At 38.7% G+C, this 72089-nt stretch overlaps 1 long non-coding RNA gene across 1 annotated transcript; it reads left to right on the top strand.

The window, feature by feature from the left end:
• The first annotated feature begins 29660 nt into the window (after positions 1-29660).
• On the top strand, positions 29661-68761 carry LOC135252044 (uncharacterized). Its single transcript, XR_010329280.1, has 4 exons — positions 29661-29912; positions 47337-47404; positions 67227-67348; positions 67840-68761. It is a non-coding gene; the product is annotated as an uncharacterized LOC135252044 (long non-coding RNA).
• Positions 68762-72089: the final 3328 nt, after the last annotated feature.

Genomic DNA, 72089 nt, shown 5'->3' with positions numbered 1-72089 from the left:
TCATGATATTTACCTTGTTTTCCATCCATTTTAAATGGTTTTCAGGTGTTTTCAATGGTACCAATGGCTTCAAATTAGAGTTAAGGGCTCAAATTAGGGTTCAGCTAGGGTTAGGGTTAGGAAAACGGTAAGTCTGAGGGTTGAGGCAAGTTTACGGTTGTGTTCAGCAGCTTGAAGAAAGGTTGGGACATGAGTTTAATTGATTTTGAATGAAGCAAAAAAAATGTCTAGTAGCATGTGTACCCATGACCATACAAAATGTCTAATACATGCATGTTTTCTTAGGAGAACATTTTCTTTTTTAAATGACCTCATACATATGATTTGCATTTAAATTATAGTATTCATGATATTTACCTTGTTTTCCATCCATTTTAAATGGGTTTTCAGGTGTTTTCAATGGTACCAATGGCTTCAAATTAGAGTTAAGGGCTCAAATTAGGGTTCAGCTAGGGTTAGGGTTAGGAAAACGGTAAGTCTGAGGGTTGAGGCAAGTTTACGGTTTTGTTCAGCAGCTTGAAGAAAGGTTGGGACATGAGTTTTATTGATTTTGAATGAAGCAAAAAAAATGTCTAGTAGCATGTGTACCCATGACCATACAAAATGTCTAATACATGCATGTTTTTCTTAGGGAGAACATTTTTCTTTTTTAAATGACCTCATACATATGATTTTGCATTTAAATTATAGTATTCATGATATTTACCTTGTTTTCCATCCATTTTAAATGGGTTTTCAGGTGTTTTCAATGGTACCAATGGCTTCAAATTAGAGTTAAGGGCTCAAATTAGGGTTCAGCTAGGGTTAGGAAAACGGTAAGTCTGAGGGTTGAGGCAAGTTTACGGTTGTGTTCAGCAGCTTGAAGAAAGGTTGGGACATGAGTTTTATTGATTTTGAATGAAGCAAAAAAATGTCTAGTAGCATGTGTACCCATGACCATACAAAATGTCTAATACATGCATGTTTTTCTTAGGGAGAACATTTTTCTTTTTTAAATGACCTCATACATATGATTTTGCATTTAAATTATAGTATTCATGATATTTACCTTGTTTTCCATCCATTTTAAATGGGTTTTCAGGTGTTTTCAATGGTACCAATGGCTTCAAATTAGAGTTAAGGGCTCAAATTAGGGTTCAGCTAGGGTTAGGGTTAGGAAAACGGTAAGTCTGAGGGTTGAGGCAAGTTTACGGTTGTGTTCAGCAGCTTGAAGAAAGGTTGGGACATGAGTTTAATTGATTTTGAATGAAGCAAAAAAAATGTCTAGTAGCATGTGTACCCATGACCATACAAATGTCTAATACATGCATGTTTTTCTAGGGAGAACATTTTTCTTTTTAAATGACCTCATACATATGATTTTGCATTTAAATTATAGTATTCATGATATTTACCTTGTTTTCCATCCATTTTAAATGGGTTTTCAGGTGTTTTCAATGGTACCAATGGCTTCAAATTAGAGTTAAGGGCTCAAATTAGGGTTCAGCTAGGGTTAGGGTTAGGAAAACGGTAAGTCTGAGGGTTGAGGCAAGTTTACGGTTGTGTTCAGCAGCTTGAAGAAAGGTTGGGACATGAGTTTTATTGATTTTGAATGAAGCAAAAAAAATGTCTAGTAGCATGTGTACCCATGACCATACAAATGTCTAATACATGCATGTTTTTCTTAGGGAGAACATTTTTTTTTTAAATGACCTCATACATATATGTTTGCATTTAAATTATAGTATTCATGATATTTACCTTGTTTCCATCCATTTTAAATGGGTTTTCAGGTGTTTTCAATGGTACCAATGGCTTCAAATTAGAGTTAAGGGCTCAAATTAGGGTTCAGCTAGGGTTAGGGTTAGGAAACGGTAAGTCTGAGGGTTTGAGGCAAGTTTACGGTTGTGTTCAGCAGCTTGAAGAAAGGTTGGGACATGAGTTTTATTGATTTGAATGAAGCAAAAAAATGTCTAGTAGCATGTGTACCATGACCATACAAAATGTTAATACATGCATGTTTTCTTAGGGAGAACATTTTTCTTTTTAAATGACCTCATACATATGATTTTGCATTTAAATTATAGTATTCATGATATTATACCTTGTTTTCCATCCATTTTAAATGGGTTTTCAGGTGTTTCAATGGTACCAATGGCTTCAAATTAGAGTTAAGGGCTCAAATTAGGGTTCAGCTAGGGTTAGGGTTAGGAAAACGGTAAGTCTGAGGGTTGAGGCAAGTTTACGGTTGTGTTCAGCAGCTTGAAGAAAGGTTGGGACATGAGTTTTATTGATTTTGAATGAAGCAAAAAAAATGTCTAGTAGCATGTGTACCCATGACCATACAAAATGTCTAATACATGCATGTTTTTCTTAGGGGGAACATTTTTCTTTTTTAAATGACCTCATACATATGATTTTGCATTTAAATTATAGTATTCATGATATTTACCTTGTTTTCCATCCATTTTAAATGGGTTTTCAGGTGTTTTCAATGGTACCAATGGCTTCAAATTAGAGTTAAGGGCTCAAATTAGGGTTCAGCTAGGGTTAGGGTTAGGAAAACGGTAAGTCTGAGGGTTGAGGCAAGTTTACGGTTGTGTTCAGCAGCTTGAAGATAGGTTGGGACATGAGTTTTATTGATTTGAATGAAGCAAAAAAAATGTCTAGTAGCATGTGTACCCATGACCATACAAAATGTTAATACATGCATGTTTTTCTTAGGGGAACATTTTTCTTTTTTAAATGACCTCATACATATGATTTTGCATTTAAATTATAGTATTCATGATATTACCTTGTTTTCCATCCATTTAAATGGGTTTTCAGGTGTTTTCAATGGTACAATGGCTTCAAATTAGAGTTAAGGGCTCAAATTAGGGTTCAGCTAGGGTTAGGGTTAGGAAAACGGTAAGTCTGAGGGTTGAGGCAAGTTTACGGTTGTGTTCAGCAGCTTGAAGAAAGGTTGGGACATGAGTTTTATTGATTTGAATGAAGCAAAAAAAATGTCTAGTAGCATGTGTACCCATGACCATACAAAATGTCTAATACATGCATGTTTTCTTAGGGGAACATTTTTCTTTTTTAAATGACCTCATACATATGATTTGCATTTAAATTATAGTATTCATGATATTACCTTTTTTCCATCCATTTTAAATGGGTTTTCAGGTGTTTTCAATGGTACCAATGGCTTCAAATTAGAGTTAAGGGCTCAAATTAGGTTCAGCTAGGGTTAGGGTAGGAAAACGTAAGTCTGAGGTTGAGGCAAGTTTACGGTTGTGTTCAGCAGCTTGAAGAAAGGTTGGGACATGAGTTTATTGATTTTGAATGAAGCAAAAAAAATGTCTAGTAGCATGTGTACCATGACCATACAAAATGTTAATACATGCATGTTTTCTTAGGGAGAACATTTTTTTTTTAAATGACCTCATACATATGATTTTGCATTAAATTATAGTATTCATGATATTTACCTTGTTTTCCATCCATTTAAATGGGTTTTCAGGTGTTTTCAATGGTACCAATGGCTTCAAATTAGAGTTAAGGGCTCAAATTAGGGTTCAGCTAGGGTTAGGGTTAGGAAAACGGTAAGTCTGAGGGTTGAGGCAAGGTTACGGTTGTGTTCAGCAGCTTGAAGAAAGGTTGGGACATGAGTTTATTGATTTTGAATGAACAAAAAAAATGTCTAGTAGCATGTGTACCCATGACCATACAAATGTTAATACATGCATGTTTTTCTTAGGGAGAACATTTTTCTTTTTTAAATGACCTCATACATATGATTTTGCATTTAAATTATAGTATTCATGATATTTACCTTGTTTTCCATCCATTTTAAATGGGTTTTCAGGTGTTTTCAATGGTACCAATGGCTTCAAATTAGAGTTAAGGGCTCAAATTAGGGTTCAGCTAGGGTTAGGGTTAGGAAAACGGTAAGTCTGAGGGTTGAAGCAAGGTTACGGTTGTGTTCAGCAGCTTGAAGAAAGGTTGGGACATGAGTTTTATTGATTTTGAATGAAGCAAAAAAAAATGTCTAGTAGCATGTGTACCCATGACCATACAAAATGTGTAATACATGCATGTTTTTCTTAGGGAGAACATTTTTCTTTTTTAAATGACCTCATACATATGATTTTGCATTTAAATTATAGTATTCATGATATTTACCTTGTTTTCCATCCATTTTAAATGGGTTTTCAGGTGTTTTCAATGGTACCAATGGCTTCAAATTAGAGTTAAGGGCTCAAATTAGGGTTCAGCTAGGGTTAGGGTTAGGAAAACGGTAAGTCTGAGGGTTGAGGCAAGTTTACGGTTGTGTTCAGCAGCTTGAAGAAAGGTTGGGACATGAGTTTTATTGATTTTGAATGAAGCAAAAAAATGTCTAGTAGCATGTGTACCCATGACCATACAATATGTCTAATAAATGCATGTTTTCTTAGGGAGAACATTTTTCTTTTTTAAATGACCTCATACATATGATTTTGCATTTAAATTATAGTATTCATGATATTTACCTTGTTTTCCATCCATTTTAAATGGGTTTTCAGGTGTTTTCAATGGTACCAATGGCTTCAAATTAGAGTTAAGGGCTCAAATTAGGGTTCAGCTAGGGTTAGGGTTAGGAAACGGTAAGTCTGAGGGTTGAGGCAAGTTTACGGTTGTGTTCAGCAGCTTGAAGAAAGGTTGGGACATGAGTTTTATTGACTTTGAATGAAGCAAAAAAAAATGTCTAGTAGCATGCGTACCCATGACCATACGAAATGTCTAATACATGCATGTTTTCTTAGGGAGAACATTTTTCTTTTTTAAATGACCTCATACATATGATTTTGCATTTAAATTATAGTATTCATGATATTTACCTTGTTTTCCATCCATTTTAAATGGGTTTTCAGGTGTTTTCAATGGTACCAATGGCTTCAAATTAGAGTTAAGGGCTCAAATTAGGGTTCAGCTAGGGTTAGGGTTAGGAAAACGGTAAGTCTGAGGGTTGAGGCAAGTTTACGGTTGTGTTCAGCAGCTTGAAGAAAGGTTGGGACATGAGTTTTATTGATTTTGAATGAAGCAAAAAAAATGTCTAGTAGCATGTGTACCTATGACCATACAAAATGTCTAATACATGCATGTTTTCTTAGGGAGAACATTTTTCTTTTTTAAATGACCTCATACATATGATTTTGCATTTAAATTATAGTATTCATGATATTTACCTTGTTTTCCATCCATTTTAAATGGGTTTTCAGGTGTTTTCAATGGTACCAATGGCTTCAAATTAGAGTTAAGGGCTCAAATTAGGGTTCAGCTAGGGTTAGGGTTAGGAAAACGGTAAGTCTGAGGGTTGAGGCAAGTTTACGGTTGTGTTCAGCAGCTTGAAGAAAGGTTGGGACATGAGTTTTATTGATTTTGAATGAAGCAAAAAAAATGTCTAGTAGCATGTGTACCCATGACCATACAAAATGTCTAATACATGCATGTTTTTCTTAGGGAGAACATTTTTCTTTTTTAAATGACCTCATACATATGATTTTGCATTTAAATTATAGTATTCATGATATTTACCTTGTTTTCCATCCATTTTAAATGGGTTTTCAGGTGTTTTCAATGGTACCAATGGCTTCAAATTAGAGTTAAGGGCTCAAATTAGGGTTCAGCTAGGGTTAGGGTTAGGAAAACGGTAAGTCTGAGGGTTGAGGCAAGTTTACGGTTGTGTTCAGCAGCTTGAAGAAAGGTTGGGACATGAGTTTTATTGATTTTGAATGAAGCAAAAAAAAATGTCTAGTAGCATGTGTACCCATGACCATACAAAATGTCTAATACATGCATGTTTTTCTTAGGGAGAACATTTTTCTTTTTTAAATGACCTCATACATATGATTTTGCATTTAAATTATAGTATTCATGATATTTACCTTGTTTTCCATCCATTTTAAATGGGTTTTCAGGTGTTTTCAATGGTACCAATGGCTTCAAATTAGAGTTAAGGGCTCAAATTAGGGTTCAGCTAGGGTTAGGGTTAGGAAAACGGTAAGTCTGAGGGTTGAGGCAAGTTTACGGTTGTGTTCAGCAGCTTGAAGAAAGGTTGGGACATGAGTTTTATTGATTTTGAATGAAGCAAAAAAAAATGTCTAGTAGCATGTGTACCCATGACCATACAAAATGTCTAATACATGCATGTTTTTCTTAGGGAGAACATTTTTCTTTTTTAAATGACCTCATACATATGATTTTGCATTTAAATTATAGTATTCATGATATTTACCTTGTTTTCCATCCATTTTAAATGGGTTTTCAGGGGTTTTCAATGGTACCAATGGCTTCAAATTAGAGTTAAGGGCTCAAATTAGGGTTCAGCTAGGGTTAGGGTTAGGAAAACGGTAAGTCTGAGGGTTGAGGCAAGTTTACGGTTGTGTTCAGCAGCTTGAAGAAAGGTTGGGACATGAGTTTTATTGATTTTGAATGAAGCAAAAAAAATGTCTAGTAGCATGTGTACCCATGACCATACAAATGGCTAATACATGCATGTTTTTCTTAGGGAGAACATTTTTCTTTTTTAAATGACCTCATACATATGATTTTGCATTTAAATTATAGTATTCATGATATTTACCTTGTTTCCATCCATTTTAAATGGGTTTTCAGGTGTTTTCAATGGTACCAATGGCTTCAAATTAGAGTTAAGGGCTCAAATTAGGGTTCAGCTAGGGTTAGGGTTAGGAAAACGGTAAGTCTGAGGGTTGAGGCAAGTTTACGGTTGTGTTCAGCAGCTTGAAGATAGGTTGGGACATGAGTTTTATTGATTTTGAATGAAGCAAAAAAAATGTCTAGTAGCATGTGTACCCATGACCATACAAAATGTCTAATACATGCATGTTTTTCTTAGGGAGAACATTTTTCTTTTTTAAATGGCCTCATACATATGCTTTTGCATTTAAATTATAGTATTCATGATATTTACCTTGTTTTCCATCCATTTTAAATGGGTTTTCAGGTGTTTTCAATGGTACCAATGGCTTCAAATTAGAGTTAAGGGCTCAAATTAGGGTTCAGCTAGGGTTAGGGTTAGGAAAACGGTAAGTCTGAGGGTTGAGGCAAGTTTACGGTTGTGTTCAGCAGCTTGAAGAAAGGTTGGGACATGAGTTTTATTGATTTTGAATGAACCAAAAAAAATGTCTAGTAGCATGTGTACCCATGACCATACAAAATGTCTAATACATGCATGTTTTTCTTAGGGAGAACATTTTTCTTTTATAAATGACCTCATACATATGATTTTGCATTTGTATTATAGAATTCATGATATTTACCTTGTTTTTACCTTGTTGTCCATCAATTTTAAATGGGTAATCTGATGTTTTCAATGGTACCAATGCCTTCATTTAGGATTTAGGGCTCAAACTAGGGTACAGCTAGGGTTATGGTTAGGGTTAGGATTTGGAAAACGGTAAGTCTGAGGGTTGAGGCAAGTTTACGGTTGTGTTTAGCAGCTTGAAGAAAGGTTAAGACATGGGCTTGTTAATGATTTTGAATGAACCAAAAAAATTGTCTGGTAGCATATGTACCTATGACCATACAAAAGGTGTAATAAATGAATGTTTTTTTAGGGAGAACATTTTTGTTTTTTAAATGACCTCATACATATTATATTGCATTTGAATTATAGTATTCATGATATTTACCTTGTTTTCCATTAATTTTAAATGGGTTTTCTGATGTTTTCAATGGTACCAATGGCTTCAATTAGGGTTTAGGGCCCAATCTAGGGTACAGCTAGGGTTAGGGTTAGGAAAATGGTAAGTCTCAGGGATGAGGCAAGTTTACGGTTGAGTTTAGCAGCTTGAAGAATGGTTAGGACATGGGTTTGTTAATAATTTTGAATGAACCAAAAAATTTCTCTCATAGCATGTGTACCTATGACCATACAAAATGTGTAATAAAGCCATGTTTTTTTAGGGAGAACATTGTTGTTCTTTAAATGACCTCATACATATTATTTTGCATTTTCATTATTGAATTAATGATATTTACCTTTATGGGTTCTTGAGGCATATTTGTTTCTCATGAGGAATGACACAAGTACACCTGGTTTCAGGAATTTTCATCAATTAATATTGAGCATTCTATGAATATTTTATGTTCTGACTGAACATAAAATTTTTGGAAATTGCATATTTTATTATTACATGTGGAACATCCATCCATCCATTATCTATACCTGCTTATCCTGGGCAGGGTTGCAGGGGGTGCTGAAGCCTATACCCGTGTGCATTGGGCGAGAGGCAGGAATACATCCTGGACAGGCCACCAATCTATCGCAGGGCACACACTCATACCTATGGGCAGTTTAGAGTCTACAATTAACCTGCCTGCATGTCTTTGGACTGTGGAGTACCCAGAGGAAACCCACACAGACACGGGGAGAACATGCACACAGAAAGACCCAGGCTGGATTCGAGGCAGGAACTTCTTGCTGTGAGGCGACAGTGCTACCCACTGCACCACCCCTATATACTGTATTCTTACAAACCGGCTGAACCGAATATTGTTTTGCCACATATACAATTTCCCTAAAAATGGATTACGCATGAAATATGACAATATGATTCTTTTCATATATAACATTGCTTTTCCACTGACAGACCCAGTGATTCGGAGGCCTCCTTTTGAATGAGACGTGATGGTGGCAGATGTGTTTTAGCTTGATGGAAAACTCCGATAATTTTCTTCAATGATTGTAGATCCTGGAACATGTCACAGACTGAATTGCATGGCATATTACTAAGCATTTTGATTGGGACCCCTAGCTTATACTGTATATTTCTGTATAAGTAACTCTTTGCAATTCGTTTTTTTTTTTCAATGTTTTTTTTTCAATCTTAATCTCAATTATTCTTTATTTTTGCATGTTGTACTTTTAGAAATGCTGAGACATCCATTTGACCAAAGCAAGATTTAGAGCAAGCACATCAGTTTTTTGGCTTGTGTTGAAGCTGTTAAGTGGATATGGTCAAGGTAAGTTGCTTGGTTCAGCATTGGTTAGCAAAATTCTGTTATCATTGAGTACCACTGCGTGAAAGTCAAACTAACAAAAGCTGATGAAAGCTGTATTAGCAATGTTAGCTTATTTAGCCCATGCGTATGGATGTTCATTTTGCTGTATGTTGAAATATATGCATAGCCCAAGGGAAAACATGGGCAACATTAGCTCAGTGGACTGAGGAATTACCATATTCTGCACACTAGCATGAAGCTGAAGATTCAGAAATGTCCCTCAAGGTCTTCTGGTACATTATTAAACAGGTTTATATAGTTTATGTGTATTATACATATACATACATATAGTGAGCTCCATAATCTTTGGTACAAAGACATTCTTTATTGATTTGGCTCTGTACGCCACAATTTTAGGGTATTTTATACATTCTGGTTTCACCATGTAGAAATTACAGCCCTTTTAATACATAGTACCCCCATTTTAGGGCTCCATAATAAACTTTCATTGTAAGTCACTCTGGATAAGAGCATATGATGTAATGTAATCTAGGGGTCTAAAGGGAGGGACACAATGCTGGTAATACATGTAAATCGCAAACACTACTGGCCATATAAGAGACTTTTTCAGGTTCCTGAATATTCTATTCAGTAAATAAATGCAGTCTTCCTGTCACCGTTTCTGTATTTTCTAGAACATGCACACTCACAGCTATTTCTTCTGTCAAACTGATTACCTATGGTTGTTTCCAGCTGCTTCACTGAATTCCAAAATGAAGGGGATTAATTTATCTTCAGCCAATCTCAAGAGGCAAAAGACTGGAAAGGTGGACTGAGCAGCCAACAAGTGAATGTTTCTACAGTTAATCTGGCCATGGTTCAGAGCACTTCTAATGGTCCAGAGATGCCCCAACACAGAATCTCCCAGCTGTCTAATGTTTTTAGACATTGTAACCCTCTACTGTGCTGCGTTGCCATCAGTCAACAGAAGAATAAAAAAACATTTTGCCCCTAACACCTCCCCCTAGTATTTTATTTTATTTTTACACATACTGTAGTAGTGTTTGATGACATGTCTGAAGTCAATCCAATCAGGTGCTGAAGTGGGCCTGATGTAACAATTGGGGGAGGGACTTTCTTTCAGGAAGCAGCATGGGAGGAGCAGATGGTCTGATGAAATGGTGGGTTAAAGTTCAGTATGTAGACAGTTTTGATGAAAATAACTTCACAATAAAAAATGTGTTTTTGTTCTTTAGCTATATATTTGAAAAGGACAGTTTTCTTTTTGTTGCCTTATGGCTACGTTGTGCAGCGAGGGGTAGCTTTCAATACCACGTTCAATTCAGGATATCCAATTTTATGTAAAATGATAGCCTCGGTCACTGTTTTTTCTCAACATATCACCTGGTATTCACAGAAAACAGACACCAAACTTTTCTTTGGAAGAAAGGAGCCCAATAGAGCTGTTAAGAACCATTATCGTCAGATAGAAATGGAGGTGAATTTAAGAGCAGTGGATTGCAGAAACAGGTTTTAGTGATAGTAAAATGAGCAAAGGGTAGAACATGAGTTTGGACAGAAAGTACCTACATACAGCTTGTTTGAAACAGACACACACACACACACACACACACACACTCTGAATGCATTATACTCTGTAGGCTACTATATGAGGTACACCTATCTAGTACCAGTTCGGACCCCTCTGTTCCTCCAGAACAGTTTAAATTCACTGCAGCAAAAATTCAACAAGGTGCTGAAACACCGCATGAAACAGTCCATGCTAAGTCAATGGCCACTCATTCATAATGCAAAACTTCCGTTCCAACTCATTCCAAAGGCACTCTATTAGATTGAGATCTGGGGACTGCACAGGGCAGTTGAATAAACTGAAGTCACTGTCATGTTCATGGAACCAGCTGGAGATGATGCATGCTTTGTCATTTGGCACATTATCCTGCTGGAAGTATCCATTTGGGAAAAAGGGTACACTGTGGCCAGAAAGGGATGCACATGATCAGCAGTAATGCTTACGTATGCTGTGGCATCCAAATGATGCTCAGTTGGTATTAAGGGGCCTAATGTGTGGCAAGAAAATCTTCACACTCAGAACTTAAATAAGCTGTGCTTGTTTTAGCAGCCTTCAACTTTTACCGTTGGGTCTCGTAGGTGGCACTGCACCATAAGTGACAGTGGTAAGAGAGATGAGGTAGGTGCTGCGTGAGACCCGGAAGTGAGTTTTAAAAAAAAGGACTGGAAAATGGGTTATCCCAAGTTTCATTGCCCATTGCGTGTTTCCGGGGTTACAGAATTGGCTTACTGTAACACTCAGGGCAGTGCTGTAAACGTCACTTGCATCTCCTGTGGAATGTATGGTAATGTAGTTGCGTTGTCCGTACAACATTATGCCACCACCACAAGCCTGCACCATTAACACAAGGCAGGATGGATGCATGGATTCATACTGTTCATGCCCAAATCTTGTCATAGAAATAAGAAAAAACCATAGAAGATATTTGTCAGACCAGTTTTATTTTTTATTTAGATGCATTCTCTCTAAAATCACATGCAAGCCCCACATAATATCATTTCATGACTGATATAGCTGTATGACTGCAATTTGTAACCGTTAGACTACTATTAGCCAAAACATAGTGTAGCCAGCTACACAGCCACCTTTTATTTAATTCATACAGCTGACTGGCCACTTAGCTTCACAGCTTCATTAAACCGACTGCATGGCTAGCTAGCTTGCTAACTTCTGCTCGGTTCAGTTAAAATGAAAAATGAAACTAACATTACTGAAATGTAGTTAAATAGCCAGGAGATATAGCATCAATGAAACCATTAATGTCAGCTGGACAGCTAATTAGCTGCCTGCTTAACTAGTAGCTGTATAATTATTCTTCAGTTGTTTCCTTGCAACAGTGCACTAGCTAGCAACCTTCTGTGCTGTTAACCTAAAATTACAACGAAAAATACTGAACAATAGCTAGCTAGCCAGGGACTTTAACTACAATTAAAAGTTATATAGTGATATAATGTGACAAATTTAAGCCTACTCAATTATACTGGCTCAAAATAATTGACAGGCTGTCTTGTAGCCACTGGAAGTGGGTAATAAACACAGATAACAGTGTACGTATATGAATATTTATTATTGCTCAGAAAAATGGTAAATAATCTAGAACTAGATGGCCAGTCCAAAACTGTGGTGCTGAACAGAAAGCTCCTCCAAAACACACACACACACACACACAGACACACACACACACACACACATGCACAAACACACATTCTTAAAACTAGATCTATTTCTATGGAGGTGTGAACTATAACAAAATAGTTTTAAATAAGTTTGGGCTTTTGCCTCTTCCTACAGTTTAAATAAAAAAGAAAGAGTAATCTTATGACAACACAGAACAAATATGAGTCCTCATTATTCTCAGTTATGTTCAGTAAGTCCTGAATATTTCTGTTGAAGAAACAAATTAAATTCTTGGACTGTCAGTGCTATGCTGTGAAAATGCAGAAATGTGGGCCCTATTAAAACATCTTTAATGAATGAGGCTGCAGGTAAACACCTTCTGTGTTTGTTCACAGTAGGAATGGAGTCATTTTAAATGTCTTAAATGATAAACAATGGATGTAATTCATTTTCATTTGAGGTGGAGAAAAAAAGCACCCTCATTATAATAATTAAGGTAATGCTGTGCCTCATTCAAAAAAAAGAGAGCAGTCACCATATACACAATAAAGTGGGGAAAAAACTGCAAAACTGACAAATCACATTAACCCCTTAAGTCGCACTGGCTAGTATTCCGGCTGGAGTGGGTTTATTTGCATTCATTCCGTTTTTAATGATGAAATATTCAATCAGTCTGGTCACACTTTCGGATATCTAGTCTTTAGATTATTATCTGAGAAACAGGCAATATCATATGTGTGACCATACTGTATCTGTTTTCTCTCTGCCCCTCTCCCAGCTCTCTGCTCCACAAACATGAAAGGGAACATCCTTGGGGCAATTAAGCCATGTTTCAGGTCTTATCTATATACATACCAGGGGGTGTCCTGGATAGCTTTCTCTCCTTTGAAAGTTTTATGACTTTATTACCTCCCGGAACAGACACAGTACACCATTTTGGGGCTCAGAGACCCTGCGTGGCTAGATGCTGCACAAATATCCATATTCCTTTCAAGTTCAAATGCAATCTGTGATATTTAATTGAAATCACTCAGTGAAAATCTTAATGTCTAATGTTGAGGCCTGATAGGTGGAATATAGAATTCCAGTTGCATGCAGAAACCAACATTATACGATTTGGTTTTGTTACATGGAAAATATTTTTCCTGAAGGTGGAGATCGCAACTGGTGAGATCAATTTTTTGTCTACAAATCACCGCTTGTCAGAAGCAGTCCATGTTTTTTTTTTATAACTCAGCTGGATTACTTCCTAAAATATTCATGTGTGGTATCTTTATAAAGACAGAAAGACAATTAATCTTTTGATGATAATATCATAATTTATAGCCTTGCTTCCAACAGCACATGGCCAATTTAATACATAAATCTGCTCGTTTTCAGGCAAGACAGTCCCTGTCTGCAACCACACCCCCACACTTCACACCTCGCCACATTAGCGCAGCCATGCTGCCCCCCTCGCTCTTTCTTGTAGAACAACTTAAAAATACAGACTTTTTTCAGGTAGTCAGTCACCAGAGTCTGGATAAAGAAATTAGTTCTTGGGTGCTCAACATCAGACAGTAATATCTGTTGTGGTGGACATTCCGGGGTGGATATCCACTGCTGCCACCTGATGAATCTGAACTTTGCATTTGAGCCTGGTGTTGTGTGTTGTTTGGTGCATGCAGGATCTGGCATTTTTGTCTTACAGCTCACCTGCCATTTTTACATTTTCATCCCTGGGTTTTTGGAATATTCTGTAGAATTATATTGCATCTCTGTTCCTTCACAGGTGGGGATTCTGCAAAATATACTACATAGCCTGTCAGTGTGTTACAGTTACAGGCCATACCAGAATAAAGCGGAGGCCAGAGAGTTACTACTGTTTTTATAACTTTGTTTAATTATTGCCCGATCTAGTCTCTCTATATAGTAGCTCCAATAATAATACATAAAGGGAGGAAATCAGCATTCCTCAGATCCTCCCCTGATCATTAAGTAAGTATGCAAGGGCCAGTAGAAGAGGGGGTGTCCCTCCTCCTCTTTCAATTACATAAAAGGTGGGCCTGTCTTTACTTTGGCAGTTGCCATCTGAGTCAGGACCCACTACACGGGGGTAACCAATCTGAGGCAATACAGTGGTCCATGCTGAAGGACTAGCCCATATAAGACACACTGCAGCATCATCCCTCTGCTCACACTAGAAGAGAGGGAGCCAATGGTCCCCTCCCCCCTGGACTGTGCACCCAAGTTTCAGATCCTGAACATGCAGTCTTTTAGCACAAACTCCACCTCACAGGACAATTGCCTTTAACAGCCATCCAGTACAGCCTGAGCTATAGCTAATGTGGGAACAGGAATGCCTCCCACTTGCCATTTTCTTCATGGTCAAGTGGGAGTGATTGACAGCATTTTCCCGCATTTTCATGTGCTAAGGGCCTCCTTCTCTCCACTGCCAGAGAGGAGCAGCCAGCTGTTTCTCTTGGATGTAAAACAAGCAGCACTTCCACTTGCACTTGTCTGCTGAACAGTACGTTCATTAGGAAGTTGTATGGACCCATGTATTTGTTGTGAGGGTACTATTTGTTTACAAGTAGTACAGTATTAACAATCGAACAAGTGATTATTGGAGTCTCCTCTGGAATATTCCTCTAACGAGAGAGTCCAAATGCCATTTTCGTGAGTAGGGACACTCATAGTGATGGGACATGTACAGTAGCACATCTACCCCTCCTATGTAGCAGATACAGGCTCCATGTAGCAGCTGAAACCCGACACAGGCCAGACGGCGGACAATCCAACAGGGTAACGGAGCTTAAAAAAGGGGAGCAGGAAAGATGCTGCCTTGCAACTACCAGTCACACTGTGCAGTAGCTCCCACAGAGGGAAGTCTAGCTCTAAAGGACTGCCTGTTGAGATAAGAACCGGACACAGCAGGGCTTTAACATCACCCTTAACACAGCACAAATGTCAAGAGAACTTTCTTATGACAGGTAAAAACAGAATAGACACTTCTAGTAAAAATCGGAAATGCAGCGTAAAACAACATTTAGCTCATTTAAAAGATCAAGGTGTAAATTATCATTTATTTCTGTGTGGCTGGCCAAAGCAAGCTCTGTACGGAGATATTGGCAGCTAAAGGTGTAAAATTTGGAAGAGGTGTATGTCATAATGATGTACATCTTTAGCCTTCCTCGTTTTTGAAGAACCACAATGGGTGGGTAATTTCAATTGGGAGATACCTCTGACATTGGCGAACGGGGCATTGACCAAACTCACGTCAAAGATTTTGGGTAGCTCCCATATGTAAACAGTACTTGCTTGTGAGCTAGCTAGCATAGTGGATTTACTTGCTGTCCTGTGGTCTCTGAGGCCCTTTTCGACAAGGATCCACTGTCCTCGAATGAGGTGAGGAACACAGACGGCATCCATGCTATGGATACAGGAGAACATTAGCTGGGTAGACCAGATACCACTGTCAGAAAAATGTCACAAAGATACACAGATAATGTGGATACACAGATAACCCTACACTAGAAACATTGACACTATGTCATTGCTATGTTCCAGCATCATATTAGGCCTACCACAACTATGCCATCCACCATACACAAATTATACATCCACATAGTACTGCCAGTAGTAAACAATATATCAGATAATTTATTGAAATGTATAGATGTGGAGAATCCGTATCAGGTCTCGTATGAGGGAAAGTCAACAAATGTCCATACATTTCCAACTTGTCTAGCTTAATTCCTTCATCTCCCTACCTCATTCTCTCTCACCACTGGTATTCTATAAAAATGCATGTTCTTGTCGAAACCTAATGGCTGTGAACTTAGACATCCATGTCTGACAATAACATTGGCTTAAATTATTTAATCTTTAATCTTTCATTGATTAAAAGGAAATGCTACAATTAATTTACCATAAAAATTAGACTGTTCGCACTTTGATGCAAAAAGCCTGTCTTAACAAAATAAATATAATAAGGCACTCCCTTTTCCAGAAGGAGGACTGAAATTGACACCCCAGTTTGACGATGATGAGTATTTTATCATCCAAATACTGTTCACAACTAGCAAACCAACTGCTAATACTACAGTGATGGTACTAACATCACCAAAAATCCCACTGAGCCGTAAGCAACCACTGAGCCATAAGCAATCAATCCACTTTTTGTACAAAGGCTAGGAAAAGTCAATGCATTATTTCCATTGGGCAGAAAGCACTTTCATGAGCACTAACATATTAATGTACATAAATAGAATGAAAAGCAGGAAAAAATCTCAATTAGACATTCCAGTACCAAGTAAATTACTACTACCCTCTCTATGATCTATCCATCGTGACTTTTGCCCCTGCTTGGAAACCACGAATATGTTACGATAACCTTACAGTCTCATATTCTTCAAGCTCATTTACACAATTTTTGGACAGTTTTTACAGCTTTCTTCTATCTGAAATTGTGGCTTAGCTATTCTGCTACGTACCAAGTTACTTTCACTTTCAGTTCACACATAACGCATGAGTAGCAGCTTAGCATACTCTTTATTGATTGTTTATCAGAGCTTTGTTTGCATAAAGGACACTGAATTAGTAATAAAAGGGCATTGTAAATCCTTTATGATTTGAATTGATATTTTTCTAAATAGTTCAAATTAACCTCTTTGTGGGCTCTCACCCTGTTGTGGGATTTTGATTCTTCATGGCATGCATTGCTACTTCTGAAATGATGTGGCTTAAGAGGGAAAATTATTCCTCTAAACACAAAAAGCACCTAATTAAGAAACATTAACAGCTTGTTAAAATTTTGGTATTGCAATTGTTTTTGGAATGAAAACCAGAATACACAGAAGGTCCCCTGGACTGAGTTTGAATACCTCGGATTTTGGCCTCCTGTTACTCAAATCACAGCCCTGAAGGTCTAAGAACTGCCGGTTTTCCACTCAGCCTTTACCTGGGAGTCAGGTGTGAATACAGTCTGGCCAATCAGTAGCACTAATTGCTCAGTTAATTAGCCAGGGAAAAGAAAACAAGGGTCAGACTTCGATTTTAGGTCCAGATTAGAGTATCCATGATGTAGACCGTTATCAAATGCACAGAAATGTAACCTTAGTCGTGGACAATACAAGTGCTGGTTTTCATTTCAACCTTAAAAACAGCAACCAGTTCTGAACTCAAAATGGCTAACCGCCAATTTTATATAAGAGCCCCTGGCAGGTTATACATCAACCCAAACAATTTTACACAAGAACCTTGGTTGGTTGGTATTTCAGTAGTTCCAAAAACAGTGACACATGAACAGATGTACAGGAATAGCAGAAATACAAATATGGCAGGTGTAAAACACATCCAGCCATATGCACATGAAGAGGACTACAGGGACAACTCTAACCACTCCAGCTCCAGCTCCTGACACTGAGGCACTCTTTTCATCTTTTCCTTTTCTCCTGATAGCCTTGCATGAAAAAGCTTCTTCCTTGTGAGCTACTAAAACAAAGGCTAAATGCCACAGCCAGATATCTTTTGACAAATTCAGTCGTGTGTGGTTTATACAACACATAATTTGTTCTCAATAATAAATGCACATTGTCTTTAAGAGCTTCTTTTTCTGTACACTGTATGCATTTTGCCCCTTCCTGAAATACAGACGAGTCTGTTACTCTTGTCAGCTGAATTGGCAGTGTTGCTTTTACCTAATAATGTGTAAAATAAAACTCAGAACTCAGCTTGAGCCCAGTTGCACTGTCACTGTGCACATTGTGTCTGTGTGCATCCCTGGTTCCGTCCTGCATGAGCTCAACTAACAACATCGGCAGCTATAACTACCAGCTAAAAATACGACAGCACAGGTCTTCTCATTTCCGTGTTTGTGTTTCCCAGTTAGAAAATAAATATAATACAGTTTTTTTTTATTTTTTTTTTAAATGTGCCTCCTCTGATGTTGCAAGGCGGGAGATTTAGAAAATACACAATTTGGAATGCCCAATAATACTGAAATCTCCAATATTGATTTGAGAGAACACAGATAAGCACACTGGGTTCGCTCAGATACTGTATGACAGTAGCCAACCCTGTTCCTGGAGATCTACTGTCCTGTAGGTTTTCAATCCAACCCTAACAAAACACACCTCATTCAACAACTAAAGATTTTCTTGAGCTGCTAATTAGTAGAGTCAGGCATGCAAAATTAGAGTTGAAATGAATACCTACAGGATGGTAGAGCTCCAGGAACAGGGTTGGTAGCCACTGCTGTATGAGGAAGACACTTCATTTGTTTAGCAAGTGGACTTGTGGCAATCTGTTTGACCAGCAGGGGTCACTGATGCTTGAGAAGGTGCTGTCTTGTAAATTGACTGACACCCTCCCTTCCCTGGGGGCGCCAAAGCCACTGTGTCGCTATGTAGGGCTGCCAGCCACAGTTGCCACTGGCACAGTGTTGATTCAACAATAGACCATGTGGCCCATCCAAGCACTAGAACAGTGCCTTAAGAGGATGAGCTGCTCAGCATCCTCTGTTGTTGTTATTATTATTATTATTATTATTATTATTCGTTCCTGAACTTACAATTACAAAGTTTGGAAACACAAGTTCTTGTTTACCTTTCCAGCTAGATGAGTACAGCTGTCAAACATGTAGGCAAATGCAAAATGACCTGAAGAAAAGTGAAAGAATGGAATGGAATATGAAAGAAATTGAATTGTAAAGTTGGCGTCATGGTTAGTTAGGGAATGTAAGCCACAGACCCAGTTCTCTCATTTACCTTTTCTCTCAATGTTTTGCCACAGAAATGCAAATGTATGCTTTGTGAGACAAATGGACATTCTAATTATTTAGCATTTTAGTTTTCACATGCAAGCAGGTGCAGCTTCTGTCCAGTTAGCCTGCCTGCTAGGTATCTACTATTGTCTATGTAGTCAATTCTACCAACTGGTCTATACCAAAATTATGTTGATGTCCGGTTGAGCAGAAACATTAACTTGTTAAAATGTTACAAAAATGCAAATGTGCACACGTGAGCGAAACTAGTCGGTAGATTTTTGTCCATGTTGCTTTTTAAGATTCCTGTGGGATATGCCAGTAAGATACTGAGGCTGTTTAAATATATTTTTTGTCTCTTTCTCCTCTCTCACATAAGAGTGCCTTGGACACTTGGGCTCTATTAAGCTCTATTATTCACACTCACTTTTCAAGATTCTTATCAGTGAGTGTGGAATTTCCTGGGTTTTTTTTTTTCTTCTTTTGCCTTGGTCAGTTTTTACTCTTGGTTCAAAGAGCACCTTTTAACTCTATCTTGTTCTGTCATTTGTTTCATCCGCTGTTTTCTCATCATACCTTTTCCAAAAGGGACTCCGCTAACAGTTCTGTGACTTAGGCTATATCATTAAAGCCATTCAGCAAATTTGTTTGAAAAGAATAAATCCACTCTGAGACATTAGCTTTTTTGTTTGCCTGGCTGACTGTATAAAAAGTGGGTTTAGAGGAACACAAGTTTACTTCCTGATTTGAAATGACGCCCTCCCATGATTTTTTCATCCAAATGCCAGAAATGTTTTTCCCTCAATGAATATATGCAATTCCATCCAGTTTATCTATGGCAGAAAGATTTGTGAAACTCAAAACAGGGACAGAAAATAAGCTAAGCATTTTCAACATCACACACCTGTGAAAAAAACCCACAAACATCAGCATAGTTTGCCATGGCCAGGGATTATGGTGTTAAAATTATCAGTGCTACTGCGAGAAGCCTCTTCTTTCCATCTAAAAATGTAGGCTTGTTGGAGTTTGCTGTCGAATGTATTGGCATTGTGACAAAGCTGTGTTTTTATCTGGCTGTTTGTGAGTCTGTTTGGCTTCTACATTTGCAAAGCAGAATATGAGGCAATGAACCAAATGTCAGCTACCACTATACTGTATGCTTTGGCAATGTTCTGTGGTTGTTTAAATGACGGACACATCACATACTATAAACAAATCAGTCTGGCTGTTGTAGTTTGGTTCATGGTTGGATCATGGTTATGTGAGTTGAGCAGAACTCAGGTGCCTAACATTAATTAAAAGTGCTATACCAAGTATGCAAGTTTGACTTTGTACAAGTTTTTATACTCTATGGACTATGCACCTTAGCTATTGGGCTGGTGTGTGTGCATTCTATAGATGGTAGGTTTGCTGCCAACAGTTTATGAAAATAGCTGTTGCAACATTATCAATAGGTTTTTAAACAAAGATAATTAGTAACTTAATTAGTCCTCAAATAATATATATATTTTTAAAAATTCAATACTATTTTGGTGTGGTCAGGCATGAGTGAAAAGGTTTGTTGCGAGCTAGCTACTTGATTGTTCATATTGCAGCATTGTACCATTAAATATACATTAGCTTATTACTGCTACCATGCTTAAAACTTTCTACCCTACTTTTCACTGCAGTTTGTGTAGTGGTGGGAAAGTCAAAGACAATTACTACTCGCAAAACCAGATTGTCCTATCATCCTAAGTCTTCAGTATATTTCTCCAGGAGGCTGACAGCACAGAGTTTGAAGCCTGCAAGGGAAGCTAATCAAAGTGTAATCAAACCAATACATTAGAGAATTAAAGAAGACAGCACACTGGCCAATTGAGCAAACAAATTAAGAAAAAATTATGAAAAAACTTTACATTCAGTTTACCGGAAAATAAATTTACTTTAAGGCATTTTACATATAACAGACCAATCAGTTATGCTAGTTAATTGAACAGTTAGCGGTTTCAGAACCAATAGCAATATAAGGATTAATCTTAGGAGATCCTATAATTAAGTGAATTGTGCAGGCTATATTGATATACCCTGGTGATTGCATACTCAAATTGCCAAACTTTATGAGTGTGTGTGCGCACATGCATGTGTATTTGCATATCAGTGTATGTACAGTTTTATGCTTGTGTTTGATGCCTTGTTGTGGGGTAAAGAGGTTTATTAGGAGACAGCTGCTGCCTTGTTAGTCTGAGCACATTTTGTCAGCTCTGGACAGATGGGATGTGGATTGACGCCTGGGATAAAAACTCTGGTTCCCTTTCCCTCCCAGTTTTTCAGGAAAAACACTCATACTTCAGAATCCTACTTCTCCAACAAACACAAACCAAAGCCTAGCCTCCAGTGCCCACATTCATACGACAGGGCCCAGAGGCCCCATCAATGACAAAAGAATCCTGCTCCTCCAAAAATCAGTCTTCAGAGCCCAGAGGTCCACCAGTCTGATAAGAACTCATTTGCCTAAGATCACCTCCAAGACAAGTGCCTGAAGTCTCCAGCAAAATCTTACAAACAAAACATCTGAGCCCAGCTCTGTGTAACCAGAATACCACAGTGTGCACACAGAAAATATATATTTTCAGAATATCCAGATGAACGTGTATATGGGAAAACTATTGGGTAATTCCTTTCCTGGTGGATGTAAATGCCATAACAGGAATATCACCATAACCAGAAGGATCAAAAAATTATTTAATGAAAAAATGAAAATCTTTTTTTTTTTTAAACTTGTAAAACTGTTACATTGTCTGAAATTGCTCGGTGTTGCATTCCAAATAGTTGTTGCACTGATCAAAAAGGCTGATTGGCAAAGTTCTGTTAATCTTTGATGCACTATAAAGTCCCCTCTGGTGGAGGCTCTTATCTTCCTAACATTGTCTGAGTTCTTTCGTTGGCGGATGAGCAACATCAAGATAATTTATACACATACATGTACCCTTAATCTCAGCAACCACCAAAGTGCACATAGAAAAAGTCGCACAGTCATTGGTAACATACAAATAAACATCAATAAGGCATAAACTCTTGTTAGCTCACTAATGATAGCTAGTTTGCTTGCTAGTTGGCAGAACTAAAGGGAGTTACTATCGTTGCATCAACTGCCTGGCACTTGGTATGGGCAGCCGGGAACTACTTTCACCTTTTTTTATATTCTTGCATTAAAATTATTGGTAAAAGCTGTTTTCATTGGATCTGATCTATAATATCTATATTATCATATTTGGTAACCGTTCCATAAAAGCACTAACTCACTCCAGGCCATGGTATATTGTGATTATATCACAGCTAAGGGGGCTGCAGCCCTCTAATCACAATATATATGTACCACTGCCTGTTGTGAGTTATTGCTTAAATAATACATGGTCCCTGTATGGTTTTTCTCCACAAGCAATAAACTCCCTGTTTCATATAGGGAACTCCTCCATTTCATCCACCCTAAGCATTCAAAGCTGTCGCCTAAAATTGACTGACATGAACATTTAGATTTTAGAAAAAAGAACACAAGGCACAAAATTTATCAATTTTTCAAGAGAATTCTAGAATAGAACTGAATTAAAGACTAAAGGAGAAGACCGAGCTGCGGGTCAGGACTATATGTCAGGTGAAACTGGGCAGCAGTCGTTCTCAGCGGAGCGTGCAGCCTCCGCTTCCTGCTGAAAACTTGAGGCGTGTGCTTTACAGATGATTTTGATATTTAAAATGATGGGAAGAGGCAGCGTCCCTGAGGAGTGCTCTGCCACTGTGCATTAAGGCTAGAATAAATCATCAGCCACAGATGTATCATCTCCACACTGATCAATCACCCAAGATCAATAATCCTGTCTCAAGCTGTAATATCTGAGGGACAGGATCTGAGAGTCATAACCGTTCCTTAGCATTAAGAAGTGATAGACCACCACACAGTCCAGATAGCACAGCTAGACCGAGGTAAAGGAAGAGGAGACCTATAGTACAAAGACGATGGAGTCCTACAGTACGGAAATCTACACTATGGGGAACAATATCGATAAGGCATTGTACCAAAGTAAGGAGACCTATGGAGAGATTTACGCCAGACCCATGGTAGTAAATATTTGGCTGCATTATATAATGGAATGCTGACAATGGACATATAATAATAATAATAATTTCAAGCAATGAAGACAACTCATGTATCAAACACTGTTGAGTTCATGGCTTCTGACCCATAAATGTTCTTTAACATGAAACCTTTGTCTATTTTTTATCAATGGGAAACGTGACTCGTTTTCATTTAAGGCTTGAGGCTATAGGCTTGATACCATGTAACTGTAGGTTATTTCCAGTTTCACACCAAATCAACTGACCAGTCAGTCCATACTGTATATCTCTGATCACTTTAACCTAACATTAGCCACATAGCCACAGCACTGGAGTAGTTTACTTTAAAATTTCATGGGAACCTGAACGGAATATGCGACCATCACGTCTTTTCTTTTGCTTATACCCTGACAATTCTGTGCACGAACCAAACCTTTTCGTCTTCAGAAACATGAGAAGATAAAATAAACAATAACCTATATAATCTATTACAAGCATAATCCGGCCCTCTTTATAGTGAATGGAGGCTCCTTTACTTTGAGACATGATGCAATAAAACAAAGACATTGAGCTTTTCACTGAAGCCAGCAAAGCTAATACTGTTCAACAGGAGATGATGGCAACCAAAGTAAGTGAAATCCGTTCCCCTAGAAAAAGAGTCACGTCTAACCCACTCACGGACTTGAAAAGCTTAATCTTCTCAATTCTACAGAGTGAATGAGAGGTGAAGCTGTCAGATATTCTGTAAGATATTTAAAAAGTTCTAATATTAATAAAGATGTCAAAGAAACAGATACATATAATTTCAAAACGATTTTATCTCACTAAATAACCTCAAAGAAAATTCTTAGCAATTTGTGGAAAAAGTAATGGCAAAAAAAATAAACATATTAAAGAAAGGAAATTGAACAGAATATGCTCCCCCCATCTGCTAAGGAATAAGAAATCTCCAAAGAAATTTGTAAATATGAATGTATGCAGGGTGGTCTGAGGGAAGGTAACATTAATTAGATTAGCTGAAGGCATTATGGAGTTTGACCTTAACCAGGATCTCTGTCTTCGCCCCCAGATTGGGACATTCAGTCATCGCAGTGGACAATTATCTTTCATGTGCTTCTTGCTGAGCTGGGTAATACTTCATTAAAACAACAGTGTGTGTGTGTATGTGTGTGTGTATGTATTTGGGGCGTGGAGGGGCTCTGCAGGGGAGCCAATCATGGCCAGCCAACTGTCTCCTCTCTCTGACATAGAGGGGCAGCTCCGGCCCGGGGCGTGCTTTACTCAGGGGGGGCTGAGTTTGGATGGTTATCGCATCATGTCCTGAAGTCTCTTAGCTGACTTTGTGGGGAAAATGAGACAAGGCCAACTGAATGAGAACCTATTGCATGGTGTGGCTGCATGGACATACTGCCTGGAGAAGTATAAGGTACTACAGAAGGCAATTGCCTGCTTTTGGGTCTGTCACAGTCTGTGGGAGTATATGAGGTGTGTGTGTGTGTGAGTGTGTGTGTGTGTGTGTATGTGCACGTGCAGGCACAAACATGTGCACAGTGTGTGATATGCATGCGTGTATTTGGTTTGAGAGTCTGTGTGTGTGTGTGCATGTGTGTGAGAGAGAGAAAGAGAGAGTGGGTGTGTTTTGACATGTACATTGCAAGAAGTTACAATCATTTTTTAAATATCTTTTTCCTTTTCGTTCCGTAATACAGCCCCCTTTCAGATATTAGATATTTGGGTCAGTGGCTATTTCTAAGGGACATACAGTATATTCCATAAGCTGTCTATTTCTCCACTCCACATGCAGGGCACAGGTTGGGAAAGCAGAAACTGATGAACACCAATCAATCAAGTCGTACTGACAGGCAGCCATGGCCAGGAATCCGCACAAATGCACGAACACACTAAACAGCTCCAGTCAGTCATCAATTACCCAAAAATTCGAGAGTGCACAAAAGCCCTCTAATTATATTTAATCTTCACTTTAGATGTAAAACAGGAGGTTACCATAACATCACTTAGCCATCTTCACGGTCCAATGGTGCTAAATGACTGGGCTAATGAAAGGCCGCTTGCTTCACTAACACCTTTCCCACACGGTCATTTTTTTGTTCGATGAGGCAGTCTCGGAAATCCAATTTTCTCCCTGCTTGGGTTCTTTTTTTTTATTTCTGCTCACTTGTCATGTCTTATGCCAAGAAGATTATTATTTTTCCCCCCATTTGCTGGCTCACACTAAATCTATCACTTACAGCAGGTACAATGGGGGGGACAGAATAAGTCCCTCACGCTTGGTTTCCCCACTGTGCCCGCTAGCTGAAAGCGAGAGAAACTCCAGCCGAATGAGGAAGTTCTGGAATTTAAATACTGCAAGTATTTTCTGCAGAGTAAAAAGCCATTTTTATGGAGTGGAGTAGAGCTTGGTATTCAAGCTTCTGTGAAAATCCCAAACTGCCCCCAAATCTGAATTTTGAGGCAATAACCAACATAAATGCACCAATGGCAGGCGACACTTAAAGCAGATCAGTTCTCATTGCAGCATAAGGCCTATAACTTATGTCCCCTAACTCTATAGCACCCACTGTTAGACCATAACTCTGGATACTGATCTGGTAAGATAAGAACTGAACAATGCAGTTAATTTGCATATTTTTGATACTATCTAGAAATACATGCCCTAAAATGACCCTTCATTTTATTATCCTTATCTCAGTCATTTTCCATATTGTTTTTTCAGCCGACAATATCTTACAATGACCCCAGTAGCACAGGTCCTTGCACTGCCAACTTGACTTGCTTCTGTTGCCGGACAAATGTATTAGCATCTCTTTCCATTGACTGACATAAATCGGGAATTATTTTCCTTTGTTATATACACTCACCAGCCACTTTATTAGGTACACCTATCTAAGACAGGGTGTGACCCGCTTTTGCTTCCAAAGCAATGGCGATTCAACAAGGTGCTGGAAGCACTCCTTAGGGCTTTTGGTTCATGCCGACTTGATAGTATCACACAGTTCCTGCAGATTTTCCAGGCACACGTTGATGCTGTGAACCTCCCATTCCACCTCATCCCAAAGGTGCCCTACTAGATTCACATCTAGGGACTGTGCAGGCCATTGGAGTAAACTGCAATCATTGTAAGTTTGTGGAACCAGCTTGAGACGATGGGCTCGATTTTCCAGGATTAATGTTGCATGGTGCATGGACGGAGTCAACAGTGCAGCACGTGGGTACCCTGGGCGTGGCTAGTGAATGTTGGTATTTTTGTGACCGGAGGCAAGGAGCATACAGCTGAAAGGGCTGGATTATACTGAATATATATCAGTGGGTGTGGTGCAGCTCATTATTTATTATTAGCCAATCAAATAACCTCTTTTCATTCTCTTTAAAAGCCGTGTACACTGTGCAGGGCGTACAGCCAAATTCCATTGTCTACCACTGCAATGGAAGATGAGGATAAGGATATACGGTACTGAGTTTCTCACAAGATGTTCTTTTTCGGTAAGTGTTGAGATAGGCTGTCACTTTTTTCAAAAGTTGAGTTGAAACGATTCTCATAAATAAGAGAAATTTTTATTTTTATTAGAATTTTAATAAAACATTGCATACATGTTTATGATGGGCCAGTTTTCATGTCCCATTAAACATGTAGCTAAATAGCTTAATTGTGCCGTGCTATTACTAATAATGACAACGGTATCTTGAAGTTTCATTAGACAAAATAAATCCAGGGAAAATAAATAACAATTCCAGTGATCCCGTTCACAGAAGTAAAATGACTTAGGTACAAACTGTTGCTCAAATGAAAGAGAAAATTATAACGCACAATTCCATCATTAATTCACAACAATGGCATGACTTCAGCTAAAATGAACTGAGCAATTTCCTTTAGAAGGGGGAAAAATAGGCAGTTGCCGCTTGCGAGTAACTTTCTACTTGGTTATTATTTTGTCTTCATGGATAGCAAGACCCACATATTTGAACTTTATTTTTAGTCTACCAATATACCCTCCAGACAAAACAATAACATGGCTTGTTGTTTATTGGACTCTTTGATATTGAGCGCTTGCAGCTGATGTCAAATTACCTTGAGAGGAGATAACCAATGCAGTTAATGCATGTAGTTTGCATATACAGCACTGGAACAAATTATGGAAACACTATGCTGTTTAGCTCTCTTAAAACCTTTATCAGTGCCCATTCTTCTGTTGTTGTTTCTCAGACCCATTTTCATCTGTAAAATGCATTCGAAACAGTTATCTTCTTGACCATGCATGGTAATGACATTCTATGTGCATCAGTTCATTTGAAATAGCGTATACAAGGCCAAAAAACAGTTTTCTTTCTTTGCACATATATATATCATTTTATGTACAAAAATACTGGAAAAATAAATACATGTTCAAGCTAATTATTAACAGTAAGATACATTAGACTGCGCAATTATGTTCATATGAACATATAGGAAGGTGTGTGATTATTACCTGTAGGCCTACTTTCTTAACACAAACTATTTCTTGAATTTTGTTTTATGTTAATATTAGATTTATTACGCTAAAAGAGAAATTCTGGAAAATATTATATTAATCAACAAACGCGTCCATAAATGTGTACCAGTACTGTAGCTATCATATTAATTATTTGAAAATATTGCTCAAGTTGCATTTAATGTCATTCAGGAGTAAGAAAATGAATGAAATAGCTACAGCACCCCAGGCACTAAAGTATACAGGAATATACAGGAATGCAAAGTACTATGCATTTTTTCCTGCCTATGGTATTTACATCAAAGTCAAACTGGACAGTATATCATCCACAGAAACCATTGATTGGCTTTTCAATAGGACATGAACATGCACGCATTGCATGGGAAAGCTCTGAAAATAGCAATCCGCCATACGCTGGGCTACAACTTGCGCCGTAGACGTGGTGTGAACAGGCGGGAGGAGAGCACGCAGACTAGGTGGACACCAAAATTGAAATGAGCTGCACCAAAATTGCAGTGCACTGCTCGATCTTGACTGATACATCCCAGCGGCACCACTGCTCCCACTTCGACTCACACCGAGTCACAGAATTACCAAAAGGCTCACTTGCTAAAAATCCATGATGAAAAGACCACAGCACTCGTGTAACAGCTCACAAAATGGCATGTAGAGGACAAAAAATAGAGCCTGATGTGTATAGGTAACTTCTAATTATCCGTTTCACAAAGGGTAGATTGTGGCCATAATGGGGTATGGTCAGCAACAATGCTTATTCTGTTCCATTCAAATGATGTTCAGTTGGGATTAATCGGCCTACTGTGAGTTAAGAAAACATCCCCTACACCATTACATCACCAGCAACAGCCTGCATTAATGACAACATGGCAGAATGGATCCATGGATTCATGCTGTTAATGCCAATTCTGACCCTACCATCTGCATGTTACAGCAGAAATAGTCTGCTGAAATTGTCAGGCCAGGCGACATTATTACAAACTTAAATCATCCAGTTGTGGTGAACACATGCCTAGTGTAGCCTCAACTTGATGTAGTGCAACTTGATGCGGTGTAGCCTTCTTCTGCTTCTAGCCCATCCGCTTCAAGGTTTGCTTGAACATGTTAGCCCAATCTCCTCTGATCTCTCTCATATTTTTTTGTTTATTGCGCCATTCTTTGTAAACTCTAGAGACTGGTCTGCAGCAGTTTCTGAGAACCTGGAACCATCATTTCTGGCACCAACAATCATACCATGGTCAAAATTTCTTTGATCATGCATCTTGCCCATTCTAATGTTTGGTCAATCAAAAAACTGAACCTCTTCACCATGTCTGCATGCTTTATATACTGAGTTGCAGCCACAAGATTTTCTGAGGAGCAGTCTGTTTCCATTAATGAGCAGGTGTACCTAATAAAGTGCCAGGTGAGTGTATATACATTTGGTACCCAAAGTGGGGCTAAACATGTCCTTCCTTCCCTAATTTGGATTGTCCAATTATCTGCAATCGCAGCCACGTTCATGCGCGAACCAGAATTGGGAGAGTGTAGACTTCCAAAGTCCTCCAACAAAACATGTTGCCTGCTGCTTCTTTCCACAGTGCAGATTACAGCCACAAAGTGGAGTCGGAAGGCCTTTCATATGCGCCTTTGACTTGCAGTCCAGCCCAGCGAGAGTCTCTGAAGAGCAAAGAAATGCGGAGCCCTAACCAACTGAACCCTCCCATTCCCTGGGCAATGCAAGCGGAAATTGTGCATCGTCCTATACAGCCCTGGCCCTTACATCTGATTTGATAGACACTGCTTACTTAGAACCAAATTGATACAATTCAGCTGTGAATTATTCATGAAAAATGATGGTAATTTTGAAATAAAAAAATAAAAAAAACATTTCTTTGTGCATTATATAATTTTAGTATTATATTCAGTTGACAATAATTTTAAAATTGTAGAGAGAACAGTTTGGGTGGAGTAAAACTGAAAGATTGAGAGTGTATAAGAGGAATGGAATTAATGAATAGTAGAGTGAGTGAGAGTCACTGAAAATATATTAATTTGGAAAATGAATTTAGGCCCTAAACATAAACATTTAATTGGCGGTAACATTTGTATCAAGACAAAGGCAGGCACACAGTCTGGCAATGTGAAAGGGAATGCATATGGATTCCTTAATCTCTCTCAGGGCAGATCTGCTCTGCAGGTAGTGTGCCCTACAGCTTACAGAGAGAAATACACACCCTGTTTCCTGCCTAAAATCCATTTTATGCTCCTTGACCTCTCAGCAGCATTTGACACAGTTGACCACCACATCCTGTTGCTGTCTTCCCTGACTGCCTTGGTGATCTGCCATACAACTCTCAACTGGTTTGCTTCCTACCTTGGCAGTTGCTCCTTCCTGGGGATGTCACAGTTTCAGGTAGGAGTGGGACTGTATCTGCTTTTTTCTGTTTTTGTTACAAGGCGCAACCATTATACAAAATAAACTGATGTGTTGTTTGTGAATACACAAAATATGAGTGGGAAAATATACATAACCTATGTTGCAACAAACAGACATGTACCACCCCCTTCCCCTTGAAATTTAACAAAGACATCCACATGGGTTAGTTGCAGGTAAGAGTTGGGTTCTTAATAAATGCTACTCAAGCATTCAATGTTATGGTGACAAGCACTGAAATCAACATTATGTTAATTCTGAAATGTCTGAAAATGCATTTTCATATTTTATCAATAGTTTGTTTAGTTAGTGGTAGTGTTTGTCATTGGCATGTTCCCTAATGAGTGTAACTTGTTACAGTTTTAAGCTTTTGTTTTACAATATGCAATTATTTGGAGCCCTAAGTAATATTAGCTTCATAACAGTAGTTATGTACATATGGTTATTGGGCATATGTACATAACATATTTGTATATACAGACAAACAATGCCTTTATATTTTGTCTTGGTTTCGCCTGACTAATTTAAACCTAGTCAACTAGTGACAGGTAATGTCTGTTCACTCAAGCACACATATTAAAATAAAAAAAACAAAGATTTTCATTAAGTAGCCTTGGCTGCTATTTTTTAGGTTAAATAAGCCTTGCATTGACACAGCACTGTCTATTCCTGGCTACTCAAGAGCTAGGTTTAAATAGTCCCCATAGGCACTTTGATGGCACAGTCATGTGACTAATGATGCAATTGAGTTTCTATTTGAGACTTTTAAAAAAATTTTTATTATTAGTTGATCTTATATGGGGTGAGTCAGAGGAAGGAAAGTGAACAAGGATAAATGCTATGAAAAGCATGTCTTTGAGCAAATAAGTGAAGCACAGAAAAAACAATAAACCACCAAAGCGTCAAAACTTTCAATGAAGTTGCAGAGAAACTCACAACATATTCCAACCCAGATCAAAACTGAAAATTAACCACGTTCATATCAACTAGCTCACAACAGTTGTTTAGGCAAGTGTGCAGTCTTCATGTGTCAACCCTCCCACAAGTCAATTCCAGCTCTTGACAAAAACTGTAGATCCGAGCTGGGCAATTACAAATTATTTGCACATGAAAACAGCACTGCAAAGTCACTGGATGAATTCTGACATACAACGAGACTTGGCCTTGGTAAGAAACTCAATCAGTGCAAAAAAGATGTGTGCCTTACTTTCAATTTTAACATCCTAAGAAAACATTAAAAAAACTTTATCCACAACATAAATGTCTCAAATATGGACCTCAATTGCATAGCACTGTTCACTTGAACAGGGAGATGGCTTCTTTTTACTGACAATATGTGTCAAAATAAAAGTAGGCTACTTGTTGGGCCTTACTGAAAGTAGTTGAAACAAGCGTAAAAGAGTCCCTATAACTTGCAGTGCAGCACCATCTACCACTGAAATGTAAAAACCATTGAACATCACCACAGGCACAGGAAACAGGTTAAGTGAGGCTGCCATGGTTGTTCCATTGGTTTCTGAACTCCGTAACTCCCCTTTGGATAAGCTGTATGCAAATGAAATGGAGGCAAAATAAATGAAGCTCTGTAAGTGGAATTCAAATCCCTTGGTCTTCCATTCATGTGAAAAGGCTTGAATGATACCACTCAATTCAACTCAGGCTACAACCTCTCAAATCACTAATGTACACTGCAACCCAATTCTCTTTGGTGCAGCATAAACCATGACACCTCAATGTGGTCCATCTTCTCATTATACCTTGTCCTTGAAGGTACACCTAAATGTTGCACACTCTCTTGAAACCTGAACCAGAGCCAGCACACTACTTTTGGTCAGAAAAAATAGGTACAGAGGATGATGGTCCTACAGTAGCTATCATCCATGGAATACCATTGTGCATGGTATTCCATTTTATTATTATTCGAGTTTCTTATTTCTGTGCCTGATGAGGGAAAGAATTCCATCCATTGGGATTTAGGTGCCCATGTTTGATGCAGTCATCATGTTAGTTAGTTTTATTTTAGGTTGCCTTGTCTACAAAAGGCACTGAGCATACACACTTTGTGAAATAGCTATGCTTTGGTTCATTTATATTATATTAACATTTTCACTTTTTAACTTAATGCAGAAAAGCGTGCTACTCTATGCAAACCTCAGATCATATGTACGCACAGATTGTGGCTGAAAAGCTGTATTGCAAGCTACACACATACATATAATGCTAAATAAATAGATAAGGCATGTGTCCAATCATTATTCAAATAAAATCAGTGCAAAACCCTTTCAATAAGAATCAGGGAAATGACAACATGAGCCTTGATGTTACACAATAATTATATGAGGCTTACAGAAGGAAACACAAATCAACTACCACAGTGAATTGAATACATGTAATGCATTCAACAATATTGTAGATAAACCATGTGATTCGACCTGTGCACGTGCAGCAGGACCACTACGGCGTCTCTGTATATTATGACATGTGGCTTCTGAACGGCCCACCAAATAAGGGTAATTAAGGGCGTTCACTGGGCACGTAACTACAGCTTGTGCACATGTGCATAATTATTGGATGAGTGCACGTTACACATGAAAATATGAATATGTACGGCTTATGCCATGTTCATAAATCAGATTTTTTTTAGTTGTGCATGCATATTTCTAGGAACACGTAATTATTCAGTTGGACATCAATGCAAAGTTCTTTAAAGGAGGGCCCTACACGTAGAGACCTACATATTTGAATGTGGGGTGGGGTGGGGCAGACAGCCTTTTAAAGGTGGCGAGGATGTTCCTTTCAGCACAGTCCCAAAGGAGGAGAGATACGAACTAGAAGATAAGACCCCTTTTCACTCTTTATAATGGTCATGTTTTCAGTTTCTATAACAATGGTTATGAATGTTCCGGCAGTACTTGCACCATTCCCATGGATACGTGGACACTTTACCATTTACATATTTAATACAGTTTTAGATTGTCAGTGGCAATTAAAGCATCTATCCAACTCTGCTTGGAATATGAATACTTGGATCCCACAGAGAGAGCACCACATATGAAATCCCGGGATTGCTGACACCTCCTGATGCACAGGAGGGGGTCAACATTTCTGGAGCGTTTAAAGTGCTTTTTCATATCAATGGTGTTTTCACACTTGGGAAGACCATCAACATAATATCCAAATGGGCGAAACCATATATCAAATGATACCACCTGGTGAAAGAGTTCTTCCTATTTTTTCAGTTTCAGACGCAGATATTATTCATACGAAGCCCCGCTGAGCACCAGCATGGCAAATCACCAAAGACAGGAAAAAATCTGTTTTCATGACGCGTTCATAAATGCCAGGGGATTGATATTTCACATATGCAATTTATGCTGCAGAAAGATATTCATATCCAAATGAAAGAGGGAACAAGATGTCCTTACTCTGGGGTCAATGGGTCCTTTGATTGGCAGCTGGATTATTAGCCTGACATTTCATGAAACTACAAAAATGTTGGCGCTGACATGTAATTACAGTAGGCATACTATCCCATAATGCAACAATGCTGTTAAAGCTCTTGTTTGTTTGCTGATGCGCTCAACAGCTTGGACTGGACTAGATTGGACTGCGACAGTGCTGAGTGAGCCTGGGAGACAGAGGAATGCATAGTAGACTCGGGGAGGGGTTCTGTTTGTAGGGAATTCCCCCACCTCAACAGTAAGTCCAGAGGTTGATTGGGTGCTGGCAATTGTCCAGCCCCAGCTATGCAGTCCTTCAGCACAGTAACTGCAGCAAATCAGATGGTGGAAATAACAATGCCCTGCTTCCCACAGTTCTGAAGATGCACAGGTTAGTGTGCCCTCCTGAATTTACAGAGGATATTGAAGTGATAGAACAGGCCTACAAGTGCAAATGAGAATTGTTAAATCTAGGGTAAAAATAATCAATTCAACTGCTTTAATTTTCTTGGGAGATGCTGAGATTCTGACCTTTAAGAAAATATGACCATATATAATTACATTTTGAAAAATAAATTCACACTGCTTATTTACTTCTGAAATTTTTCTCAAGAAAATTGTAAACAAGAGCTTCACTGCCATGCTTATTTTTAAAGGCTGAAGCTGGTACATCAGCTATTTACAAAGAGGTCAAGACAACTCAGTGTCATTTCTGAGTTGGCCCTGCAGTTCAGTTTTACATCTGAATCAGCATTGTGGTACATTTCAGGATCATGTCTGAATCAGTATTGTCATACAGTACATAGGTATCGTATATGAATAGGCGATGTGGCACAGATCATACATGAATCAGTACTGGGATGCAGGGTGTCATCATATTTAAAGCAGCATTGTGGTGCAGTCTGGAAGAGATGTAGGATGCAAAATGTGTGATTTTACTTCTTGGTCCAAGATAGCTCTTGGTTCAGAGCTAGTTGTCAATTTCCCCAATATATTGTACTTGGATTTAAGTATTTTCCCTGTTTTCTGTTTGCATGAGCTAAAAATCAGAGTTGAGGTTTAATGTTTTTGTTCTTTAAAGTAAAGTAAATTAGCCAGGACCTGTGGCAGCATTATATTAAGCTCTTGCAGAGGTCTCAAAATGTCACATGTGCTCCCTTGCATACTGTAGTACAGAGGCGATTCTTTGTATTGCCCTCCAATAATTAGGGAAAATTACATTCTCGATATTCCTCTGCTTTTTACACCTGGTCACTGGAGAGGTGGGTTCTGTAATTATGCCTCGATTTATGATGTTTCACTTTGAGCTACAGTGCAACACAGCTTTTTGAGGGCCAAGCCTCACGTCTACACAGATACCCCCATATGCTGGTTATATATAGGTGACCAATTACCAAGGGTGTGAAGGACCCCTATTTTTTTTTGCTAGGAGTATTATTCTTGTTTCTTCCAGCTCTAGCTACTGTACATTTTCACACCGTCCCATACAATAACGCATGTAATTTGGCAGGCATGTTCAATATTCATATTATGATATTTGACCACGCCTCCTTTAAATCCAACCTCTATTGAACATTTTGAAACATACTAATTGATGAGGGACCCATTTAGGTCATGTGCATCAAATTTTGGGCCGCTACCACCCTATGTGGCGCTACATAGCCACTTCAAAATAATTATTAGATGTACCCTTACATCCAATACACAAAATTTTGTATGCATAGTAGGCTATTTGGTTTTGGTTAGCAGTCCATGACAAAGTACCTCCCAGTGTGCTACAGCTCACTCTTTGTGCTTGGACCCCAAATTTGTTTTCCTTTATCTTTCCTTCCCACTGTTTAGCAACAGTTAATCTGCAGACCAGTGTGTGTTACGCCAGTGGCAGTTCCATTTAATTTATTTGTACATGCCTGTTAATATTTTGTACAAATATCAAACTGGAGTTCAAGTGTAAGAGCCCTGAAGTAGAGACCGACCAGAGTTTTACTTTGTAAAATGATTTGTAAATCATTCTGCTTCTTTTATCCCCAACCCCCATTGTGTCAGCATTTGCAGAAAGTTTTCTTTTGCATGGCCTCTTATGATACACACAACTGTTCTCGTTTAACTGAACTCATAGTCATTGAAAAAGAACACTGCTGTAATGAGACATTGCACAGATTCTGTGAAAACAAACCTATAAAATAAGCTTTAATTGCGAAATGGCCATATTATTCATAATGCAGTATTGTACATTGACTTTACAGTGTAGAAGTAAGTACATTTTAACAGTTCACTACTTGCGCAGAGGATGGTTATTAGCAAAAAAAAAGGTTGCCAGAACCACATGGCCATCCTTGGGAAAAAATGTTTAAATGCATATAGATGCATTTTAAATGCATTTCCTTTTAATGAAAACTGTTTTTTAATGGAAGCTGAAGGTGAAAGCCCTGCATGTCTGATATGACAGCAAGTCTGAGATTATTGTCTTCACACCAGTTCACACACAGCATATACAGTTTAATGCTGGTCTTTTAGTAGTATAGGGTTAAACTTTGATATATTCGACATATAAATGTCTTTCAAACAGTGACATTGTCTTAATACAAAAAATAAAAAACAGAATTCCAAAGGATGGTCTTGCCTGCTTTTTCACTCTAGGGCAACTTACTAAAACGTATGTGAGTGCACATGATGAAAAAAGTGTCAAAGCTATATCAGCATGCCTGTGAGTGGAGAAATGAGACTTACAACTTCAAATAATAGGATGGGATACTGACACATCAATTCTTCATTCAAAACTCACTACATGACAACAGAGATTGTCGTTCTTCACAACAGTAATGTAATTTATAAATACGAAGATTATAAATAGGAAACAACTGAATTAAGAGAAAATGGTGTTCTGTGTTTTAAAACATTTCATTTTCCTAATTGACTTTAGATACCGTGCATGTCACAGTCTACCTGTGTGTGTGTGTGTGTGTGTGTGCATGAGAGAGTACCCTCCATATAAGATCCATATAAAGCCCTATATATTTGACAGATGGGTAGACAGTGCCCAAAACAAAATAAACACAAGATCTTGTCTTGGAAAATCAATGTTATATTCATAACTGCTGAGATGTTGAGGAAAGAAATAGCAGAGATGGAATAACAGAATGTAAATGAATCTGTGTTGGATATTTTTATGTAGTTCACAGGGAACTTGTTCATGAGATCAAAGCATTCTGACGGAATAAATTTGATCGATTTCGGTTGTAGATCATACTCATCTCACCCTATAGTACAGGGAGTGATCGCAAGAAGTAGTTAGATGTCTGTCAGCAGTAAACTTAATTCCAGTACAAAACTGGCCCCCTTTTCTTAGGAAACAATGAATTTTTTTATTTTTGTTTTCCACTCAATAATGCCAATGTCACTGTGTCACCCTCTTCACCACCTAGGAATTTCAGAGTGGTTGTGGACAACAAACTGTCCCTCTTAGAGAACATCACAGCAGTTTGTCAGCCATGCCTGTTCTTCCTGCTCATCTGCAGAATCTGCCTGTCCTTACCACCTATTCAAACCAGCTCTTAGGCCAGGTGCTGGTCATCTCCCATCTGGGCTATTGCAACTCCCTCCATGCTGGCTTCCCTGCCTACAACACCAGACCTGTGCAGCTCAACCAAAATCCACAAGCACAGCCATGTTGCTCCCCTTCTTATCTCCTTCACCCCTATTGGCTCAAATTAAAAACTGTTGTGCTAGCCTATCAAACAGCTGAAGGAACAGTTCTGCTTATATCTTGAAAAGATCATCAGACCCTACACACCTATCAGACCTCTCTAATCTGTTACACTGGGTGCCTGGCTTGGCCTTCCCCCCCATCCATGCCTGCACTTCCAGGTCACATCTCCCATCTCTTCTGGCCCCTCGGTGGTATAATGAACCTTCTACTACAGTCAGAACCGCAGAAACCCTGTCCACCTTCCCATGCAGACTGAAGACTCACCTCTTCAGTTTTCACCATGACTCCCCTGACTCCCTTTATATATCCTTTCTTTCTCTTTTTGGATTTCCTTTTGGGATGACACTATAGGTAAAGCTGTGTCAAGATAGGATTTCTGTCTTGTGGTTATTTCTTTTGTTACTTTACAAATTGTTGTTTGATTAACATTACAGTTATTGATATGGCTGGGTGTTTGTCACTTGTGGCATGGCTTGACTGCGATTTTTGCCTTTTTTGGCTGTTCTGTGAATTTTCCTGTATTCCTGCAATTTCCACAATTTTCCCTGTTTTTCGTGCTTCCAATGATTTCCTGGCAGTTTTGGATGGTTACTGTCAACTTTAACGGGGCCTACAGTCAGTTGCTGCAAGCAGATGTTTGACGGCCCCAGTTAAGAGCGTTGATTTCGAACACTCCTTCTCCTGTTACAGTAAAGTTGTCAGAGACAACAGTGCTCCATCGAAGATATAAACTCTGCAATATACAATATGTTGTCCCAAAACAAACTTTAAAGAAATAAAAATTGGAACACAGTAATAATGCAGTTCCTTACAATGTTGTTATTTGTCTGCAAAAATTGAACACCCCCCCCCCCCCCCGCATGATCATGAACTTGTTCCTAATAATAATAATAATAATAATAATAATAATAATAAACAAAAATAAGTATTTATCTCTACATTAATGTACACTCCACACAACACACATACACACACACACCTACACACACAAATGTATGTTCCGGCCTCGTCTGTATTGACCTGATTTTTGTTGTGTTCACTGTTGCCTGGTCCCTCTCCGATCCTTTATGGTGCCAAAGTATTGACAGGAAATGAAAGATTCATGTGTTCTCTGGCCTTACCCAGAGCCTAAACCTCACCCATAATTCATTCTCTATTGCTTACAGCCAATTGAGTATGTGGAGAGAATACTAATTATGATTAGAGTCTAGTGGCATTGAAGTGGACTCTTGTCATTGGCTAAAGTATATGGTACTGAGCTCTATTGCCCTACATCCTGCTTCACCATGCTGGGGGCTCCAACATGCCCTGTCTACAAAAAACATTCAGTTACAGTCAAAACAATGGCTTATCGCAGTGTGCTTCTGCTTTAGCGTAACATTAGGTATTTTAGCACTCCCCAGTTCATGTTACAGTGTGCCAGCTCTGTGCCAGCTAATCAGGATGTTTCAGCTGGTTTATTTACTTTTCAGCCATCTCAACACTCTCCAGATTTAATAGCTGCTATTATCTAAAAAAAAAACCAAGATTCAGGACAAAATATTGGTACTCTTTTGTCATTTGATTCTAATTGGCTTTCCTTCCCCCATCATCAAAACAAAACAAAAAAGAAACTCAACCATTCACATCAACAAATTGCAGCAGTACATACTCACAGCAAGCCTTTACCACATTTTATCTTTTGCTGTAGCCAGACAGACACACATTAAAATGGCCATTTCATATTTGACAGGGTCACATGTGCAGTTCCCCCTTATTTCTCTCACATGAAATTAGTTTTGAAACTATCACACATTCCATGCCTTACGTTTTATACACCAGTACAAAACATTCATATTCATTAATGCCCCAGGCACCTGCTTAATTTAGAGGTTGCTTTTTCAAACAAGAAAAAACACAATATGAAAATGAATACATTAGTTCTGATATCGAACTGCTTTGCTTGGTCCTATTACTTTTCAAGAGAAATTGTTATTTTTTTGTATATGTTTCTTGCATGGTAACTGTCTTTCTCTTTTTATTTCCCATTTATTTTACAAGGGAGGTCAAGTGAGAATTCCATTCTCTTTTGTGATCATTGCCTGGGGATCAACATGAGTAGAGAATGCAAGGGATTGCACAGCCAACCATGTGTAGAGGGATGATGGGTGGTCAAAATTATAGACACATGGAAATTTGACCAGGAAACCTACCCTACATCTTTGAGTTCCATGAGCTCTTTAGTTGACATAGTAATTCAGGACCTCGGTGTAGACTTTTACAGCACAGTGCCCTCATCACTGCACAAAGGTAATGGTTTTCTATAAGTCAGAGTGTCCCCGATTTTTCCACCAGTAGCAACTTTATTTCCTGGGAAGTCTCTGATCCAAGGTCCAGGCCTTCATACTGCATTTTATCTCAGACTATCAAGGGCAACTTTCTTAAAATCAGCTTTTCCAGCTACTAAGCATGACAACACGATTTTGGCATTGTGCCCATGACAGTATTTGTGCACATGAACCTCGGGACAACCCAAAGATTTCTCAAAAATTTATATCCATCCTTACAGGTCCTAATTATGCTCTTTTACGATAAACATTTATTACTAAATATCAACATTTTTTTAAATCCCAAAATCCACAAGGTGAGCTGTGTATTTAATGCATTAAGTGGCTAAAGTCCAAGTGCGGTTGGCACAGGACAGACTCAGGCACAGTGAATATAAGAATATATATTATTCACTATAAATACAGGCATCAGGAGTCTGTGAATGAGTCTTGCCTTTTACTCTTCAGACTCAAGCACTCCACATTTTATAAATATTCTCAAATTCAGGTTGAAGCTCTTCCTTCTGTTCTGTGAGTGTCTAACCACTCCTGGGGAAACTGTTTAAGTTCTGCAAACAGTTGCTCTTGGCTCATGTTCATTCCCAGTCTTTTCTTTGCACAGTGATGTCACAAGGGCAGTACGGTTTAAAATACCGGCTCCGTGACAGCGGTTGTGTTCAGGGAACTAAAGCTTTAAATATCTCCCTTTATAAATTGTCCCCAATTTTTACTTTGAGGTAGTTGGAGCTTGGTGACAATTTTTTGTTTGTTTGACACTTTAAATCAAATTCTGCCTGGTTTTAAGTTATGCCTGGATAATTACATACATTCTCATATAAACCAAGTGAAGACTATTCTTGTGGTGTGGAACGTCTGACAGAGAATCCAAGCACACATTCCTCCCTGACTCAGATCTCACCACCAGGTACATATATTTTGGGGAATGATTAGTCAGTGAGCTGGACTGGAGTGCGGTGGGAATTGGTACAATTACAGAGAGTCTGGCATGTGTGCCTAGTCTATTCTGTATCAGTTATGCTCCTCGGAACTCCTTTTTTTTGCTGTATCCTACATAAATTCTGCCTCTCCCCTCTTGTTGCCGCACTATATCTCCTCATCTTCTCTCTACTCTTCACACCTGCTCTCTGCTATTATTCACCCATCTCATTTACTGTATACCTCTCTCATCCATTCCACCTCTCTGCCTCTCACCAATCCTCAACTTGGCTCACCTCCATAATAATCAGTATTGCATTTAAACATTAATTTGCTTTCTCCACATTTTATGACACTCGTTTTTCTTCTGTCAATATTATAAATATTATAAATATAACCACAGTGTTCTGGCATTCTCACATCAAATGTTCAATCAACAACACAAGAATCAGAGATAGACTCACAAAGAAAAAATAGTGTCATTCATGCTGTTTATTGCGCAAGACCTTTGAAAACTACCCACGCCATATTATCGACCAATTCACTCCAGTGATGCTGTTAAGTTAACCACACGACCACCAAAATGGTTAGCAAATCAATCACAGTTACTGATTGTATAAAATCACAAGAGCAAGACGCATGGGAATGAATGAAGGCATTGTAAGGGAGAAAGCGAAATGTCAGGTTTTCTAAGCATGAGCTGACAATCTTGGCGACATGGATCAATGCTAACTTGCCACAGCTAAATAAAATAAAAAAATGTAACGACAATGGAAAGATCTCAGATATGGAACTCAATCACACACGTCAGTGCAGTAGGTGTTGCTCGACACAGAGATAAAATGATATTATAAGGTGGACCAATGGAAAAGGACTTCAACTTAGGCATCAGAAACAGATGGAGTACTCCTCCAATTTAGCTGAGACCTGATGATAATGTAGTGTAAACAATGACCAGGAAGAAACTGTCCGAAGAGGGGAACTGTGGGAGTAGTGGTATTGAGATTGCAAAGACAACATGTTTCAAACATTGTTATTTGGTTTTCTTGTATGAATTTGATGGATATGTTTCATATAGCCTATGCCTACTGACAATTTACCATGGCATGATATAATTTACATGGCATCAATCTGATTCAGCACCTTGGAGAATGCCATTGTCACTGGCTTTCAAGCAACATCTATAGTATGGGAGTTGTCCAGGGAGTGGTTTATATGTGATGATCATACACATTATGCTGGTATGGTGACTACAGCCCACAATTTTAACTGACTCTACAAAAATACTGGTCTTAGAGGAGGAAAGGACATGACAATAGCTTACAAATACAAAAATATTTAATGTTTTTAGTTGCAAAACATGATGTTTTGCCCATCAGATTAGCCTTCATAATTTTTTTTGTGAGGGAGGCATTAGGTTTCATTGATGCTCATCGTTTTTGCCTTAGTGCCTCAATAATTAATTTAATTCTAATGGGCTCAAATTATAATGATTAAAAAAGACACCATTGAGCAACAGATGATATTGAATAAAGAGCAAATAGTGAGTTGTTCCAAGACATGTAGAGGTCTATCTCAATTCATAGAATTAGACCATTTTGAATGAATGATTTTCATTCAAGGGCAAATGGGAGTAGGCTAGGTCAAAAATATTTGTCTTCATACAATGAAATAGTGTACTAAACTGTAATAGAAAACAATTTACCACAGGCAGGTTCAATATCATCTTTGTTGTTGAGCAATTCTTATATAAAATCACTCAGCCTGTAACAACAAATAATTTCAATCTCTGTTACCCCAAAGATAAATAACATAGTCTTGCAGATCCACTCTCTCTTGCACACCCAATATGTAAGAGGTGTCCTACTCTTATAACTATGGCAGCTGACGTGGCCATTGAGAAGTACGTCACAATATTGCCAGGTTTCAGGTCTTTTTAAAATCCTTTTAAAAAGTGGTAATTTGATATCAACTTTGAATAAGGCATGACCTGTATTGAGCTCCATTTGCATAAAAATGATTTACTTCAGTGAGGAAATTTGTGTAGATAACTGAAATATGCATGGCTCAGATGGCACACTGCATTGCTATTTTCCTGACAGCGCAGTTGAATACATTTTTTTGGTACTTGCAACAGTTTAACAGGGGCAAAAGCATTGCAGTCCTTTTATGGATTCCCCCGCAGTAGTCCTAAATGCACAATGCACAGCAACAGTTTTAAAAGGTTCTCGGCCCTAAATGGATACTGGGCAGACAGGGAGGTCTAGTACATCAAAACCTCAATATAATCAATGCCTACACTCACACTATTTTGACCAAGGTCCAGATTCAATCTAGCCACAGTGGCCTTTGTACTCTCTTGATGATGGCAGTCACGTATATTATGTGAAAATTTTACAAAGCATATGGAGCGCTTGAGCTAATTATTCAGTTAAGGACAACGTGCATTGCAGTTGGATTGAATATGAGCCAAATATTAGGGTGGTACTCTTTCGAAATATTTATGCCATCATAGTTTGTAAAGGATCTTCAGTCATTTGAGTCAACATCTGATAAATGGGTGCGGACTAACAGCACAAATAATAGATTCACTGGTTCATGTCAATTAGTAAGATGTATATGGACCATTTTTCAGTATATGACGCATATGGACCAGCCTCTAAAACAAATATGTGGACAAATATTTTGTTTTGGTTTTTAATGAAGGACAATGTTTTGAGAGACAAATAATAATCTTCTACAAGGCCTAGACACTTAACCCTTATGTTGTCTTCATGTTATATATGCCCCCCGGTGTCCACAGGGTCAAAAATGACCCACCCTCACCGGACCCCTGTAATAAAGCCTCTTAGTTGAATTTTAAACCATAAATCACTATGTTTCATGTAGAAACAATCTGTTACTCATCAGTGAAATCAGTGAAGTAGTGTGTTACCCCACTTCACAGTACATAGAGGTTGTTATTTTCTAGTCACAACCAACTTGATTTTCGACTACAAAAGCCAGCATCTTACAATATGAGTTTTTTCACTGTACATTGTGATCGTTGTTAACTTTGATTAATGTCTTTCTGGATTTCAGTCTAACTGGGAGAATCCAACAGTAACATATTCCCTCTAATGCACATAATTGTTTTACAATTCATGAAGAATCTCTTGAAATGTTTGTTTCCATAAATAGATGATGAGTTAAGAATTCATCTTGGGGAATCAGGAACAGGTGGTACCATGTGCCGTGAGTATCGGTTTGAAATAGAGCGGAGGGATCGAAAATGGCACAACGCATTCTCTGGATTTGATTCGCAAGTAGCCATGGCCACCACTGCTGAATAATAGTTCCGATTACCTTCCAAAAACAATTTCAAAAAAAAAAAAAAAAACTCAGAGAGATGGGCAAAAACACTGCTTTCATCGGTCACCTGTTGCTACACTACTCCGCAATTCTACACATTCTGATTGGATACTCAAAGACAGGAAAAATATATTTTACTCATTTGCCAATATGGCTCCTGTCAGCTCTTGCGCGAGCAGCGCAGCCTTAAACCCTCAGAGATCTGGCAATACAGCCCTCTAAACTCTGCGATTCATCAGCTCTCACCAGCACACTCCTGCCATTTCTCCTAACTCCCATCACGCTGGAACAGATGCGGAGAGGGAAAAAATAACCAGATCAGGACTGAGATGCGGCTTTAGAGGACATTTCACACTGAGAACTAAAAGGCAAAAACTCATTTGGTAGGCTGCACCAAGCATTTCAAAATCAGCCTGCTGAGAGCTATTCCCAGCATTTTTTTAAGAAAACCTCTGACTTATATATCGGCTATCTCTGTCAACCCAAAGCAAAAAAATCCTCCAAGAGTCATCGGCCTTGATTGAAAACACTTGTCAATAACATGAAATAGCAACTAAATTTAGAATTTCAGAAGAGACTGTCTGCATGTGAATTAACTTTTAGCACACATCGCTAGTTTACGATGAATATATTCTGCATTGTTTTGGCTTCCTTACAAAGGGACAATTGTAAGGCAGGTTATGATGTATATTCATTTGGAGTTACGCTTGAAGCATATTTTTTTTTTGCATTAGACCACAAACCCCTGAATGCCCTGATGTCTATCATTATAAAGTTGACAGGTCGTCAAACCTCTATATCTAAAATATTAATCACACGCATAAACTGTCTTGGGCCAATCAATAGCACACACTAAAACTCAAATGATATTTTATGAAAATTTCAGAAAGTGAGCTATCCCTTTAATACAGTTGCAAAACCAAGACATTGGTGAATAAGATAATTCAAGTTTAATATTTTAGGAAGATTACGTTTAATTTACGCTTTACTTAATTTGCAAATTTACACTTATTAAAAAAAATAATAATTTGGTCAAGTTTTGAGTGTATTAAGGTCAGTTTTTTTTATTTTTAATTAACTTTCAGAAAGCTAGAAGTAGTTATATGTACATGTATTGTTATAAATACTACATTTATCATGCAAGATAATGAGAATTATATTAATATTCATAATCACAATAATAAGATGAAGCAGAAGAAGACAAATGAAGAATCAGTTATCATTCAAATGGGTGGTTTGTTTGTCTGCTGATTTACAAAACTTTTGGTGATCTCTGAACTCAAAATTACACTCACCAACGTTTTTGCCACTATATGAAAACAAATTAAGGTATCAATGTTGATTGAATCTAGGCTACCATATAGTGTTGCCAGTGCTGTCATATTATCATATTGCATATTGTGTTACTGCAATAATATTTTGTATTAGGCCAGCTTTAAAAAATCATCTTAAAACGTGATGTGAATGGGGAAAGATTTTCACTAAAATGTTATATATTTTTTAAGTGATGTGGATATACAGTAAAATTAATTTTACGTACCATCTCAACTGGATGCTTATACACCAATAACACTGTATTTCCTGAAACATTGTTTACACAAACATAGCCTAATTTGCAATACAAGGACATGCTGCCGAGGTACACACATTATGAGTGTTGAAAAAAAAATACACTCAACTTTTGGCCTCTGCATAATTGCTGAGATTCCGCTTTGGCCCACGAAGCTCATAACTTGGCCATGCATTACATCATTTGCTTACCTTGCTTTGGCAGGGCTTGGGCTACTAGAGTGGATTTCATGATCGTAGCAAACACTGGACACGTTCAGTAAGGTATCTCACTTTTACAGACTAGCTTCAGCCTGGAGAACATTAACACTATCCCGGTCTAACATGCTGCAAAGCCAACTAGGCAGAAGATTAGCTAGAGTCTCTAGTGACAATACATTTCCAAGAAGTGCAGGGATGGGCAACAGAAAAAGCCTAGCCTACAGTACAAGAATACATGATGCTTTTACCTTTGCTTGGGCTTGGGCTTGGACTTGGACTGCGGTGGCAGAATTAGACATAATGAGTCCCGGGTAGAGGCAGAGACACTGGAGCACTGCAGGAAATGAGTATTCCTCACTCTCGCTCTCCACAGCACTCCAGGCTGACGAGGGCCTGTGGTGTCATTAACATCTTCATCAGCCGCAGCTGAATCAAACTGACGCCTCGTTTCTGGATAAGCCTGCAGCTATGGTTTGGAACAGCAGCACTGCTGCTCGCAGGTCACCTTTCTGTCCTCTAGCTGATCTCATTGCCCTGTCAATGCCTTTATGTGGCAAAAGAGGGAGGGACACACCGACCTCCTAAAATCATGGTAAGCAACAGGTGGACATTTTGTGTCCTTACAGGGCTTTTAGCCTGTGTAGACAATGTACTTATCCAACATTCTTCTCCAGAGTGACATGCAGTAGTGGAGAACATCAGTGTGAAAATTTGATATCCCAGAGAAGGCATAGAGGTCCGTTCATAATCAATAAATGTAATGCTAACCCAGCAAACATGAATTTGTATTGTAACAAGCTAAAGTACCATGAGACAGACCTGGAAATACATGCATGCGACAGGGGAGGTGCAAGGTGGCCAGAGATAGCAGAATGGACGGGACTGGTTGGTGTGTAGGGTCTAATGATTTGTTGAAGGGTGAGGGTGGGTGAGGCACCATTACAGTATGTGCTGGGTAGACCTGAGTTAATACTGTAGATATCCAGTTATCTTAATGAATAATATGAACAAAGTACATTGTTTAAACTAAATAGACTTTGATTGTGCCATCTTCAGATATATAGGCCTAGTCATACAATCACATTCGGTTTACTGAATTCATCTGCAGCTTAATGTTAAAATCAGGTCATGCCCTTCCAGACCTGTTTATTCATATGCAGATACTGACCTCCCCGTAATGCCTGCAGTGCTATACTTTATAGGGTACTAAAGTACAAAAGCTCTTCCCCTTGTGTTGGAAAAACACCAAAGGTCCTTGTCACTGCCTCTGTATTTCTTCTCTTTCAATGTACACTGACTTGAACAAAGGGGAAGGGAGTGGAAACCTAAATCCTCCCTCTGTACAGACAGTCTCTGTGCACTCTCATTAGCACACAAAAGAGCACTAATAAAAGGCTGACCTTGGCACTGTGTTTTGAGGGAACCTGTGATTTGAAAGTCAAGGTCTTGTTGGCAGATAAGCAGCCACAGAGTTTAATCCCCTCTCTGCTGAGTGGTGCACGTGGTTAAATAACTGCCTTTTCACCTCTTCTCTTTGTAGTAGGGATTTCCGGAATTTCTCTTACGTTTGTGCTTTTGGCTGCAGGCCCGGAATGCCTCAGATCCACCTATTGTACGGTCACAGTGAACCAGATTTTAAGCCTGGATTCCGTACAAGCATCACATTCCTGCGCACGTCACAAAATAAAACAAATTTACAGAAAAGTCAGTTTAAAAAAAAACAACAAAAAAAAAAAATTGTCAATATGTATTGTTAAGCAAAAGTTTTTCTTTTTGCTAAATTTTGTGCAGATTCTGCTTTTGGCCTGTAACAGGTGAACTTACAATACCGAATAACCATATTGTGTTGGTCTCTTTTGAACATCCATTTTTTGTGTGCTTCAAATCCAAGGTTTCCAAGGCAACCAGCGCTAGGCACAACAGACTTCATGGAGGAATTTTCTGTCTGCACTTCTTAAGGTAGGTTAATTTGAAGATAATGGCACCATACAGTTAAGGTCAAGGCATATCATTAAACAAAATGAATAGATTCCTGTAATTAAGCATATTAATCTTCCCGGTCATATACATGTGTTCCATATTTCAATACTATGCTTTGACTGCCAGAATTTTTAACTCTTTCAAACACTAACACTTTTTAGAATAGGTCTTCAAAAAGGTGTAATGTAAAATCTTTTTTTTTAAATATCAAGAAAATTTCTCTTTGGTCTTCTGCTTGTGTAGTTGATGAACCTTAAATGGCAAATAAATGCAAATATGTCTGAAACATAAACAAGCACGACCACCATATGGTATATATTTAGCGGGAGAATAAGTCTAAGTAAAGTAATAAGTAAATCTGTTACACATTGCTGAATGTCTTAAGACATATGTCCCATATATCTGTGGTTAGCCTTAGGTTATAATTCAGTAAATAGTATGGTCTCATGAAGAGGAAAAAAATGTCTGTCTGTTTGGCCATATAGACAGACAAAAAAAAATCTTGTTCGGTGATACAGAAGTAACAGCGGCTTGACAAGAGACAGACAGGCCATTAATTACGTCTTTATCTGTCTATTTAATTATCGGTTGAGCCTCTTAAAATGGAACGGAACGTTTTTAGAAGCAGCTTTCGCAGGTTAATTTACGTAGACCGTATGTGAACCGCTCGGCTCCCGTTGATGGTTCTCCCATCACCCCCTTCTCACCCCCATTCTCCATCAGGCTTCCAGCTGGACACACGCTCGTCCGCATTAAACATCGGCATTCACGAGCGACAGAGGCCTCTGTTTTAACAGGGCACATCCAAGCACTGAGGAGAAAAAAAAAAGTTAAACACCTTCCTCTCCTCGCTTTGATGCGCCGAGTCTTTAAGATGAAAGGTGCGAGAGGGGTTTCTTTAATTATTTTTTAAGAAAGAAAAAAAAAAAACATCAGATCTCAGATCAGCCGCTGTGCATCTGGGGCATTGTTTAAAAGCGAGGTGTGGGAACGCAGGCTCAGGGCCATTGGCCCTCTGGACCTCTTCTCTGTAATGGTGGAGGTCAGAGAAAGTTTGCCTTCAACAACGCACAACACCGCCATGTTTTCTCCATTTGTAGATTTATCCACTAAATAAAAGAGGAAACTTACATTTTTTCAAAAACTTTTAAATACAAGCAGAGAACTGTACTACAGTTACAAAGGCTTCAAACACTAAGACTAGTTTTTTTTTCTTTTTTTCCCCAATATAATTTTTCTCTTTTTGACATTATTTCTGACATTTCTTTAGGAAAGGTTGCAGTTTTACATAGTGAAATTATGTGTATCACATCCTCTTTAAATGTATTTCAAAATGTATGCGTCAAATGCTTGTGGGAGAGCACAGAGAACAAGGTGCGGTATTGATTTTCTCAGTTGCCTGTTTAAATGACATTACACGTTTACTATTTAACATCCTACACTTACACACTTACATCACTATATTACACACACCCAAGCATCTTAAAAAGCCAGCACTCTAAAAGCTACTGTGAATGTAATACCACTTCTGTAATACATCTGTTCATCAAAAGATTATCAATTATAGCAAAGAATTATAGGATTATAGAAATTATAGAATTATATAAGTATTTCCCATATGGCTTACTGCACTGTGAATATAAATCACGGATTTTACCTTTAGCTTGAAGCTACTTTTCCTATGAAGTTAGATGAATACTTTTCTTGGCCATTTTTCCCCCAGACTGATGAGACTTTTGAAAAAATTGAAATGGCAGGAAAAAGTGAGCAGGCATACCTGTCATTTTTAGAGACAACATTGAATGCCAGCGAAATGAAAAACACAGTATCATCTTTTCATTTTAGTCGTGTCATCCAGCCCAGTATTACACTGTTCCGCCTGTCCTTCGTTTCCTAGGCATCATTTAAAATGCACAAAACACTTATTCCCTAAAACATATTGCCTATAAAATTGAATTCGTCCTCATTTTAATACGTCATTTAGGAAATGCTGACCTTTAATGATTTGGCCCCATACATCACGCAGTCCAGGAGCAGGACAGAGCCGTTAGGTAGGCAGCAAGCATCCTGGAGGCAGACTAATGAGATTATACATTCTATTATGCATGAGGTCATTCAGGACACGGAAGGAATCCTTTCATTTTGTGGAAATGAAAATAATGGCTCTTCCAACAGACAACATTGATAACTCTCAATGCAAACGGGTCTGTCTACCCGGTGAGCACGCGCGCAATCATTTTGGGGGGCAATCTTCTTTCTTTAACGCCAAAGAACATGGTGGAGATGTAATAGAATGCAGGTCTTTAATGCCAGCTCTGGAATAAATGGGGAGTCTCTGAATGTGCTTAGGGAGCATCAGTTAGGATTGACGTAATGAGATGGCACCGGGGAAGGCAATTAACATTTAAAAGGAGGGACCAGCTCATTTGTTATGGGGATGATGCCGTAGCCCCTGTGTGCTAGGGAGCTTGGCAAATATTTAAAAAGTCCCTGGCTAAAATTGATAAGTGGGAATAAAGAGGCTAACACCACATCCCTACTAACAGGGAAGGATCCACATCATACAAACTCTTAGGCTGTCACGTGTTTGCACAGAGAGATATTTTGAAAGGCACTGAAATATGACTTGCATCCCTCCGTTTCTTGATCCTCGACACAAATGGAGATCATGTCTTAATTTTGTTAAACTACTAAAGGCCCTTCATTTGGCCCGCTCGTGAAATTTCTTCTGTCTTGAGTGAGACAGAGAAAACAAACGGCCATCCTGTATCGCCAGACTGTCTGTCTGAAGCCACGGTGACACTAAATAAAAAAAGCTGATAGAAATACCAAGAAAGCTGAAAAATGAGAGGAGAGAGAGAGAGAACACTGGCCGAAATATACAGCAGCCCGCCACACATCATTCCTCAGAGAAAATGGCCTTTTAATGGCTGCAAAGTGTAACTGGGGCCAAAAATGGCTGTCTGCACTATGAGAGGAAAGGGCTGGTGAAGTGAAGAGCTGGAAAAACACGACAAAAACAGGAACCCAAAAGTGCGCCGGGCAGGTAAGCCAAGGAATTTTTGTCCTTCGAGCACCTTATGTGAAGAAATGTTTTTTTTAAATTGAATGGGGCATGTTATATTACCGCCACTTCAGTCTCTGAAAATGATGACTGTTAAACTGACGGGTTTAGATATAAATAGACATTTAAATAGTATTGAAAGCTGCAATGTGAAATAGTCTTTTATCAATGACATAAAATGTAATATTTTCATTTAATTTGCTTTGAGAAAGTCATGAACAGCACCTAAAGCATGTTGTCAGACAAATCAGTAGCAGATTTATGAAGGTTTGCTTCATCCAATCAATTTCCCAGTGCTCATTTCTCAGTTTTAGGCATCTTTTTAAAAAAAGCCATTACATGACCGAATTCTCAATGCCGTTCAGGAAGAGGAAGAGCTAGCACCGAATGCATAAGCTCCACGTGCGCACAGTGTGCTGTATCGCTCCTCACATGTTGAATGTCACATTCCCCTCACAGGGCAGCACGGTGGTGAAGTGGGTAGCACTGTCGACTCACAGCAGGAAGGCTGTGGGTTTTAATCTCAGTTTTGGGCCTTTCTGTGTGGAGTTTGCATATTCTCCCCATGTCCGCATGGGTTTCCTCCGGGTTCACCAGTTTCCTCCCACAGTCCAAAGACATGCAGGTAGGCCAACTGGAGTCTCTAAATTGCCCATAGGTATGAGTGTGTGAGTGAACGGTGTATGTGCACTGCAATAGATTGGCAGCCAGTCCAGGGTGTGTTCCTGCCTCTCGCCCAATGCATGCTGGGATAGGCTCCAGCACTCCCTGCAACCCTGCTCAGAATAAGCGGGTATAGATAATGGATGGATGGAAAATGCCTCCATTCATATTCAAGATGAATTAGCTTGCTAGGTTAGATGCCATTTTCAACTTAATCCAACAAGTGTCCACTTAGGACATGGCCGGCATATCTGACTACCAATGCTCTTTTTATGTACAGGAGTCTTTGGGTCATCGGACATTTGATTATCTGAACAGAGATAGATTTGCTTTTCATTGGTGTCTCTGGGTCCAGCCATTTGCGGGTAACCAAAGTATGTACTGCTTCCCCCTCCCTGTGAATAATTTAGATTGTGCTGACAAGCAGAGAGTGTACACAAACTGAAGTGAGCTAGTTCACAAAACAACATAGCATTGTGATATGAAATACATTTATAATTTTGGTGGATTGGAGAATTGGATTATTGAGGAACTTGAAAAAGCATATGTGACTTAGAGGCTTGATTTTCTTGGAAAAGACTTGGAAAGTGGAGACTCGCTTAAAGATGATGCTCCAGACAGAAGGATAGGCACACTGGTTAGCTCATTGAAAAAGCACTTAAGTGTACTCCTTATTATTTCTTCTTATTCCACATTAATATTCAGTATGTAACTCCTCCTACAGCTTTTCAGCAAGACCTACTCCACAAAGTTTGGCTAGTAGCTTCACCTAGCTGCTTGTGCATTTTGTATCAATAGCTCAAATATTTTTGATATATTTACATCTTATATTGAAAAATTAGGATTGATAAACATTGACGGAACTTTCAGAATCTGAACAACACACTTGCAGCTGACATCATATTTCAACATTCAAAATGTTAATGCTCACAAGGCATTGACACTCAAGAACAGGATTTCCCGCTGTTATTTGTTCATAATATAACAGTTTTAGTGATGAAAACTTGATTTATGGTGCAGATAACTTGTTCAAAACATTATCCAAAATGTGAAATTTGGAGAGGTTGGGGGATGTCTAGGAAAGAATTTCACTACTTTTAGTTATTTGCACAATTGTTTTCCAAAATAAATGCATTAAGACGATTTATGGGTGCAAGGTCATTTGCTATTTTAACATCATAGGCGCTGGACAGGAAAATGACAACTGCATCTGTCTGAAACTAGCAAAGACACTAGCATTTGGGTTACCGCTGTGTTGCGATGAGTCCAAGATAGAGCCATTAGTCTTGATGGTACACTTGTGCCCTTCAAACAATGCCATAATCCATGTCTCTGCTGTGTGTTACCACACATTGATAAGGCTTTATTTTAGATTAGTGAAAACCAGGTGGAAATAGCTTTTTTAAGTGCTTGGAGTTATGGGGTTAATATGCTTTGACTGCCAAACATTTTTGAATTGATCATTTTTTAAATGTAAAATTTTCATAATTCAGCCACTATCCAGGAGAAATGCAAAATCAACAACATCTGGATTGTTAAATCATTAGTTGCAAAGAAAAACTTGACCATAAAAAAGCACACTGTCTGTATTGTAAACAGAGTTTTTTCGTGTAAGGGTAGTATGAATAGCTTACATTATTGCCTGCAATCAAAACATCCTTCACAGCCACCATTTGTAATGAGCTAACTGAAAATTGTTATGGGCAAACTTCCAACGACCCATCTGACTCATATAGTTCGGGGGTACCTAACATTAAGCAAATCACTCTTGGATTCAAGTCAACAGCGCTGAGCATATTAAAAAGAAAAGCACTTACTAACTCAACAGTGGTCTGGATTGCATAAAATGGGCAGCCAATTAACATGGTCAAAGACAGGGAGGTAGGAGTCCTACAAATAGCACTGGATATTATATAAATATGAATATTTCATGAATGGATTTAAAATTTCCAGATGAATCTATAAATTAATTCAACAAATGGAAAAAAATAACCAATTAACTATTTTGAAATGAATTGACAGCCCTTAACTAAAAGCCAAGCACTCCTCTCTCTGTACCCACTAAAGGACACATTTCTCTCCCAATAGGAATTAAAGAACAGTATCTTTAGAGTAAGCGCTGAAAGGAGCTGAATACTACCCACATTGACACACTTCTTTCTCCCTGTACACACTGAAGGACATGATCTTTAGATCAGATACACCCCAGTCCCAAATTTAAGGTGGTGGCTAATCCTTTAAATATTATGATATCCTAAAAATTATTTAAAATGATGATATATTACACTGAGTGTGGTAGAGAAGGTTTGAATCTTAAGCAATCTGCCCAGTGGTGAGTACATGTTGTTTGAAGTACAGTAGACACGTATAGGGCTGCAGCAGCTGTCAAAGATCAGTGCTGATACACCATGATGGACAGCAGGCCGATGTTAGCATTAGGGCTGATCAATTTAATTTCCTGTCTTTTGAGGCTTTTGACAAATGCAAACATTTCGATCAGAAAATACAAATTAATGTCTACATTAATAGAATGTAAACTGGCCTTATATGCACATTTGCAGGCTCACTGCATTGATGCAATCGGTTTCTCTGTTAGTTTGAGAGAGCACAGACTACTGCACATGTTCTCCAGTTCGGGTATCCAGCCATCACTGTTCTTCACTGTACAGTCCACCACCTAGGCACCGGAGAAGCTACCGTATGTGCACCTGGCATAGGCAGAGTACAGGTGCCTGACTGACCAAAGCAGTAAATCTTCAACTGTAAAGTAGGAGGTACCCAGCTGAATGAATCCTGTGATGGCACAGCCAACTAAGGCCACAGTCAGCACTCCCAAGCACAGGATCTGAATCAGGACAATGGAGCATGTCAATTCACCAGGAAATATGCTTTGCCTACCACACAAGGGGTTTCAAAATCTACTAACACTTCTGTGCCATATTTGACTAAATGCTAAATATGGCACACATTCTGAGACAAAGCACTGCTGCCACTGAATGGCAGAAGAGTAGGATCACTTCACTGCCAGTTACTGAAGTGACTTCATGTAGCCTCCATGCACTGCAGCAACTATGCTGATTTTGCATTGGGTCATTAAGCACACTTAAATTCAGTACCACATCATGCTGATATTGTGTAGGCCTACATGTGTAAAAGCATACTGGCCACCCTGAACATGGCATGCAAAGGTAAAACATCAGCATGTATAGTATATACTATGACAGTGCACTAAATTCCAGCATCATAATGACAAGCTGTCAGGATTTCCATATGCCAGAACAACATTAAAAAAACTTCCAATAAGCTGATAGGTATTGTGAGGCATGCCCTCCAAACGAAATGACACAGCAACTATTTTTTGTATATGGGAAACACAATTTATGAATACGTTTTTTATGCAAAATTTTGACAAAGAGTATGATTTCTTATTTCTTATACCTTACGGCCTGGAGGAGAGAGCTTGTGAGAAATGAGGGTTTGGCAAGGGGAAAGAATAATGGAAGAAAGAAAGAAAGTGTCTGTGTTTCTATTTGTATCCCAGCTGAACTCATTGGGGCTTGTCTGCCCTGTAGATCTGCCTGTGGATCACAGAAAATAGTTTCCTTTAAAATTAGGAGAGAGATTGGGAAATGTCTCAGAGCAGATTTGAAGTAATCAAGGGGAAAATAAGTAAGTATTCCATTTATATTTCAGCTGGCTACTCGTAGTGCCCCATCTCGAACAACTGTGGGCAGCTTACAAGGACCAGGGCAAGCAACAGGAAGGCCGACCTGCACAGGTGACTTTCTCAAAATATTACTGGTAAAAATGGGTGGAGCAACCATGTGCCATCATTCTCATTGACTAATTACGAACCAATAAAAATGCATAGATTGCCTCAGCAAAAGATTCCTCATATACTGGCTAATGAGGGCTCACTCTTTCGGCTCTAACAAAAACACGCAACTAGAAACATCATAATAATAATAATAATAATAATAATAATAATAATTCAACAACATTACTCCAGTAATACCTTCATCTTACCACCTTTTGTACATTTGATTCATCACAAAGTCACAGAAAATAGCAGTAAAACAAAGGAACCAGTCTAACAGTGCAATAAAAGTCAGGGAATGATAAAAGAAGGTAAGATATATGGAACATAAAATGTGAGAGAAAGAATATGGAATAAAAAATTAATAAAATAAAAACACTGATAAGACAATAAAATATAATTTATAGTAGTACTACACAATTATAATACATACAAAGTAGCTAGGTAAAAGGTTTTAAGATGCCATTTAAAACCACTCAAGGATCGACAGTCTACTGTGATTTCTATAATTTTGGTGCATAAAAGCAAAGCAGCCTTGTGATTAGGTTTAACAGCCAGAATATCTAACAGGGATAGTGCTGGCAAAGCAGACAGCTCTCCTCCCTGAGAGGGATACATAAGCAAACCGTCATAAATGTATTCAGGTGCTAAACCATTAAGTGCTTTACATACCAATAAAATAACCTTAAAATCAGTTCTAAAAGGTAGCCAATACAGACAAGGGGTGATGTGGGTGCGTTTCTCAGTACCCTTTAATCAGCAAGCGGTTCTAAATAACCTGAAGCCATTCAATTGATTGTTTGGAGAGGCCAATGAAGAACGCATTACAGCAGTCTAGTCCACTTGTGATAAATGCACATCCTAGCTTCTCTGCGTTGAGATCAGACCATACAGTCGTCTCACATTCGCCGGGTGTCTCGGATGGAGAAAAGCACACAAAGGGACAAGAAGTTGAAATCCGAGTCAAAAATCATCCCAAAACATGAGCATTGAGATATGCCTTGCCGATCAAACAAGGTTATCTTGTACTCCTAGCTTTGGAGCCAATAATAAGGATCTCAGACTGATCCACTGTTAATCATAATAAGTTGTTTGACCTCCGTTGTGTTTATTAGACAGCAATAAACACGGAATGATAATAAAAATACCAGCATAATGTCCCTGGGTCAACATTATTTTTCATTTATTGATAACTTAATTGTTTTTGTGTGCAATTAGGCCAAATGTCTAATAGATATATTTGACACATCTATTTCAAGCATCTCAAAACAAAGCTAGCGCTGCATTATTCTAATGTTCATCATTCAGTTTTCCGCCTGGAAAGACAAAACTCCTTGAAGTGCTGGGTAACCACCGTCTGAAAGCACTCTGAAAGCACTCTGAAAAGCAACCCGCAATTAACCAGCACACGGGCAGATTCATTTGCCGGTGCTAAAAAAAGCAGAGAATAATAGTCTTATCAATACAGCGTGTTCCTATTTGTACACCTGCCATGGAAAAAGATTTACTCGCGAATTTCGTTTCAGGCAGGAGTGCTTCCTTGCCATGGACGGCTTCGCGTGTCATATGAGAAGTATTGTTCAGATCGCGATAACCTCTATTGTATATCAGGCGGGAAATCCTCCTTTATCATGGGGCCAGAGGGTGGTGGTGTTCGCCGCGGCCGTCCCCAGATCCCACTCAGGATGGGCGGAACAAAAGATCAGAGATAAAAGCCGAGACTGCCAGAGAAGTAATATTTCCTCTGACACCCCTAATATAATGGCTCGGATCCTGGCGGTGATAGATTTCACTTTGACGGTGCGGGGAGGAAATTTCCACACTATCAGAATTCCATCTGTAAGTATAAACAGCGGCGGGTTGGGTCGGCACCTAGTTTATTTGTTTCGCGTTTGTTCTCCATCCCCGGTGGGTAATGGTTTGCTGAGAAGTGTCATTGACTAAAACAGACAAACATTTAAGCAGAGAGGTGCTCTGACTGTAAAACAGTCTCTGAGCCCGCGCTATCGATTTCTTGTCGCGGGTACACAAACAGAGAAGCAGGGTAGAGTACCATCTTTATCTCTCCTTCCCATCGCCATCCTGACCGATAAGGCGGCGGCGGTGCGGCTCTCTCTCTCTCCGTCCGCGGGCAGCCGCTAAACCCGCGGCGGTCGTCTCCTGCGGGCCCAGCCTCTCTGAGGGCTCTGCATGCCCTGCGCTTAACACACTCCCCGATCGTATCTCGTCTCGGCTAACGGCGACTCCAACAAAACCCAATTCAGAAGGACATTCGGTATTTGAAAATGTCAACTTTAGTATTAAAAAAAAAGAAAAATTTTAAGTAAGGTTCCGGGGTCTTGGAAGTTTTCTAATTAAAGGTCAACCGCTGTGGTAAAGCTGCTTTATCCAGAGCCATCGCAAAAAAAGGGCAAAAACTCCAAATGAAACAAAAGAAATAGGATGAGGGTGAAATAAAAAGCTTTTCATATTGGAACAAGTAAAAGGAGGAATGGAGTTTTAATGACAGGTCTTAGCTGTGCTGTGTACATAAAGCTGTGGGGCATGACAGCTTCGCTCTCATCACCAGGATCTGACAGATAATCTAGGGGAACTGTCCCTGCACACAAAAATGGACACTTTCAATTCAGGTCAAATGAAATGAATCTGTGGTTCAGAGATGCTTTTGCGAAATAAATGCTGCAACTGTCACATAGCTAGTGATTTTCTTCCTGTGTAATCTTTTTTATATACAAGAAACACAAAAGCAATGACATGCTTTATATGAACAGATTCATTGCATTTTCCCCCAAACCTGGGTGTGGAAAAATATGAGCTTTATGCATGTGACTAACAATGATGTTCTCCACTTCTATAAGTCAGCCAGAGTGGCTACTAAGTGATTGTAATCTAATGTGTTACTGATGTAGTAAACTGTGTAAAAAAATAAATTACTCTTCCTGTGACATAATATACATTACTTATACTGATGATCACAAAAAGACTATCATCTATGAAAATAAAAGCGTTGTTAACCAAATTTGAGTTTTCGACCAGTACAATTTCAAGGGGCACAAATTCTGATTTTTCTATCGCTATTGAAAGTAAATACACATCAACAGCATTAAACATTTACAACAGTAATATAATACATTTGCTTTTAAAACCATCAGTAATTATAATTATAATTATCAAGTCTGATTTGAAATTAAATGTTCCCTGTGCTGAAATATGTAGAATGCTGTGCTGAATTGCCTTTAATCCAACAGCAAATAACAAAGAAATACTGACATTGATAACAAATCAGGGAATTTAGTTTTGACCTCATTACAATTTCCGCAGCGGAAAACCTTTCGGAAAGGATGAGAAAATACGAGTGACATTGATTGACACCCATCAAGGAAATCTCCTCGGAGCTTCGGTCCTGTCAGGAGGCTCAGGAAAACTGGCCCTGGGGAAGGACAACTCAATTTGGAAAACGGGGGCCGGCAGGAATTTGAATAAATGAATCACTCGCAAAATAAACAGTGTGAACAGACGTGTCCACTAATAACGGTGAGGGGAAACAGAGGGCTGGCCTCACTCAGAATAAAAAGGCAATTCAATTAGATGCGCCTTCACGGTCCAAGCAGTGATCTACCGTGATTCGCTGAGTTTTTTGTAGTGCATGCGCTCATGAAAAAGCATCGATTTTTCTCTAGTTTGTGTTCTAGCCTTTATCGTGCATCGTGCTTAAAGCTGGTGTTATATATCATTAATAGAGAAATGTACTTCTTTAAGTGTGTTCTTTAAATTTCCAAATAGAACTCTTATCATTTACATTCTCTAATGTGACAAGACAACAAAGAATACTGCTGTTTTAGTCACCATTAAAGCGAAAGCTCTAACCATGCCGGTTAATCACGGAAAGTAGATGGAAATTAGTTCACACCAATGAACAGTATAATATAAAGTAAGGTCACAGTATATGGTGAGAGTTTCCCCTTACTCCTGCTCCTTTGTAGTTTACCAGCTACCACTGCACTTATAAAAGATATCATTAAACCTGACTGCACATCTTGTTGGAGCTGAAAGCTTTTGCTGAATCTAAAGAGATTTTTTTTAGGTCATTAATTAACTGAAACAAACTCTCGGGACAGTGTTTACTTAATGTTATTACACCACGCTCATACCAACTCAGTAGCCCTTTAGGAGGCATTCATATATGCTTTGTCAATAATAATGTGTCCAATCACTTTCACAAGGTTGTATATTGCCATGGAAGTATCGAAGACACATTTTTAAGTATGCAGAACATAGAGAAACTAAAGCTGGAGGTTATATTCGAGCCAAAACCCCAAACAGGGCAATCCGACACAGTTTTACAGCTCATAAAATGTACATTAACATGACAATGCAGACACATACTAATGCCTGAATAAATAACAAATCACTTTGGTGTAGTTTTGTATTGCAGCCCGGTAGGTGATTTCATTCTCCAGAGAAAAAGTGAATTACCCAGTAAAAAATAACTCATTAAAATACAGCAGCAAGCAGCAGTTTCCGGGGTCAAAGCAATATCCATGCCCTAAGCCTATTACAAGCACGCCCACAGCTACCAAAACTTCGTTGGCTCTACATTCAGCCATATTTTCGCATCTACTCTCTGTATAATACGTCTGTGGAGCTTGGTCTAAAGATGTCAGCCAAATTATGCGCAAATCAGTAAAAGTTTGTAGGAAGAGAAACTGTGCATTGGATTTTCTGCCAATTCAAAATGGTGGAAAATCCAGTATTGTTGACCTGATGTGTCCTTTAAACTTAAAGGCCACATCAGGTCTGTATATTTATGGTTATCTCCAGTCCACTGGCCCTGAGGCCACTGTGAAGAGGTGTTCTGCTGACATTCTCTAGGGCAAATGGGGTAGGAGTATTGATTGTTTAAATGTTGCACATTCAGTATACAGGAATAGAGCCAGCATGTGGCCAATTCTCACCAAATTGAGTAAAGTTGTAACTAAACATACAATACATCAATGCGGAAAATTACATGTTAAACTAGGGCGGTAAGCCAGACCGGAGAAAGGAGGAAGACGAGTTTATCAAAATTAGGGTCAATTCAAGATGAAAGCACCTAACAGTTGACTTACTGTACCTTTGTTCAATATGAGGAGATATGTCACTGTAGCAAGATTTAAATCTCTGCAGAGAGATTTCCTGTGAATATTTGAAAAAAAAATATATATATATATATATATATATTTGAAGCATTGTGTCTTCAACCATGTGTCTTTATTGGGCTGATGCTCTATAGCCCGAGTCTATATATAGATGTGCATATAAATGCACTACATTTATATAAAATTGTTTAGGATATACATTTTGCGAACGCTATGCCCACTGAAATTTCACTGGCTTTTCTGTACAACTGTTTTGTGGAATTTAGTCTATAGATGGCATACCAAATGTCATGTGAATTAATCGGTTTTCAGGATGAGGAGCTTTCAAGTTTTTTTCAGAAAATTCAAAAAGGTGGAAAATCTAATGCTGCAGAAGTTACGGATCCTTGAGGCAAATGTGTTCCTCATGAGAGAGAAACCAACAATATGTCCCAAATTAAGTAACTCTTGGCCAAGTGTGGTATTGGGGCCAGGGCTCGTAAATATAAAAAATGTGCCATGTGCATTATAGCACCAACAGATTAAGATTAAGATTCCAACCTGTGCTACATTTAAACTGAGGCAAGATGTTATTCAAACAAGCCTACCAAATTTGGTAAGCTTCTGGTCTGCAAGCTAGAAGGTATTAGCAGCCAATGATTTAAAAAAAATCCTACATGAAACAACAGGTTTCCAGCAGATTCACTGCTTGGACCCCAAATAAAAAGGAGGACAAATTATAAAATCACATTTATGCACTTGTAAAGAGATGTGGTTTATATGAATCAAATTTGACAAAAGTCAAAGAACACCATTATTAATGTACTGCCAATAATTATGAATCTCAAAACGAAGATTTGCTTTTAAAACTGATATAAACATATTTATAAAACGGGTAGATCAAATCAAGCAATCTGATTGGTTCATAGCCGTGGTATATTAACCATATACCACGGCTATGACGCCTAATTCCTTTGCAAAATTCAGTATCACTCCGCGTCTGAGAAAAAAAAAAACGTTTAATTTGAATTGGAGTGTGTCTATTACTTTCATATTGCCATACTTGGCGACCGTTTTATAAAAGCAATAGCTCATTTCAGGCTAAGGGGCTGTCGGCCCTCCGCATTGCGTTGGGCCGAACAACACCCCTTAGCTGTGATATAATTGGGATGGCAGGTATGCCATCCCGCCAAGTTACGCCTTGGCGGGGGCATGCCCCCATACCTATACAGCACCGAGAGTTTGGCACTTTTCAGGGTTCCCCACAGAAATAACCACAACAGCCACAGACACTCAGCCCTTAAAAACATTAAATTCTGTACATTCTGACCCCATTTCAACAAACAGAACTCATAAACAACTTCACATGTCCACACAATAAAGCCCCAAACTAAGGGGATTTTGCGTTTTCTCCTTCTTCTTCTCTTTCTTCTTCTCATTCTTATTTTTCCTGCCGCCTTTCCCACTAACAACATGTCTCCCCATTGGACATTTCACTGACACCAGCCAAATCTTCACCTACACGACCCAATCAAAAACGCGCATACACACGCAAAATACCGATACCTTTCTACTCTGAAACATTTGTGGGTTAAATAGCTAGTCCGCCTGTGGCCTAGTGGGCAAGGTTACAGTCTTGAGAACACGGGCTCATAGGTTCAAGCCCAGCTTGGAACACGTTTCTTTAACCTGCTTCAACCCTCACTAATAATTGTCTACTACTTATCAATTATTGCTTTTGCACCATATCTACCTGCCGTTCACCGTTCAGTTATTAACCAGCTACAATATTGCTAAGCCATATGGATTCAACGGGAGCTAATCTGTGTTTACTGGCCTGTGATCTTTAAAACCACCGGCAGGTTTGCTAATGATATTTCACGCATTGCATAGCTATGGCATGGTGCTGCACTAACGAAGTCACAGACTGGTAAACCTCCGGTTTAAGGCTTGAATCACGACTCGCCCTCAGGCAGACCATTTCCTCTTTTATACAAACGTTTTCTTACGGTTATATTTCCTTTACCAAAACTCACTCACGGCCACCCATATGCATTTCATGACGGCAAATGTATTCCTTTTATTAAAAAGTTACACCAGTTCACCGCTGTGCCATTTCTACGAACTATATTTCTTCACTTGGCTACCGTACAAAACCTTCTTATCAGCAAACGCCACGTTTGTACATTCATGTTACCTCGCCCTGTTCTCTATCTAGCCACATAGGCTACAAACAACTACGTATGTATGTTCTGCAACTCCGCAGTCTAAACAGCTAGTCTGCCCGTGGCCTAGTGGGCAAGGTTACAGTCTTGGGAACATGGGGTCTTAGGTTCAAACCCAGCTAGGAACACGTTTCCTTAACCTGCTTCGACCCTCACTAATTATTGTCTACTACTTATCAATTATTGCTTTTGCACCATATCTACCCGCCGTTCACCGTTCAGTTATTAACCGGCTACAATATTGCTAAGCCATATGCATTATGACTTACCGTCTGTACGTTCAGTTATTAACCGGCTACAATATTGCTAAGCCATATGGATTCAACGGGAGCTCTTCTGTGCTTACTGGCCTGTGTTCTTTTTTAAAACCACCGGCAGGTTTGCTAATGATATTTCACTCACTGCATAGCTACGGCATGGTGCTGCACTAACGAAGTCACGGGCTGGTAAACCTCCGGTTGAAAGCTTGAATCCCGACTCGCCCTCAGGCAGATCATTTCCTCTTTTACACTAACATTTTCTTACGCTTACATTTGCTTTACCAAAACTCACTCACGGCCACCCATATGCATTTCATGACGCAAATGTATTCCTTTTATTAAAAGTTACACCAGTTCACCACTGTGCCATTTCCACTAACTATATTTCTTCACTTGGCTACCGTACAAAACCTTCATATCAGCAAACGCCACGTTTCTACATTCATGTTACCTCGCCCTGTTCTCTATCTAGCCACATAGGCTACAAACAATTACTACGTCTGTACGTTCTGCAACTCCGCATTAAAACATTACATTTAAAATCATGATTCACTCATAAGTATAACTACTAGCACTGAACATGAGAAAAACACATTTGTGCGATAGATTGCACACGTTATTTAACCCTCCACTTCAACAACGAACATTAAATACAGACTGTTATATGTACCGTTTGATAAGGAAACTAAGCTCGCTCATGGTCACTTCATTTACTTCGCACTATAGTCTGTGATCATGTCAACCTTCACCTACATGCCCATTCTGCTAAAAAAAACCATGTTGTTTCAACTACGCAATTTCATCATTTCGCCTAATTTATCTCACACTTGTTATTTTCTCATATGCAAAGCCTGCTGGGACATATGCGTCTGCTCCTATTCTCCACTATCAACTTTTCCGGTTCTAGCTTAACAAAACAGCAAAGAGGATTCCTACCTGCAGATAAGCCTATCAAAATGCCTTATAAACCTTACAAACACTAAAAGTGCATCTTCACGAAATAACAGACAACGGAGCAGGACAGAAGGGTACACAAGTTGCGACCTAGGCAGCTCTAATTCTACGGGCTTGCTGATTCTTTTGTCAATCAAGGCTCGTTGGATGCCCGTCAAATCCGTGAGTAACCTACATAGCTACACCCTGCCATATTTAACCTTTTCTGATGCGTTTACAATTACGCCACCGCACCATTTGTCACAGCCACTGTTTTACATATATAGCAAACCGAAACTGCTAAACGTACACGCTCTTCAGACTGTACAAATTCACACAATGATAGCCATAATTCACAACCGTTTCTTACAGGGTCACTTCGCATTTCTCACTCTCGTAATAAAACGCTTTGCAAAAAGAAATGATATCTCATAAAAAACACGTTTTCAACGTACAAAATGCCAAGTTACTCAAAAGTATTGATATCAAAATGACGCCAAGTTACGGTACTACAAACAATATAGGCTATCTTGCCTCACCGAAATTTAATAACATGTATTCCAAAGCAATGCTACCCAGTATTTCCTCAATTCTTTAAAGTCACTTGGCCCTGTGTTTTGTAACCTTACCATATTACAATGTCATGCAAACGTTGTGTCAGATCAAAGTGTCAAATATTTCGTACGCCTCATGGAACACATGGAAATTCATGTAGAAAACTGCTGGTCAGTCACTACAGGAAGCATATTTCTCCAGAAAACATATGTTTATACTTGCTTCTGAACTGAATTTGACTAAATGTACAAGTGATTGTATATTTGCAACATACAATAAATACATGTAAAATACATATTGTACATACATACATAGAGAACTTCTTTATCCCCATGGGGACATTTCTCTCGCAGCATGTTACATTCACATTTACGAACAGACATTTATACCAAGAAACATACAATCATTCACACAACAGAAAGGCTGGCCACCAAAATACATACATACCAATACAAATTGGACATATAGATGCCTATTCAATCAATCATGACTGTGAGAAAGCCATCCACACATATGTTTGGCCTGTCCATGTACTGCACACTTATATACACACAGGGCCAAGTGACTTTAAAGAATTGAGGAAATACTGGGTAGCATTGCTTTGGAATACATGTTATTACATTTCGGTGAGGCAAGATAGCCTATATTGTTTGTAGTACCGTAACTTGGCGTCATTTTGATATCAATACTTTTGAGTAACTTGGCATTTTTGTACGTTGAAAACGTGTTTTTTATGAGATAACCATATACCATGGCCTGTCGTGAGCTATTGCTTAAATATTTTACTGCATACAACTTTTCATTTTCATTGATAGAACACACTGCATTTTACAAAAATGAATTCAGACCTTTTCTTCAGAAAAATAAAACATTATAAACTGCAGAACGTATGCAGATAATTAGAAAAACTGATCAAAAATAGCATTTGATTAAAATAAGGATAAGGCCAACAGTAAACGGATCCCATGATGAGGTCATAGGCCTCAGACACTCTAATGGTTCAAAAGCCGCTTATCATGGCTGCTCTTCATATGAATAACAGGTCTAATAAGGCATGCTGACAGAAACGGCTTCAGTGCCTGCCTGTCACTAACTCACTTTTCACCACAATGCTATTTATTTGGGTCTGCAGAGGGAGGATTACCATTAATCGCATTCATGAGGCTCCAGCTACAGAGTAGGAGTGACCTTGACTTCATACCTCAATGTGCTTATGCACACCCCCAAGACAACCAATATCAAAGGGGGCACACTCCAGAGAGATCAAACTTCTTTGGACTGGAGGGAACACAACCTTTGAAAAGCAGTGCTTCAGCCCGTGGAGTGCACAGTGTGTGTGCAAAGGTGTAAGTGGTTGAGTTGGAACACTTGCACAATATGTTTGAGACTTTGAAAGGGACAGGAACATTTTAAAAAATTTGAATTTGTCACATGCTTATATAGTGTTAACTGTTTCGTCTTGGTGAGTCACTTCGTGGATATAATCTTTAGATTAATAACCAGTAATCAAGTCAGCGGAAACAGGGTTCCAGTTAGAACAGTCATTCATTTTTTTGGATACATGTTATGTAAATTTTGAGGTTGATCAAAATCACTGGCTATATTGACTGTTGCTGATCCTGATAATTTCCAGTTTTACATTACAGCACAAACTGCCTAAGTTTCCACAGTCACGGAAGAAGGAGAGCACAGTAATATATGTACAAATTGATATATGTACAGTATGCTCCATAATGTTTGGGACAAGGTCATATTTTTTCTTGAATTGGCCCTGGACTCCACTCCACAAATTTAGATTTGTAATCAAACAATTCACATGTGGTGAAAGTGCAGATTCTCAGCTTTCATGTAAGAGTTCTTATTATACATTTAGGATATTTATACATTTTGGTTTCACTATGTTTCACCACCCCCCCCCCTTTTTTTTTTGAGGGACTATGATGTTTGGGACAAATAGCTTCACTGGTGTTTTTAGTGAAGATATAAGAGAGCTTTCAGGATTTAGACTTGATACTAGGCTTTTGATTGCTCTTGGGGTCTGTTACTGCCTGCCATTTCTCAACAAAAGGGCCAGAGTTGTGCCAATGAAAGTCAAGGAAGCCATTATGAGGTCGAGAAATAGAAGAAAAAAAACATAGGCATAGGCCAAACCGTAGGCTTATCAAAATCAACAGTTTGGAGCATCCTGAAATAAGGGAGAGTCTGGTAGGCCAAGGAAGACTTCTACAGTTGATGACCAAAGAATTCTCACCATCATGAAGAAATACCCAGGTTTCAACTACCCTTTTAAAAGTTTTTTAAAACCACAGGTGTCCAAATACTTTTTTCCTGACACACACACACACACACACACACACACACAAAATGGTACTGCAGCCTTGATTTTCCCGTAGGTTCCAGTAGACATGTCCACTCCATTGAGAGTCCATGAAACCTATACCTAAATTTGGTGATCAATTCTGTCATCTTATTGGTCAATCATGCCTGTCATAATGGTAGCTTCTGGCTGAAACCACTAAGTCATTTTTAAAGTATTTTAAGTATCCCTCCACATGTACTTTAAAAGCTTTAGATTGTAGATTGCGAGAGTTGCCTTTTCAGACGTTGGTCAATAATAGATAAATACATGTTGACTCATGCTTGCTGTGGTGGTCCCAGGATATAAAGGAGCCTAGGCATGGCATCCATCCATCCATCATCTATACCCACTTACCTGGTCAGGGTCACCAGGAGTGTGCATTGGGCAAGAAGCAGAAGAAGCAGGAATACACCCTGGACAGGTCAGCAATCTATCACAGGGCACACACACCATGCACTCACCATTCACTCACATACTCATACCTATGAGCGATTCAGAGTACCAAATTAGCCTACCTCCATGTCTTTGGACTGTGGGAGGAAACCGGACGTACCTGGAGGAAACCCACACGGACACAGGGAGAACATGTACACTCCACACGGAAAGGCCCAGGCTGGACTCAAACCCAGGGCTTTCTTGCTGTGAGACAACAGCGCGCCACCATCTAGGCACGATTTCTTTGTGAAACTCGTTATCTTTTGCATGAGGTCCCGGAAGCAGTCGTCTGTAAAATGGGCATTACAAACACAGATTCCCAGATATATTCACGAGATTTTTTATAAACTAATTCCAACCATTTTTGTTTTAGAACGAGATCATTGGGTAACGAGTGGAACGTTCCTACCTCGAGACTGCATCCTACAACTGTGCAGTCAGCCATCCTCAACAGACGAACGGTCACTACAATGTCACTAATCGGGTTTCTATGCGGTAAGGTTTCAGTTTACCACATCGCTCTCCTGTAATTTGCATACAGCCTTACAGCACTTACCGCACATTTGCATATGCAGTATGCAGAGTCATTAAAGTACTGACCATCTGGGAGGTACACAGGCTTTTCATTAATATGTATGTGTATATATATATATATATATATATATATATATATATATATATATATATTCTGTATATATACAGACTTCACTGAAGGGTGTTGAAATTCTTTAAACAAAATGTTTCATGATCAAAGCTGTTAACACGCAGTGTTTATTTCCTTTTTTATTCAGATGTGCAACTGCCTTGGCTATATAGAAAAACCTACTGTTTATATTGAGTCAGTCACACTGGGTGATGTCATCCAATAATTTACTTTCATCTTACACTGCAGTGGGTACACATGTTTCCCTGCCAAATCTGTGCAATAACTGAGGTGCTTTCATTTATCATAGTACATTCATAAATAATCTTGTTTGTCTTTTCAGTGTGACTCCACAGAAAAGAACCCTGCCATTGCACATCGCTATAGTAGGGTTACATTTTCTTTTTTTTAAATGCAGCAGCATTAATATGCAAACTCCACTGCCAATTCAGAAGAGTGTAAACATCCACATTTCTGCATCTTTTCACACCGCAGAGTACAGCTAAGCTAACATGGAGTGGAGTCGGAGGAAGACCATTAATTTGCGGCTTTAACCATGCTGTCCATGGGTGCTCGATTGACCAGTGGGGGTTATTAGATAGTGATGAAGTGCAGATCCCTAACCAAATGAACCCTCCCATACCCTGGGAAACACAAACACCATTTCAGATAATAACAGAAACATAAAGTGTAAATTAAGGTATTTTGATTGTTTAACAAGTGCAGTGCTATTGTTCACAAAGTGTCTCTACCAAAGTCATGGAAAGAGGAAAGTTTAGAGAAAGAAAGGAACTGGAATTATGCCACCTCATGCGTGAAACATGGTGGAGTAGTATTACCGTTTGGACATGTATGGCTACCAACTGGAACTGGCTCACTTGTCTTTAATGGGGATAAATGCAGGATCACGTTCCCAAACATACTGCTTATTCAGCCAAGGAGTTTTTCAGGGCCAGACACCCCTCCTGAATTCTAGTGAACATGTATTTCACTTGGTGAAGACAAAGCTGAAGGCAAAACGGCCCAGAAACAAACAGGAACTGAAGACTGCAGTAGAGATCTGGCAGAGCATCCCCATGGAATATATCTAGCGCCTGGTGATGTTTAAGAGTTGCAGACTTCAGACAGTCATGGAATGCAAAGGATTTGCAACCAAGTAAAAAAAAAACTTTGTTACTTTATTTCAGATTATGTTAATTTGTCCAATTAAATGGGGGGACTATGTACATATAAAAAGGGCTGTAATTCCTACAGCACGCAGATCACAACATATGGATGTACAGTAAATATGCTTAAATTAAAGCTGACTGTCTGTACCCTCATATTCATTATTTTATTTCAATTCCAATGTGCTGGAGTAGAGAGCCAAAACAACAAAAATGGTGTTACGGTCCCAGAACTTTTGTGTTAACTTTGTGTGTGTGTGTGTCTGTGCGTAAGTATGTATGTATCTATGTATGTGTGTGTGCACGTGTGTGTATGTGTGTGTGTGTCCAGTTATTCCTGCAATGGTAAATTTAGACAAATTTCCATTTCAGTACATAGATCACCAATATTAGCTCAACAAACTGTGAAGGAAAAATTCGACAAATTTAACAGACCCTACAGCTGGTCGGACAAATTGTCCTCACCCTACCCCTGGCAAAATGCCTTTTTCACCCTAAAGCGACAAATCACAGTTATATTAATGACAGACTCCATTTAGACACATCCAGGTCATAGATAACAGCCTGGCCTTATGGCAAGCACCTTTAATGACTAAGCCACTTATAAGATCCTTAACTTGATGAAGGAACTCAAAATACCTTATACTGACTCAGCCACTCTGAAGGCCTTTATTGACTTAATTTCCTGTGTTTTGGGAAATGAGGGTAGAGTGTGATACGGGTTGATGAGGGTATGCTTAGGTCACCGGAGCTCTAGCTAATATGTTTCTTCATACGTGATTGGCCGCAGACTACATTCTGAAAAACCCTCAATGAGAGGCAGCTTAACAGTATGTCAGCATGTCTAGATTTCTTTCATTGTTGACGTATATGTATATAATAGGTTCTGTGTTTGTTTCATTCACTTTCCCCACATTCTCAGCATGAAATATTGATGTTGATTGTCCAACAGGAATTATTCAATTATTGGAATTCTGCCTAGATTCCAAATAGTTAAATTAGTACACAGAGGCCAAGTGGAATTCATCTCCATCCTGAATATGTTATGGATGATAAACTACATGTTCAGAATTTAACCTAATTGAACTGGGTTAAAGGTACTGTGAGAATACTAAATTACATTTTTTTTATTTGCAGTAATCAAAATTGAATTAACCCATTCAAAATAATGTATTAAGCTTATGCATTGTTTGTATGGCACAATGCTTGTACACTGTTTGTACTGCCTCCTAATAGCAACTTAATTCCTTTGTTTATTGATGTGCTCAGTTGTGCTATGCCACGTTCCTGCAGGTTCCACGCTCTTGTGTGGCACAAATTACTAATCGGACTCGTTCTTCTCTTGAGCCACCCCATATATTCTGCAGTGTGTCTGGGTCCTATCAATTTATGGCACTCAGAGGAAAGCGTCTGATGACTAGAGAGAAAGCTCAGCCCATCTCTTGGTGCCTTTCTGCAGCGCAAGCACACCCTGTCAGATGCATTGATCACCAAATTTACATTATTTATGAGGGAACATTTCAAACCCGCTCTTAATTTGCTTTCTTTTTTGGGAAAAAAATTCCACGAAATGCACTTGCGAACGAGACCGCTGCGTTTTCTGTGCAGGCGTATCAGAGGAACAATGAAGATCAGAGGGAGACGTGGTGCGAGCTACGCTTCCCATTTTAGCCTTATTCTTCAGCGATTGATTAAGTTAAATTGGCATTGTGTTCATCAGGGCTGTTAGTCACACAGGCAGACCAGTCTTGACCTCACCTAATTTACAACACTTACTGCACTTTGGTTTCCTAGGTTACTTTCTTCGTCCAATCGCAGGCATACTATTTATTGTTTTCCTGCAGCATCCCTCAGATTATTGCTAAAACAGATTCAATTAGAGCACTGGGATAGATCCATTCAAAACAGCCCTAGGTGCCACAACAACAAAGAAACAGCTAAATTAAGTTTGTGTGCATCTGCACATTACTCACTCATCACCAACAGTACACCATGCTCCTCGTTTACACCAATGCCGTCTCGTTGTAGCTGTTAGATGTGTGCTGTTGAGGAGTATTTTTTATGATGCCATGGTATCTGAACATTACTGCTTTGTTCTTGTCATGCCTTGAGTACAAACATGATGAATACACCCTGACTGCTCACATATGATTTTAGGAGCCAACATCCCAGTAGTTATGTCTATTGTAAACAGGAACAGGAGGACACCAAATCAGAAAAACTTAGGTAAAGCTATTTCTATTTATTTTATTAGCTTGTGAATTTACAGATTGTAACTCAAAATGTGAAAGGGTTCTGTCAATACACAGTAAAATGTCCAATGTTGATTCAACTTTAACAGGAATGTGGGACCAAATGTTATCTGTTAAGAGTTGAATTAACACTGGACATTTACTGTGTAGATACATGCAGACTACTTTTGGTTGCCACCATGTATGACATATTGTTTAATTGATTCCTAATTATTACTTTCTAAAGCCACATTTTTGCTCCCAAACTGGCATGACCCTCAAATGTTGCCTGTAATTCTAAACAAACTTATATACAAATGTCCAATGTTGATTCAACTTTAACAGGAATGTGGGACCAAATGTTATCTGTTAAGAGTTGAATTAACACTGGACATTTACTGTGTAGATACATGCAGACACTTTGGTGCCACATGTAGGCTAAGACATATTGTTTAATTGATTCCTAATTATTACTTTCTAAAGCCACATTTTTGCTCCCAAACTGGCATGACCCTCAAATGTTGCCTGTAATTTTAAACAAACTTATATACAAATTCATATACAACTTCAAATCAACATCGCATTCTTTATCTAACACACACTTACAGAGCCTTACAGAAATATAAAGATAAAAATAATGGTTAGAAAAATAATGGTTTGATGTTTATGGGAAATTATTTCACTTATGAAGTTCATACAGCTTCAGAGCAAATATAAGATCATGAACATTAATCTTGTTGGTGATAATATACTGTAAACTTATCAAAACTGGTTCTCACTATTACCCATGAGAACTGGTAACCTGGGCAGAGAAAACAAGCAATATGGAAGAAATGTACCTTCTCTCTACGCAGCCACAAAATATGCAGAAATATATTTTTTTCCATATTAAATACAAAATGGGTGATTTACATGTAAATACGCTAAATTATTAAGCTACACAATCAGTCATGTATAATGGAATCATGACCTTAAAGATAATGCAGTTTTCTGATGGCACTCTATTTTTGTTGATCTTGTTTCCACTTTTATATATTAAATACATCATGCAGTACATACCCTGCAAGCCCATGTATAGAAAATAAGTGAAAAGTTACAATTAAAATAAGTGCTGTTTACTGATGATTTCATTTGCATGGAAAACATATATGTCTTTCTAATGTTAAGAGGAGAAAAAATATTGCAATGTTACAATT

Source organism: Anguilla rostrata, chromosome 3 (genome assembly GCF_018555375.3).
Source record: "Anguilla rostrata isolate EN2019 chromosome 3, ASM1855537v3, whole genome shotgun sequence".
Classification (NCBI taxonomy): domain Eukaryota; kingdom Metazoa; phylum Chordata; class Actinopteri; order Anguilliformes; family Anguillidae; genus Anguilla; species Anguilla rostrata.
The sequence above is the reverse complement of the archived record's forward strand: the minus strand, read 5'-3'. Positions and strand labels throughout refer to the sequence as shown.